Here is a 72,089-nt window from a genome sequence, read left to right as displayed (position 1 = left end):
TTTGTTATGACCTTCCTAAACTCAGATTCTGGATTAGATGGTATAATTTAATGCCAGGAAGGGATCCAATACGAACTGCTTGTTTTTAAGCAAGAAGAATGCATTGGAGGTGAGGAGGATGCCAGAAACCATGTGTGATATATTCTCATGCCTATTAAGATTCAAACCTTCAAAAAGTTCATTTTGATTCTTCCAGGAGAATCATAGTTTACCCGAGCAAAGTAAAATGATAAACTAGTACATTCAAGTTGCATTGCAGTACCTTAAAATCAGGAAATGCATTTGTTTTAGTGTGAACTCACCGTTATGAGTTTATTAGCACAAAAAATACAATTAGTTTAAATATTATTCTCTCATTTATGGTGCACATCTTCATCAACTAAGAACCTAACGGAAGATTCCAAGGGCAAGACATAATTAGTAACTAACAGTCCTTGAAAGCTAGATGTGATATTATCAGTATAGTACAGAAGAGAATCTACCATCACAGGGAAATGCACTTCCAGAATCATCCAGGGGATTTGAGTTTCTCATCCCATAATGTGGTTCACAGCTTCTCAATTCACACTTATGCTAATCTGAACTTGAAGCCATAGACAACTAAGTACAGTTACCTGCAGCTTGTAAAATGTTTAGACTTGTTTAGGTGAACTAATACTAATACTATATATAAAGTATTTTCTAGACATGGTTACAATATCAGGTGCTTCACCGATATCACAGAAAAGATCCTCATGTCATCTTCAGTCATTAAATTATCTTGCTTTACAGGTTGGTGAATAGGTGTTACATCTCCTGGGAAGAGGAAGGATGCTAGAATGATAGTCAGGAAACCCAGATCATATTCTTTTCACATTTTTTTTATAAGCCCTTATCAAGTCATCTTGTGCCTTAGTTTCTTCTCCCATTTCTCAGTGATGCAGTTTATAATCTTCAACAGGAATCGCCATTCACTACATGATGGTACAGGGCCTTACACAACAGCCCTGACCATGGGAGTATGAGGTGAACTAGTCACATCAGGAAAAGAGGCAATTTGAACTTGGCCATGGCCACTGCTGCTGCTGCTCATACTCTGCAGGATAATTTTCTTTACATTTACCCGTGGGTAAAGACAGGTGAGTAATTACTACAGAATACTCAGCTGAAAGCTCATCCTGAATGTAACTGCAAAAGGTTGTTCCACTACACATACTTGGAATATTGTTGTTTTATGTATACATGTGTGTGTGTGTTTGTGTATAGATACAGTTATAGATATATTCAAATGTAAGTAACATACATATATTGTTCAAGAGAGAAAGTTATGTGGTAATATTTATAGGATGTTACTCTTATAAACAGATATATATTTTTTCTTCCTTGGTATGGAGATCTTATGTATGCAGATTTATACACCTGTAGCTTGTTATTCTGTGTTAAAGAAAAGATGAGTAAAAAGGATTAAATATAGACAGAATATTCAGCAGAGATGCGTCCCTCTCTGGTTTAGAGACAAGGACTTGCAGTGCTCAGATTTCTTGACATCTATGCTTTTGTTAAAAAATTGCAGAGGTCTAGTGCTCTGCTCTCTTTTCTCTGTGCCTCATTGTACCAAAATGGGGTATCAGGTCCAATTGCAGTGTTACTTCACAGCAGTCCACATCACGGTAGCAGATGTCAATGTTTAATACTGTCTATAGCTAGAATTGATGACAATGCTCAATGTAGAAGCACATTTTAGGGCACTGAAGATGGACCAAGGATTCATACTCTTCAGGGAACTGATTAATTTTAAACTTATTTCTTTCCTTGTTTCTATATTTAGTGTAAGAACAAATCATTTTCATATAATTTTCTGTTCTGGTTACAATCTTAAGAGTGTCAAGGGAATGGATAAATGGATAAATGTTCTGCTATTTTCTCTTTATTATTATAATTTTTCTCACAAGATTGAGAAAAAAGGGAGAATATAATGAGAATAAAAATGCACAGTGTTGAAGCATTAAAATTTGGTGATAATTCATTCCTGTGACAGACTACAGCAAGTACAGAATGCAGTGTAAGATATATTCATTCTCCTGACAAAACCTGTAGAAGGAGGAGGAAATGGTAAAAAAGTAATTTACTCCTATGACAATTGTTCTAAGGCAGCAGTCCCATGTCCTCTTAGAAATGTCCTTTGTGCCAACAAAGCTAGTGATATTTTACTTTCAAATGCTCATTAGTTTCGATTTATTTCTAACGTATGGAAACAGTACTGTTTTTTGTACATAGGCCATTAGTTCTACTTTAAGAATATGAATATCAGTTTGCCTGTCAGACTATTTAAATGGAAAGATATCTTCCTTCTGCATTTCTAGATGTTGACATTGATATAACATTTTTTATGATGCAATCTAGCAAAACTGAAAGCATTTGGGTTTTTACTTTTTCTTGTGTGGGTTTAGTTCTGAAGTACTGTGTTATTTACATCAATGAAAATAGTAATAGTTCAATTTAGATTTTTTTTTCCCCTCAGTTTAAACCTACTGCAGCTACTGAGATGTAGAATAATAGGGGACTATTTTTTGTGCTAGCAATGTTGGTATGAGATTTGTGGGTTGAAATATGTCACTTGAAATTACATGTCCACACAAAATTTAGCAATAGTAAACACTCAAGTAAAAAACTATTAGAGCTCAGAGCAGTATCTGTTTCACTAAATTGTTTCAGTTAAGTTTAATATAATCTTACTGAGAAATTGTCCCAAGAACTTTACAGTTTGGTGATTAACCAATAAATAGCATGCAATAGATTTTAGTTTTAGGCAGTGTTTTTTCCCTGTGTTGGAAATCTTGAAGTGCTTTACCAAACTGGTTTAGACACTAGAAATGCTGTAATTGTCTGGGTGGATAATGCTGTTGCTATATGCTGAGCAATTGCTTGCACACTGTTGGTAATTAGAAGATTTTCTTTTGTTGACAGAAGGTTGCACAGACCCTGGACCAAGAATCAAGGGGTAACTGGGCTTTCCTTTGGGCAGGATATCAAAGATCTGGAACAAAGATGTCTTTTGTGTGTGTCAAACAGCTAAATCCTGCCTCAGAGCTGCAGAAAAATAGAGGTTGTATTATCTCACAAATCGTTGTCATGAGACTAACTTGAAAGAAATCTAAATCTAGTCATCTGTCACCCTGAAGGATTCATGTAGTAAGGTATTTAAGGTAGCTAAGATTAGAGTAGCTTCATTTGCAATTCAAATTTGCTACAGACTATTTTTTGAAAATGTATACAGGAGTCCTAGGATGTGGAGTGTAGTTCAGTGGGGGGTTGTATTTGAGCTGTGTTAAGGTAGTGCTTCTCAATCTATCTTTTGCCCACATCTGGCTTCCCCTACATCTAATTTCTCAGGGAAGGCTAAAGCGTGTGTATGCAAACACAGCCCTGCCCTCCACCCTGTCCATGGCTCCTGCCCAGTCCACTGGACCCTGCCCAGTCCTGTCCATGATTCTCATGGGTCTTCTGGCACACTGCAGAGGAGTTCATAGGATTTATTCAGGAGTTTGGATTCCAAGCAGTTAAAACATGGTGCATTCTCTGTGTGTTGCAGAACTTAAAGCTTTTTTATTTTGGGATCTGACTCTGAACTGCTGTTGGGCCCCATGAACGTGCCAGGCGGTTTTTTTCAAGCTAAGAAACTGAAATTTAGAACTGCAAATCATTAATTACCCTTTCTCTTCACTGCTTTATCAGGGTGACTTGATGGTTTATGATAGTGCAGGTCCCAAACAGAGACCAATAAAAGTTTTATTTCCTGTTTAGGTCTCTGTTCCTCTGTACTGGAAATTCAATAAACCAAAGTACTCTCATCTCTGTCCTACCACATATATATTTTATTTTATTATATATATATATATTTATTTTTTTTGCTTCAATTCTGAGACATTTGGTAATCCCAGGTAATTTGACTTCTTCAAAGCATACCAAGACCTAGATGCTGCAGCTGGCAGTATAATGTAGAAGTAATGTTTTTCCTCAGTTTGGGTGATTCTGAAAATGAATATTATCTTTATACATAATCTTGCAAAAGTACCACAGCTTCATTTCTAGCCTACTGCAATTACAAGCCTGTATGATAGGAGCTGTAAGTAGAAAACATTAGTGGTGGGAAAGATTCATCCACCATTATTTAAACAAGCAAGGATTTTTACTGCAAGAAAAAAGGTATCTGATTGCTACCAGTGTAACAGGATTATTTCAGTGAGTACCATCTCACCCCATCTCATGGTGGGATCTTTGAGGGGGTCTGATATTCAGCTGTCTCTGCAAATATACACCTCATTTTTGCCTTTCAGGATGCCTGTAGGGCAACTCTGTACCTGGCACCACCATCAAGCTGTTGGATGTGCTAGGGCAGATCCCTACATCCCCAATGCAGTTCTAGAGCCTCCACAATAAAGTGATGGTAATTCTGCCTGGCTACTATCCAAAATAGTGATCTTGAAGCTCTTCCAGTTACTTCAGATGAATAATAAGTAATCTGCTCACCATTTTTAATGTGGTCCATGTATTATTATTCTTTTAACCAATATGTTCTTTCAGCTACAGCTCCCAGGAATCAGACTTGTCCAGTGATCAAAAGCAGAACATGGGCAACACACTAAACCATGGAGCAAATCCTGTTGGATATCACACCAAGGATAACCCAGGACAGTTAGCTCAGGAGCTGGAGAAAAGCATCATGAAAAACAACCAAGTGAGAACAGGGCACATAGAAGGGAAGAATATTTATCCCCAATTATAGCAACATATTATTTAGACTGGTTACTAATAATGAACAAAGATCCCTTCATTTCCAAGAAAGAATATATTTGTAGTAACAATGAATGGTCATCGCCTTTTAAAAGTTCCAGAATGAAGACAAACGAGGTTGAATTTGCTTAACTTCTCTCAGGTAAACCAAGGGATTATATAGAGCAACACCTTAGACTTCAGATTTCAAATAGCAGAAAACTCTTTAACTCTGTTTCCTGCAGAGTTAGAAACATCAAAGCTTATTCCAGTGAGCAACTGGAAAGGAACTAATGATTGTGAGAAAGTGTTCATCTTTAGATCTTGAAATCAATGTCCCTAATTTCTTGCTGGAGATTAGACAACAGTAAAACAATATGTTTAGTCTCAAAGCTTCTCTAAGAACCAACTAACAAGGAAATGTTTTAATGAAAATCCATATCGTGCTGATTATACTGTCAATAATAATGAAAATGTTTCTGTTGGTCTTCAGGGAAGTGGGTTAGATATTGCAGCATCTCGACATAGAAGTTGCCAGCTAAGTGCATTTTTTTCTGGAGACCTGTCAAAATCTAACACGACAGTATGTTCCTTCTGCGTGAGATGAAATAGCTACACTGCCAGTTAGAATATGTCAACATGGTAAATTTTCGCCTCTCTGGAAGTGGGCAGCTTGATGATTGCAGCCTGACTGTGACACCAAGGAACATTACTGTCGGCTCTGCTACCTGAGACCAGAGAGGAAATACAAAGGTATGCCAGCTTAGATAATCTTTTAAACAGTTTTAAAATGCAGACAGTATTTTCCCCATCTTGAAAGACAAATTGCATGTCAAAGGTATCACTATGTGCTAAATAACTGTGTGATAGTGGGATGCGTTTTACCTCTGTTCTAATTTGCTTCCAGTAAAACAAATGCACACACTGAATAATTTGGATTTGTGCTTCCTCTGTATTTCTCTGTCAGAAGGTTAGAAGGTAGGTCTCTTGAATTAGCACCTGCAGAGACATCTCCTGAACCTGATCTGTCATGGCTATCTCCCTGCAATGGCAGCATCACTTCTTTTGCATGTCCATTAGCAGGTCTGTCACAGGGGGAATGCTGTGAGCATGTTTTCATTGCTGCTAGTCTTACTTTTAAACTAACTTAAATAAGATTATTTTTTTTCTGACATGAAAGACCTCCTAGAGTATAATAGAAATAACATTTTTCATGTTACTTTTCAAATAATGCTGTAATAATGATATAATAATATTTTGTACTTCTGTAAAAGTTTTCATTCATTATTATCAAGGTGCAATAAAACTGTTTTCTAAAGTACGTCTACACAAAAAGGTATGCACAAATCTAGACCTGATTCTCTTTCCTCTTGTGTTGGCTTTGACCTTGCAAATTAGTTATTTTCAGTAAGGGATGATTCATTTTTCTGCCTGGAGGATGGACAGACTTCTGTATACCCATTCTTGTGTCCATCCTGTACTATGCAAGGGAGGGGTGGAGGGGCAGGGGAAGATAGGGGCTGAGGACATCAGTGACAGAAAGTGCCAGTGTGAGGGAAGGGGAGGTGTAAAGTTCTCTCTGGCTTTTCTAGGAAGTACTAGTGCCTTCATGTCAGTGCCTTGCTGAGTGTGAATGAAGACATACTGCAGGGAGCAAAGCTGTGCAGGCACTTTTTACTTCAGTCACAATAAATATTGTGTGGTGCTGGTATGGACAAGTATGAGCAAACTGAAAACATTATTCATGGCCCATGAAGACTGTTGTGTCTACACAGCCCCCATGAAACTTGGTGCTTTTGTTTTCCAGATAACACCTCTAGGATCATTTACTGTGTGAACAGTTAGGTACTCTAACTGTGAGGTCAAGGGAGGATGGGAGAAGCTGGGGATGAATTACAATAGTGTCTTGTTTTAAAAAATAATCCAAATACAAGACTGTCTCCCCCCTGATCTGACATGGTGTAAGATATCATGCTGTCCTATACGTTCCTGATTGATAGTGCAAGGGCATATAACACTTAAAATAAGATGGATAGATATTTTATTTCTTTCTAAATTTCCTTTATGAGAGAGAAAATTTTTCCCCTCAATTTGCAGGGGATGGTGAATCTTTGAGAAATTCTAGCACAGTTGTTTGCACACATACGCAGCACTGGCTTTGCTAGGGAGTTTTATACAAAATGATGTAGGTTCATATAGGTGACATAAGGACCACTAATGTCCGAGAGGATGTGGCTTGACTTGGATTGGGTACTAGAAGAATCAGTTATGGCAGCAATTCACATCAAGAGCATCACACTGTTAGGTGTGAACATGTCCATAGGCATCCACATGTTGAATGTCCCATCAAGTCACAACATGCAGGTGTTTTAGGGAAAAAGTATGTCTGCAACGTGCCACTCAGGACCTTGCACACTCTTTAACTGCAGATTACAGGAACAACAATGCGTTCCTAGAAGTATGTTTTGGCAGATGAAGTTTGGTGACCTTTATGGCCAGAAGCTACCTCATCCTGTAATTGGAGCCATTGTAACCACTATGTGGATCACAGATCTTCAGTACTGATTTTCTCAAAAGAACAGCCGATTTTCTCCCAATATCCTTGTAATAGGTTAAAACTGGGTATAAGAAATAGACTTTATTTCAGCAATCACAACATTACAGAGATTTTCCAGACTTGTCCATTATGGAAGTTAAGGCTAGTGTTTTTTGGAGTAATTTACAGCTGCTGAAGGTGTGGACCCAGATGTGCAATACTGACCTAGATACCAGTATTTCTATGCTTCATTGGAAGCTGAAAATATTTGAAAGTTTGTTTTCTCCTACTGCCCTCCTATCCAAGGGAACTGTGTCCGTTTCAAACAGGCTTGGGATAACTTTTGAACTTGATGGGACTTTCTGCATTTCCTTTCCAGTTCTCCTTCATTCTCTGAAATTTTTATACACATGGTTTTGAATGTTCATAATTATCCTGATTTCTAGGATTTGTTTGAGAACTTCTCCATTGTACTCCTTGTGTCGCATGTAGTCAAGTAAACTGAAACCTTGTTCTTCCTTAGTTTAAGTTTTGCTTATTAAACTCAGCCAGTTCTGAAATCTAGCAAGCTGTCACTTCTTTGCATAGCTTAGAAGTCACGACTATATTAAAATAAGCTCCTATAGAAGCTAAGTGAGCTTTCCTGAATTTCCTGCTGGTGGTTCCATAGGTGGAAATGGCAATTTTTCCTAGCATTAGACTTCTTGACATGCTAAAATTTGAATGGTGAGTTTTATATATTTATATATTTATCATAAAGATGATACATAATTCCTAGTATTTGTAACACAATCTCAAATTCTTATTCTCTGTCAAAATTCTCAAGAGACAACATGAACTGGCATTTTCTATCAAGGCCATAAATGTCTATGTCTAGACTCGTTAGTCCTGAATCTCTATTTGAAACTATGCTTGTGGACTTTCAGCTCAGTGCTTCTTTTTTGTCTGGTAATTGATTTGGAAGCAGGTGACCTCCTTTTTTGTGCCTTCTTTCTCAACATTTTCTCTCTAAGCCAGATCTTTTACCTCTGGTAAGTCCAAATCCCTGGAGACCTAAAAAGGTCATTGTTCAGATGGCAACATCTCTTCTGTTGCCTGGAAAACATTTGCTGATTTTCACTGTTGTTTTTCCCTTCTTCCTGTGAGGGAATTAATTTCAAAGGCTTAATTGCCTGCTTATTATCTATTACATTTTAAAATATATGAATATATATATACACATACATATATATTTGCTAAATGCAGAACTTGAAGCAATATTTTTACCCTTGTCATTTTCACTGAGGTCATAAAAGGAAAAGAATCATGTAGTTATCTATGAGAAGTGTCTGCACCATTTTCCTCACAAGTAATTCTATACTTTGTGGTATATTTTGAATGTTTCTGTGGAACTTAAACTACTGTTGAGTAAGTGTTGATTGATTACTACGAGAACAGGGTTTTTGGCAAGAATTAAGTTTAACATTGGCAAGTTGCTTGATAATTATTAGTGTGAAAACCAACACAAATACATACATTATGCAGGGTGCTCAGTCTCAAATCACATTTAAAGTGATGCGTCCCTCTTAGAAGTGACTCTAGAAGACAAAGTTATGATATTTAATATGAAAAATAAAATAAGTTTTTGGTACTATTTATTGCTTAAATATACAAAAGTAGTTTAAATTTATTTCAAAATAAGGTAACTAATATGTGTAGGAGATCTTCCTCAGCTACATTTCTTGCTAAAATCTTGCCTATTCCTTTCCTTTCTCTTTGGTGATTCTGCTAAGATAGTTGTTGGAAGAGCTTCCTTTTATTTTTGCCTTTAGTAATTTAATTGCAATTCTGTCTAGAAATTTCAGTGAAACCAACCAATTACAATTTGCTAAGGACTTTTCTTAAGAAAGATTAAATACATTTACAAAGGAGTAGTGGAGGCATTTTCATCTTGAAATGGAAGGAACTTTTTCTTGGTAAAATCCCAAGGAAAATGCCACAAAAATAAAATTAAACAATTTAAATACAAATCGGTATTTAGTGTTGTGCTGGTATCTCCAAAAAACGGGATGTAACACTGGGATCCAGGAGAAATTCTAATCCTGGAATTGCTCTGTAGAAAATGGTATTTGGACATGGAAATTCACTGCTTATTTATTTATGTTAACAGCAGGAGTCTCCAGATCTATTATAGCTGCCTCTCACTTGACAACAGTTCAGTTTTATCCAGCTGGACGTACCTTCTTACATAAGGGCTGCTCCACCTTCCTCTGTCCTCTTCATATGATGCCCTCACCATCATACATCATCCTGACTGTGATGAGGAAATGGGAATCTCTAGAAGTTATTTAATCTCTTTTAGACGTTTTTTTCTTTGGATAAGCAAAAACAATTTTTCAGATGTCTTCTCCACTGGTCAGTGGGTGAGTAACTCAAATTTTGATTTCTAAATGACGTCACATTATAATGTCTAATATCTAATTAATGCCATATTGATGTTATGAATCTTACAAATCATCTCTTAAATCAGAAATGGGGAGAAACTTTCATGCTGCATAGTACAGGTGGAGAATAATATGCTCCTATAAAACAGGATTCTTGGGATTAAGACTCATAGGATATGACAGGTACTTGGTGATTAATACATGTTAACTGGAGTCACAATGCTATAGAACCACCAGGTTACCTTTAAAATGCATAAAGGGCTCTTAATTATCAGCTTTACCTGGACTTTGCAGATATTCAAACTTTCACCATGAATTAAATTTTAAGGACTTTTCCTTTTTTCCCAATTCCCTTGTGTACTATTTGAAACATATTAGTGCAATAGTTTCTTGGGATATGAAGAAAATGTAGTCTACCTGGACTTCAGTAAGGTTTTTGACACTGTTTCCCACAGCATTCTCCTGAAGAAACGGTCTGCCCAAGGCCTGAATGGGTACATGCTTTGTTGGGTTAAAAGATGGCTGGGCATCAGGCCCCAAAGAATAGTGGTGAATGAAGTTAAATCCAGCTCAAGGTGATGACAAGTGGTGTCCCCCAGAGCTCAGTACTGGTGCCAGTTCTCTTCAATATCTTTATCATATGGACGAAGTGACCGAGTGCACCCTCAGTAAGTTTGCAGATGACACCAAGTTAGGAGCAAGTGTTGATCTGCCCGACGGCAGGAAGGCTCTGCAGGATGATCTGGATAGGCTGAGGTCAACTGTATGAAGTTCAACATACATGCCGGGTCCAGCACCTGGGGCACAACAATCTCATGCAATGCTAAAGGCTAGAAAGCTGCCCAGTGGAAAGGGACCTTGGGGCACTGGTCCATAGCTGGCTGAATATGAACCAGTATTCATATGAATATGACTATGGCCAAGAAGGCCAACAGCATCCTGGCTGGTATTAGAAGTAGTTTGGCCAGCAGGACTAGGGAAGTGGTTTTCCCTCTGGACTTGGCTCTGGTGAGGTTCCACATCAAATACTGTATTTAGCTGTGGGCCCCTCACTACAGGAAGGATGTTGAGGTCCTGGAGCATGTCTAAAGAAGGACAATAAAGCTGACGAGTGATATAGAAAACAAGTCTTATGAGATGTGGCTGAGGGAACTGAGTTTGTTTAGCCTAGATAAAAGGAGGCTCTGGGGAGACCTGATTGTCCAATTACATTACAGGAGGCTATAATCTCTTCTCCCAAGCACTAAGTGATAGTATGAGGGGAATTGGCCTCGAGTTGCACCAGGAAAGGTTTAGGTTGGATATTAGGAGAACTTTCTTTATGGAAAGAGTTGTGTGGCATTGGAAAAGGCTACCCGGGAAGTTTTTGAATCACTCTCTGTGGAGGTCTTCAAGAAACGTGTAGATTTAGAACTTAGTGGCATGGTATAGTGGTGGAATTTAGTACCAGGTTAAAGGTTGGACTATATGATTTTAGAGGTCTTTTCCAACCTGAATGATTCTATGATTCTATGAAAAGAAATATAGATATAGGGGTTTGTTTGTTTGTTTTGCTGTTTTGTGTTTTGTAGTTTAATTTTTTTTTTTTTTGGTGGTCTTTTGTTTCTTTTTTTTTTGTTTGTTTGTTTGTTTGTTTGTTTTGTGTGTGTGTGTGTGTGACATTTATCTCCATTATGCCTTGCTCAAGCAGTCCTGGATTTGTCAAGGAAAAATCTTGTCTTAACATCTAGAGATTTTCCAAGGCAATCTAGTACAGCATATGGATTATACAGCACTTGGAAAAACCTGATGATAAAAAATAAGATCATCTTGACATTGAATGTGATGATTGTATGACCCAAGGAAAGATTCTGAATTCATTCATGGAGTGTATATATAGATTTTTTATTTTGAAAATTCATTAGGTACTCACCTGCACATCCCCACCTGTACATGAGGATTTTGATTTTTATTTTCACCTTCATTTAGATTAGACATGAGGTAATGTTCTCTTCGGAAATTCCTGTGTTCTCTTTAGAAACTGATGGTACTGATTTAACCATCTTTAAAAAAAGATGGACAAACTGCAGAAAAGTGCATCAGCTAGCAATGTTGCTGTTAAAAATAAATAAATAGCATTATTCAATTTTCCAAATAAATTGAGTAGCTGAAGTATTCCCATTAGGACCTGGGGTTCAAAAATAATTAAAGTTATGGAACCCTGTTTTTCATGGAGAGGAATTCTAAGCAGTTTTGTTGGTTATGGATTGCCATCTAACTGACCTGGGAAAGTTGAACAGGCAAATAGTGAAGGATATGTACAAAAATATAGCTATTTATATAAGCATATCACACATTTAGATATTGCTGTACAGATAAAACTTATGCACATGTATAGTTCAAAATCTTAAATTATTTGTAGTAGAAAGAATGTTTCTGTGGATGTATTGAAACACAAGACAATGAGGCCAAGATATTTTATTATTTTATTTTATTTTGTTTTGTTTTGTTTTGTTTTGTTTTATTTTATTAAGTATACCTATTTACGTAGATTCTTATGGTTTTCCTTTGGATTTCCAAAGTCTACCATGAGGTACTGCCTTCAAAATGTAGCTTAGTAGGGTATTCACGTGCTATGATATTATGTATTGCATACATTTTCTAGCTGTTCACCAAGTACACAGTTCTGACATACCATAAATATATACGAAAGGATGGTAGAATTGTTATAGTAAGAACATATATTAATACTTGCACAAGTCCTAGACTTCAGCATGTTTTAATTTTCAGAGCTTCCTTAAGTTGCCTTACATTGTTTAAACATGTACTTCAAAAGAGTGGATAATTTGACCTGCATTCAATATAAGGACATTGCTGATATGAGAAAAAAAAAAAAAATGTAGACATGACATGTGAAAGCAATGTTCAGATCCAGACTGGTAACATCAACCAGCTTCCAGGCTTGTATTTATAATTAAATCTGAGAGCCACTTCATAGTCAGATGACAAAGTGCTGAAATGTGGAGAGCTGCAAAAAAAATAATAATTCTTATGTAAGTGGAAATTGCAATACCCTGTATATTTGTCCAAACTAATTACAGAAAATAGTGTTAGCTTAGAGATGTGTTCAGCTTTTGTGATCAATGTCCCCGAATCTGAAATCCTTTTGACTGAGAATATTTTGTCATCAGTTTTAAGAATTCTTACAGATACATATGTTGACCACTATATAACAAAAGCAGTGGATCAGCTTAGTGTGGTTAGAAATTCTGTAAGCAGAACGGACAAAGGCCCAATTCTCTTTTGGCTCTATAGAGACACTCTTTTGACTTGATAGATTTGTTTCCATATAATTGGGGGCAGGACTGAGGCAGAAGGGCATACTGGGAAATTCATTCTCCTACCTTCTTAAATAAGGAACTGATTCTGACATAATGTGATTCTCACATAATAGATGATTGTCACATATGTTGCAAAACCCACTGTTGTGCCCTCCTCTACATAAGGCTAGAACTGAGCCCAGTCTTTCTATTTTAAGCACTGAAATACAGAGCCTAATTAGTGATGTACTTATGTATTATTCCTACACCAGAGAAATAACTCTTCCAGAAGGCTTCCACTTGTGTAACATATGTTTATTTAGCCTTTCATATTGATATTATCTAACTATTGCTTTTATGGTTCAGGCCATGGATTATTAATTGAAACAGTAAAATAAGCAATCATCTCTGGTTGCCATAGCAAAGCTACCCAAAATATAGTTGCTGAGGAAACCATACAGAGAATATACACAATATATAACCTAATAATATTGACATACAGCTTTAAGTCTATGGTAGTACAAAATATAATTGCACTCTTTCTGGGAGATTAAGTATTGAATCTGATACATGCTTATTCTTATTCTTTTTTTTTTTTTTTTTTTTTTTTTTTCTGAAATCTTCCTCTTGCATGTAAAGATATAACTTTATCAGATATGTTATCTCTCATAATCTCTAGATTAATCTAATCATTTTAAAAATAATTAAAAAAAATTCCGTTTCATCAGAGTTTGGAAAAAGGTTCAGATCATAAGTGGATGAAAAGGGAACAAACATTATCATGATGAATGCTGCTTTTTTATCCAAACAGAGAGCTACAACAGTGCAAAATATACTGAATACATTATATATATACATATACATATATAACATATTTCTTATAGCATTGTGGTTACTTTATTTATAAGCATAGGAAAAATGCTAAAATGACCACTCACTTCCAAAATGGGATCTATAACATATACTGTACCTTTCCTGACAGATTTCAGAACCTCCCTATGCAACTTTTTCAAGGGCTTTGTTCCTCCACTGTTAGTATGGTTTTTGCAGTGTCTACTATGAATATTTACTGGTGCAGCCTAAGCCATTTACTTCTTGTCCTATTCTTCATAGGCAGAGAACAGGGTATTTAATCCCTTTCTGCGTTCCATCCCTCAACTTATGTGAGGACTTACCATGTTTCCAAATCAGTTATGTCTCCTTTGATAAAATAACCACAATTTTCCATTTTTTCTGAATAGATTGCTACTACTTTCTTGACATTCTGTGCCCAGAACCGGATCCCATTTCCATCTGAAACCAAATCCATGCTACACAGAGCAAGGGATCTATCTCACATCTCCACATATTCCTAATTATATATCCTAGCATGTCTAGCTGTCTTTTTCTTGGGAATAGGACTTTGTTCACTCATCACTCATGTTCAGCTTGTGATCCACAGTAATCCGAAAGATCCATTTCTGAAGAACTGCTACTGAAATCAGATGTATTTCCTTCACTTGTGCAATTATTGCTAAGAATAGAAATCTGTTTTTTTTTTTGTTTTGTTTGTTTTTTTTCACAGTGAATTGTTTCCTGTTCTGTATCTGTAGACAATTTCTTGTTTGTTAATATGTCAGCTCTAATGATGCCAGCCAAGATACTTGTAGCCCTGTTTTTATTTGCCTTATGCAAATGTAATAATAATTATAATGAGAAGAAAACAACAACAACAACAACAACAAAACATAAGAAGCCTTCCTATTTGATTTTCAGACACTTAATGAAAATACTTTTTGCCACTAAAGCCAGGACCCACTAGAGTGGAACTTCAAGACCTCCTTCTGTTTTTGACAGCTATCTACTAGCAGCTGCTGTCTAGACTCCAGTTGTCCAACCAGTTTTGCATCATGCAATAGGACATGCAGCAATGTTTCCCTAACTTGCCTATGAGAAGTCTGTCCTGCTGGGTTGCTTTCCCTAGACATTCAGCCAGCTGAGACTTCCCTAAAGGTCCCTTACTTAATTCTACCTCGTGCAGACAAAAAACTCCCTTGGCCATTTCTTCCTTTTCTGTAATGAAATGTTCTTCATTGACTGTACTCCTTGTCTTCAGGTGTTTTGTTTGTTTTTTTTTGTTTGTTTGTTTGTTTTTGTATGTTTGTTTTTGTTTGTTTGTTTGTTTGTTTTTCTTTTAACCTTAACTAAACCATACTTCAGTTGGTTTTGCTTTCTCTATACTCTTGGTCTCTAAGGTACTGTCTAGGTGCTGAGTGTACAGGCCAACATATCTTTGCCTACTCTGTGAAAAAGTTATATACTTTACTATTGACAAGTGAATCATGTGATTTTCTCCACAAAATATATGCTATGAGTGTGTAGTCACTTCCTTGATCATGTAGCAAGATTTCCAGCTCTTCTTATTTGTCTTCATGCTTCTTGTGATGATATGTAGACATTTAGAATATTTACTTGATCAACTCATCTTCCTTTCTCTCCTATGCCCCAATATTTTTTCCTTCTGTTTCTAGACCTTTCCCAAGACTGATGTTGTTGTTCTTGTCTTTTGTGACAACCTCTTCACAACAGATTTCCATGTGACATGAGGAAAATTTTGCTTTTGCCCAGCATCTGAGGGAAAATGACCATGGAAGGAGTCACATTTCTCCTGACAACACCGTCTGAATGAGTGTGTACCTATCCCCACCCACCCACCTAACCCCTCACCCTTTCCCCAGGACGTTTCAAATATTCTTGACTTGGGTTAAGCCAAGGCTGGTCAGGAGGGGGCTGCTGTGTGAGACGGGTTGGGCTGGGCTTGTGGTCAAGGTAGCCCAGTACCCTGTGAGGCCATAGCCATGAGGCAGGTCTGAGACCTTGCTGGGAAGCCCAGGAGGCAAGTCAGGGTCAAGATCAGTGCACATCATCACTGCACAAGGCCAGGCACAGGCAGAGTGACAAGGTACCTGCAGCAGGTGTTGAGGGCAGAGCCTGAGCTCAGTGCAGGTCCCATCACCAGGGAAGCCCCACAGGAGGCTTCTCATGTCCTTTTCTTGCAACTTTGCTGTTTTCTGTGAAGTTGGATTCCAGGTTACACGCCTGCACCAGATCAGGGCAGACGTTGAGCACGAACCCTAAACCCCCAGAGGAAGAATACAGAGGAGGTCAGGTCCATGATAGCCTGTTGGTTCTCCCAGGTCCTGATGGGTTATTTATGATGGTATCCTTAGTTTTTCTTGTGGATGAGTAATAAGGGAACACAAAAGCCTTGGACATCTTTTAGATACATCCTGAAATCAACCTCCTGAAGGTGACACGGTTCTCAGTCTCCAGGTGATGTCAGAATGGTGTACTGGTCAATGTCATGGAAGGCACATGTTTTAACACAATGAATTCAGGCAGAAAACCAGTCAACCACGGACTCATCAATAATTTTAGCCAGAAACTTCAATAAGGGTTTTTAGGAGGCTGAGCTTAGGAGGTTGTATAGATTTATTGCCTTAATGCTCCCTAAGCATAGTCTGAGTAGTCTGGAATGGTTTTGAACTGTGTCAGTGAGTGATGGATTAAAGATTCCCCAGGTACCACATACAAAGCGACACCGCTGACCTGAATGGTTCCTTGAAAGCTATTCTGGTTTATTGTGTCAGTGATCCACAGATAATAGGTCTCTGGGGGATTTTTGAACCAGGTTTTTCAATTCATGAGGCAGTAAGGATGCTCTGAATTGCCAAGTCTAGGCAAACTTTGGCACATCTCGAAGCATATTCGAAGGGCTTAAAGCAATGTCTCACAGACTTTTATTGAGCTTGTAACAGATTTAAAAGAGGAACAGTCAGGAAATGCAATGATTCTGGACTGGGGGAAGGCATGAGTGGGAGTGAAATCATGCAATGCTCAGCCAGATTCTTAACCGTAGAAACAATTTTCAGACACAGAGGTAAAGAAAATGGTTTCACATATTTTCAAGCTTTGCAATAGCTGCACAATATTGTGTCAAAGTTTCTGAATCGCTGTAGACTCATGGAAGAATCTATTTACATTCTCCTGCTAGAGCGAGAAGTAATCACACAGTAATTTCATAAGCAAACTTAAAAATATTAACAGTTCTAATTTTTGAATGATAGCATATTGATAGTTTTGTTTCATGTAATTAAAAAAAAGCAGAAGGAAAATTTAAAAGTTAATTGCCACAGTTTCATGTAATGATGTGTTATGGAAGTAGGAAACTTATTCTTGGAACCTAAATAAAATCTGTCAGTGATGGAACTTGTTACCAGAAAATGCATCTCAGATAAGACATTTCTGCTTATTCAATCTGGTTAGCATGCTCTCACAAAACATCACATTATCACTTGGTCATTTCTTGTTTCATGTTTGCATGGTCTGACATTTAATTATTACATTTTAAAAAGTTACTAAATAAACAATAAGAAATGCATATATTACCTATCCTGTTCTCATTATTTTTTACGATAACTCTTTTATGAGTAAACCATGGAATTAGAAAGATTTTGCCTTTTAGAAAATGTCTAATCAAGATGTGAACTTCAATGGATCATTAAATGTTTTTGCCAAACTCTGTATTTTCAGAAACATAAATTGCAATTGAGAGGTCTAGTTCCATTTTTCCAACTTGTGGATGAGTGATTAATTAATACTGTCCATGAATGGTTATTGTTCATAAACTTTTGTTATTCATGTCCGGACTCTTGTGTATTCAGCTGAAGCAAGACTAGTTAAGAATGTGGTTTGAGCTCATTAGTCTTAGATGCATGGAGTGTCTTTGCAAACAAATTTCCTATTTTTGAGTCATGCTTGTTGTATCCTTATGAATCCCAATGTGCTGCTTAGGCTTTACTGACATAGCTTTAGGATACCCCTTCAATGTTTTAAGAAAAAAACATAGCAACTGTTGTGCCTCTAAACAACAAATGACAATTCAGAAGTGTACTCTTGTATCTTGTGATACATACCAACTATGAGAAAACAGGATTGTTATCTTCTGTCGAGCCAATGATGTGAATGACAAGTGTCACTCTTCCTTAGTATCTAAAGAGGCACAGCCATAACTGGTGCATGGTACTTGTGTCTGGTCACATGAGACATTTAGTTAACAGGTGGCCTGCATATACTAAAATAGATGTGTGGGAAAGGTTGCATTGAAATGCATGCTGCATAGCTCTTTTCCTAATCTTTTCCCATTGCATGAACACTTTCTGTTCTATTAAATTCTGTATTAAATGAGCATTGTGTCCTATAAGAATTACAGCAAGAGGAAATTATTCTCACTTATCACATTACAGAAATGCAAAGCTTCAAACAATAATGTCAAATTATTTTTCATGATAAGTTTCTTCATGTGAGGCTGCACTTACTGTTTTGCATTCATAGTTTTAAAGTTGTGCCTCCATTACATTACAAGATGCAGGTGGCCTAATTAAAACCAAGGCTTATTAACAGTTGAGTGGGAAGATCAAATCATAATGAAAGAAATATTATGAATAATATATAGTCATTTATATGCAGCAGAAGCTAAAATAGGTAGGCAAATGTTGAATTAGTAATCCCAAATTTATGGAGAGCACATTCCTGCTCTCCCATTTTGAACCTTCAAAAAGGACCCAGCCTGTCATGGCTATTCATGTCTGTTATATTCTCTTTGCCTTTTTATTTCACCTGTAGCTGTTATACTTCAGTTTCTTTAGTGTATCCATACATAGATAAATTTATAGGATTTAAAATAACTTGTGCTAACATACATCCAAAACACTTAAATGTTTCTGGAGGCTGTGCACCTGTCCCAGGATGGATTGCTAAGAAATAACATGATTTGGCAAAAGTAGAGCACTTACAAAGAGTGACCTTAGGCAAAACACAAAGCTAGCATATGCCACATGCACCTGTCAGTTGTGATGGTGACTGACATAGACCAAGAAAAAAATACATATCAAAATGGAAACTGAAATATACGCTTCAATGATGAAAACCCAAACTGTGCATAAGTTGTTTGGTGGTGTGCCACACAGCGTGCATGTGTGTTGGAAACATATCTGTCTCATCATATCCTGAAAAGGGTTGAAAGCAGATGAGAGGCATCCTCATTATGTGGCATGTTACATCCTGTATCAGTGTTTCAGTGTGATGCCATTTATATTAGAGTCTGTAGCAGTGACAGGACATGTAAATACAAAATGCCTTTAATAAGCTTCTCTTTTCTTCTTAAAAAAAGTAAAAATAATAATAATAAAAAACACCACACACCAAAACCATAAGAGATGGGGAAAATTACTTAAAATGTGCAGAATGGACAGACTGAATTGTATCAAGAAAATTGTGATCAGTTGCTAATCAGTGCAGTGTTTTAATGCTGCGATATATTTTGTTCTGAGCTATTTTCCATAGTTTTGCCCCTCTTCAAGATTTGTTGGATACAGTCCTGCAAGGATATGTTTTGGAAACAACTCATGTAACTGGTCCACATGTAACTATAGTCATTGCTGACAACATCTGTAAGCACAGGCATATATGATTTCAGGATAAAATAAGCTGATATGTATGTCAGAAAACACTATGTACCACAAAGTAATCTACAGCTTTTCACTTTCTTTTTATATTATTGGCCAAAATATGCAGGTGTTAGCTTTTTAAATCGAATCAGAATTCATGCCACAAGCCATTATGCATTCCATTTGTGTTAGACTTAATCTGAAGGGATTTGGGGTGGGGGACAGGCAGAGCAAAACAGCTTTAAGCCTATTGGGAACTGCTTGTTCCCAGACATTATTTACAGTCATACTGTTCTTTGAAGAGCTTTTCCTAAGGACCACAATGATTGGAAACAATGCAAACAGGGTCCATATATGAAGGTTTAAAAGGACATCATAAAGATGAAAATCATATTTAAAATACTTTCTCTGTGCAACGACCAACACCGTGTGGTGATTAGCAATATCTTTTGACATTGTCACAATGAATTTTTGCAAACCAAATTCACTTTTATGCATACTTCATATTTCCTTCAGCACAGACAGTGAAACCAGCATTTTTTTTATTATTATTTTTTTTTTCAGTTAGTTTAATGTTCTTATGCCTGATTACAATGCTGACATGTTTGTTGCTAGCACCCCGGAGCTAGATTGTGTCTTTAGGCACAGCCCTGAGCAAGATGAGCAGCACAGTCTGAAGTACCACAAAGGCAGCCCTTGGAGGCATTGTGCCTCAAGGACTCTCCTCCTCTGTTCATGTTTGGTGAGGGGGGAAGACAAAGCAGGAGGCAGGAAGAAAATTTACAGCATACCTTCAAAAATAATAGCTTACTGCCTTTCTCACAGTAGCCAGCTGTTCTGACTACAGAATAACTGGGTGAAGATGGAGCACTTTTGGACAGTATTCTTTTCTACATGCATTTCGTTTCACCTTTCCAAGGTTGTTTATTAGCCCAGACCTGCTTTTAGGATCCCAGGGGACTTACTCTCCTTTTTGCCAATGAAATGGAAGGAACAGTCTACATCACAACACAGTGAGTGTTTGATGTGGGATATAGGCATTTTGGCTTCAACTCCCAATTCTAAACCCTATGTAGTCATCATATAAATGACTTAATGAGCGTTAAGGAAATCCTAAAACTTTCTCTATGATCTCTTTTAATTTCTCTAAGGTCTTACCAGCCCCCCAAAAAGTGGAGATCTGTAAATCTGATTGGAGGAGAAAGTTGGAGCAATCAGTAAAAGTGCAAACTAGAAAATACCTCTAGCTGTCTTTGGGACAGATAGAGATATTTTGCCATTGCATTAGCATCTGGAAGTAGGTTGGATCCTCCTGAGTCTAAACTCCACTTTACAAATACTGTGACGGTTTGCAGGACCATAAAAGCGAATTCACATTTCACTTGTCTGACATTTGCCATGTCACTGTAGAAAAGACTTTGATCTGCATTTTGACAAGAATTGTGGAAGGGTCTCACACTGGTACACATACATGGTACACATTCCTGGAGAAACGAAGGTTGGGTTTCTAACTTCTAACCAGCTTCCAAAGAGGAGAATTTTCCTCTTTTCTGCTGTCAGGGATTTTTAGGATACAGTTGCGCAGCCCAAAGCATGCCTCATGGAGCCATCTGCGCTAGTCAGGATAGCAGCAGTGTGTAGCTATGCCACCCTGGTTCTATTCCAGAGCAGATATATCCTGTTATTAATGAGCATTAAGTAGCCCATGCACAATACTGTAAAAATTAATGTTTAATCATGTCTCCTGCATGTGAGCTAACTTGGCTGTCTCTTCATAGCACCAAGTCCTGCCATATAGATATTTCCAAAGGAAATTAAGGACCAGCCTGAGGGAGCCCTGGCAGAGTGAGGCTCTCAGATGCCCAACTCCCTACTGGTCTCACAAATGGAAGAACTTTCCTTCTACTAATATTTGCAGACAACATTTAATAGAAAAGAAGTGTCAGTAAAAATACAAAGTGTTCTTATTTGTAATTTTGCTTTCCCATTTCAGATGCAAGAAAGATTCTTTTTTAGATGAGGCATGTTGAGTTGTCTAAGGGGCACAGATAGCTCCTTGGCTCAAATGTGGAGGAGGAAGCAATATGATGACAGTTACATATTTTAATAGATTCCCAAGGAAGCTTTACTGGTAAGGTTATTATTTACTCACCCTAGCATAAAAGACTGTTACATTCAGTTTAAAGTAACTTTCAAATTTGCTCTTTCAACGTGGTTTGAATGTATGGTTCAGGTCTTTTTTAAGAAAACGATTCTGCTAAGCTGACATAATGCATATATAACAGCCGAAGAAAATATATTAAAAAAAATAAAATTAATTCCTTGCTCAGAGAGAGGATCTTATGCCAGGAATCAAATGGAGAAGACGGCTGCCTCTTTCGTCTTTTAATAACTGAAGTGTGGCCCCTGGAGACTGAAGGTCACTGTAATGCTTCATAATGTGATATGCAGTGCCAGCATATAATGCTCCAGCCTGATCTCAGGGGCAGATGGCAGAAGTCACAGGTACAAATATACAAACTTACAATTTCATGCTGTTTAGATCAAGACAAAATGCTGTGTGATGGCACCTGTAGTCTCTGAAGTCTTTGCAGACTTTCCCTCTGCATTACAGATGAAAAGACTCATAGCTCACCAGACTGTTAATCTGCTTTCTTTTTTTTTTGTGATCTTACTGTCAATCATTTTCCCCACCAAAAATGTATTTTGAAGTCATTGGCCAATTTCTCCAAAATTCGACTTGGGTAAATTCTCAAAGACATTAAGCTCTTAAAAATGTCATAACAAGCAGTGGCTGAGTAGAGGAAATATGTCAGAATAAAATACCCATGTAAATGCCTGCACTGGCTGATACATGACCTGAACGGTTATTTGGTGGGTTTGAGCTGTTAAATGGCCTGGGACCCTGTGCAGAGGGCTGCTTGGATGCAGCACAGGATATCTGGCCAAGAGGTTAACACCTGTTTCTGGAGTCGGAAAGGGGACTGGGGACTGGAGGAGACATCTGTTGGCATCCCTGCCTATGGAGGGGGATGTTGAAGGTAAATCATGTTTAAGGTCCCTTCCAACCATTGTATAATTCTATGAGCAGATGTGGGGCAAGGGAACAGAAGAGGTTATGAGTACAGTGCCTGGGCACTAGGGAAAACCCAAAGGTGTTACAGGGCCAGCATGATGTGGGGAAAACAGAATTTTGTGGTAGGTGGGACTGTGGATGTACAGCAAACCATGATTAAAGCAGGGGAACTTGTGCAGCATGTGTGAAACTACTTCTACTACATACAGAATCATTTTTAACAGCTAAATATAGGAATTACAATTTGGAGATTGCAGCTAACTTTTTGAATTGTTTTGACTAAATCCATTTTGAGACCACATTCCTAAAGGTAGACAGTGTAACTATCATTCATTTTAAATATCTGGTGTGTTGACCTTCTCTGGTTGACAGATAGCCACCCAGATGCTCTCTCACTTCCCCTCCTCAACAGGACAGCAGGAGAAAATAAGATGGAAAAGCTTGTGGGTCAGTTTAAAAACAGGGAGATCACTTACCCGTTACCATCACAGGCAGAACTGACTTGAATTGGGGAAGATTAACTTAATTTATTGTTGATTAAATATAGAACAGGATGTTGAGGAAAAAAGAAAAAAAAAAAAAAGACAAAAACTAAAACACCTTTCCGCTATCCTCCGTCTTCCCAGGCTCAATGACACTTCTTCATTCCTGATCCTTTTACCTCCTTCCCCTGCTGAGTGGTGCAGCAGGAATGGAGAGTGGGTATTGTGCTTAGTTCACAACACTTCATCTCTGCAGTTCCTTCCTCCTCACACTTTTTCCCTGCTGCAGTGTAGGGGTCTCTGTAGGGGTCTCACAGACTGCAGTTCTTCAAGAACTGCTCCAGTAGGTGTCTGTACCATGAGGTTCATCTGTCAGGAGTGGACTGCTCCAGCATGGGCCCCACATAGGCTGCAGTTCCTGCCAGACAACCTGCTCCACCATGGGCTCCTTTCCAAGGGCTTCAGTTCTGGTCAGGGTTCTGCTCCTCTATGGAGGACAGCAGCCTCCTCCAGGCCACAGCCACCTGCTCCACCAGGGGCTCGTCCATGGGCTGCAGCGTGGAGATCTGCTCCATGTGGGACCCATGGGCTGCAGGGGGACAGCCTGCTCCACCAGGGGCCTCTCCACAGGCCACAGGGGAACTGCTGCTGTATGCCTGGAGCACCTCCTGTCCTCCTGCTGCACTGACCTCAGGGGCTGCAAGGCTGGTTCCCTCACATGTTCTCACTCTTCGCTCCCAGCGTTGTTTTAAATTTATTTTCCCTCCTTTCTTAAATCTGATCTCCCAGAGGCCCAACCAGCGTCACTCACTGGCTCAGCTCTGGCCAGCAGCAGGTCCCTTTTGGAGCCATCTGGAGCTGGCTCTGATCTGACCTGGGGCAGCTGCTGGGCTCTGCTCACAGAGGCCACCCCTGCTGCTTCCCGCTGCCAACACCTCATCACTGGCACCTGGTACAATATATTAAGCAGTTTGAGTATTAAATACACTTGAGGATTAGAGCTTAACATCAAGCTCCGTTAAAACATGGATTCTTAATCGGTCCAAAGAAGAGCAATATCACATAGAATTAAAGTAAGTGCTTTTGCTAGCAACTGTCAGGCAAAAATTCAGGATGTTCACAGTTGCTAGACCACCAAATGCACAGACTTAGTGGGTTATGTTTAGATTCTTAAAATTTTGGAACATTATGTCACTGTAGGGACAACTGGGCCTTCCATAGGTCTTGTCACTGCCATATATGCTATGTGCATACTGCTGCAGAAAGAAAGCAGAATCCTGTTCTTAATCCCGTTTGACAATAGCTACACTGTTCACAAAATGGAGGTGATGTTACCTCCTTACCTCATTAATGTTGTAAGGTTCTCACACTTACATGGGAAAGGGAAAGGTTTCACCAGTATAATACACATGGTGTTACTTTTAGCTGATGTCCTATCTATGCTATCTCCACTTCCAAACTGTGTTATAGATGAAACATGTCTCTTCACTCCAAACACTTTCTGTCAGAGTCCTTAATACATACACTCTTATAGACCATGTCAACATATATGTGAACTTTTTTTATGTGAATTTTTTTTAATGAATAATAATAATAATAATAATAATAATAATAATAATAATAATAATAATAATAATAATAATAATAATAATAATAATAATAATAATAAAAGATTCCTTGCAATTCCAGCAGCATTCATTTCAGATCTGCCTCAGCTTTTTTACAGGTCTGCAGATTTAAAACAAAAATCTGTCCTCCCATGTGTATCCTTCAGCCAGACTGCTGTTATCTAGGCCTGATTTTTTGAGTATTTCAAAGTGGGGCCTGAGCAAAGATCTCACTAGTGATGCCAGCATTCAGTCAAAGTCTGTCACACCAGGATAAGACAATCTGATCAAGTCATCATGAGGACATAGCAAAGAGCAAGACAAAGGCACACAGCAAGTGAACTGAATGCTTTCCATGCCACAGAAACAGAGGATATTTTAGAGAAATCACTCTTCTGCTCTGTTAAATACGAAAATAGAAAATATATATCAATCTAGTTACTGGCTTATGCTGTAATATCACTACAGGATCTGAGCATTGTCATATGTCAGAGGAAATGTATTGTCACTGTAGAAGTGACAGCATAGTAATTTCCTGAAAATAAAGAGGTTTTTTCTTTTTTTAGCGTAGGCTCAAGGAAAGATTCATTTAACTATTCAAACTGTATATATAGAGAGAGAGAACATGTGCATTTGAGAGAGAGAGACAGAGAGATAGAGAGAGAGAGAATTACAAACCAGGGCATTTATTTTTTTCCTTTAAACAAAACAGTGAAATTATTTAATCTCAGGCAGTTACACCATTCAAGTAAAAGAAGACTGGAGAAAATACAGAGCCCCCCCCCCAATAAATAAATAAATAAATAAATAAATAAAAAGTAAAATAAAATAAAATAAAATAATAAAATAAAATAAAATAAAATAAAATAAAATAAAATAAAATAAAATAGGTTTACAAATTGTGACATGCACACACCAAAGGACATTTTTACCATAGACATTTGTGGTGGTTTTACCGTGCTGGGCAGCTAAACCCCACAACCGCTCTCTCACTCCCCCTCCTTTAGATGAGGAGGGGGAGAAGTAAAGCAAAGAACAACTCACGGGTTGAGATAAGGATAATTTAATTAAAGGGAAATAATTATAATAATTAAATAAAGACTACCATGAACTAAACAATTTAACTAAGGGGAAATAAAAGGGAAAGGGGAAAAAGGGAGGAAAACAAACAAACAAAATAAATGAAAGCTATATGGAAGTGCAGAGGAAAGAAATTACTCTCTACTTCCCACAAATGAGCGATGATTGACCACGTCCTTGAAGCAAGGCCTCAACGCACGCAGCCGGTGTTCGAGAGGAGGACCGACGTCTTCTCAACGAGAGCCCACCCCTCCCCTCTTCTTCCTGTTTCCACCTTTTCTTGCTGAGTGTGACACCACATGGTATGGAATATCCCTTTGATTGGTTTAGGTCAGCTGCCCTAGTGATGTTTCTCTCCTCACTTTTTTGCCCACCCCCTAGGAGGGTTAGAGAAAGGCCCAATGCTGTGCCACTGCTGCTCAGCAGTAGACACAACACTGGTGTGATAACACTGCTGTTCCAGCTACAAGTACAGAGTACGGCACTGTATGGGCTGCTGCCGGGAAAGTTAACATTCCAGCCAGACCCAGTACAACATTTAATTGAAATGTGGTCTGACTAGGTATGGCTTCTGGCACCTCATCCCTCCCAAGATGAGTATGCACCTCTGTTAAATCCTGTGGCATATTGGCAGTCCCACGCTAATATCTTGGACTGTCTAAGGTATCTCTTACAACACTAGATACCTGTCTTTAAGCAGTTAAGCAGTCCCCAGAGACAGGTTATATAGGCTGCACTGACTCTAGGTAACTCTCTGCAGGCCATAATTCAACTTCAGGCAGGCACATATATATGTGGATATCTAAATTCAGAAGTCAATCTCAGAATGACTCCTCTTAAATGAAAGGCTGCATTCAGCTGCTTAACAATAGGTATGTATGTCCATTCAAGATACGTCTTCATTTTCAAGTCATCTGTAGAAGCCTTGCACCTCAGACAGCCATTGATCTCTTCTGGAATGACAATAAGTGAGGTGCCACTTTTCTTTTAAGAAAAAGGAAAAAGGTGACTACCTAACTCTACAACCAACCTGCTGCTGAGGGTGCTTCATGTGCTGTGCAAAACTGTAAACAGTTTGAAGCTGAAGGCTTTAAAGATGAAGGCTTTAATGAAATAGTGATGTTTAAGTCTTAAAAGACAGATAGATTGGAACCATATTCTGACAGTTGTACAGCACTGTCTCCACAAGATGCTTTGCACATCCCACATGATGTAAATCAAGGAAATGCAATGAGCTCTGTCATTTGAGTGCATGGAATGGTTTAAGGGATGAGAAAGATTACACTGAAAAAAGGACAAGTGTTGCTGTGCATAATGAAAATGTCCATGTGTTCGGTGATGGAAGAACCAGAGAAGCTGTGGAACAGAGGGAGGAGCCAGGGCTGCTGTGGAGACACAGATGCTGTCCTGCTGTTGGTCCTGCCACTGCTTAGGCATTCAGTTTGCTTTGTTTAATAATCTGACTAATAAACTTGGCTTACTTTTTTGTTCTTGTTGTACAGAAAGTTATCAACAAGTATGGCTCTCCCATCCCTGAATCTGCCTATGCTTTGTCTGCAAAGCCTAGGTAAGCCTTCAATTATTTTTTGCCTTTGGATAGAAGTCTTTGAAAACAAAATTTCAATATGAGTGTCAAAAAGCTCTGCAGTGTGTGAGGTGTGTTGTTTATGCACCACTGTGGTAGAAGAGATCAGCATATATTTCACACTCTTTCTTTTCAAATATAAGTATGTTACAGGACTCATATAATTGAAGAAGTTTTTTAGTCCTTAAACTGAATATTGTAGCTAAAAGCTACCAGTGTTTAAAACTAAGCATGCAAATAATTTCTAAGAAGGAGAAAAGAAAAGGCAGACTCCACAGAACTTTCTTTAAGGCAACTGTTTGCAGCTTATAAAAACAGTTACTACTTATATCAGACATAGCACTGCAGAAAGCTAAATCCTTTACCAGCTAAATGGAGTTGGCAGTGGCAGACATAAAGTAGTAAGTCAAGGGTTTGCAAACATTGTTCACATCATGTAAAAAATGTGTCCAAATGCAAAGACTAAGAAAATTTATGAAGTTTCAAAATATGAAAAGCAAACGCATCTTGATATTGTGAACCTGTGCAAAAAACTATACATTTCACTAGAAATTCTGTAGAAAACGCAGAGTAGAAAGGCCAGACATTTTGTGAAGGCGTATTGTAGCTCTTGGTCTAACCAACAAACAAGTGAAATTGCTTTGTCACATGCTAATATTCTGAATATGGATAGAAGCTGTCTGAAAGACCTTGCAGATGCATTCTGTATTGTTAGTGTTTTTTTCTACATTGATAAACCATCCTCAGGCTACTGAATTAATGCTAGATACTGAATCTGCATTTTCTATACTATCCCAATTTACTTAAAGTGCTTTAGATGTTTCCTGCTTTCTGAGCCAAGGACATATCTGTGTGAGGAACTGAAACCCTTGGTTTGGCTGTCTGGAGGTTTGGATCTTAGTTTGGATTTCAGGACTGGGCATAGCCATATTTCCATCCTGGGCAGAGGCTCCCAGTTTGCACCAGATTCAGAAGTTGGTCACTGAATGTCTTCAGCTTTTCCAGTGAGGGTTCCAGTATCTGCTGGTGGAAAAAACAAACAAACAAACAACAACAACAACAACAAAAAACACAGCACAAATTAATATTCTTTACTTTGCAAAAGGGGTTGTCCATTAAAATAAAGGCCAATCACATATGATATCTGAATGACAAACTCTACCACTTACTGTTGTTCGGTAGAAGTGTTTTACTGTGAGCAGGCCAGGATAGATCAGTGAAGAAATATAAGATCTACTAGTACTTTATGACAACTTTCCTCCAAAGCAGATGAGAAAAAGAGATAAGAATATTTATCTAGTTTTGTGGCTATAGGCCTAGGGTGACTGAGAATCACTTACATGTATAAAATAATTTTTTCTAGAGCTTTTTGGAACGAATTTGTTCATTTTCACTTTTAAGGCTAGAGTGTGAACCATCACATTATCAGTACAACAGACAATTGATGGCTTTTGTTACACCAAGCTGCTTGATTTTATTTGTGCTGCAGAGATTTGTTTTAATACTCCATGCACTTAAAAAAAAAAAAAAAAAAAGTCAGAAGTTTGGTTTGGTTCCAATTTTATCTTGGTGTATGATTTTAAAAAGTGTACTGTAACACACAAAACACTGACTGATAAGCTATTCTACAATAGTCAATAATCCTTTGTAATTTTGTTCAGTGTCTTCCAGGTGATTCTTGTCTTTTCTTTTTTCTTTTTTTCCCGACTTGTAATGCTTACATACTAGATTGAAATCTTACCCAGTTAATATAATGCTGTTACAAATATGTAACTTTTTTTCTAACAAAATATTTTATCACAGGATACAGAGTTGATTCAGAATTATGGTTCAATTTTTATCTCTGTAGATCACTGATATGTAAAATTTCAGGCTTGTTCTAGACTGTTGTGGAATCTCTACTAAAGGAGTAAAACTTAGTCGATAAACAGGTTTACATTATTTATTTTGGTGGCAGTCATGGTTGACACTAATTAATCCAGTGTTGTAAGAATCATTTTAATTAATTGAAAAATTAAGTGAAGAGGACACAGGACAAAAAATTGCTCAGAATAAATAGACAGAAAAATAGACAATTTACCTGGAGTCTTATACAGACTATATATAGATCATAATATTTTGATAACACTGCTAACAAAACGTAGTAGAGAAATAGTGATGAGAAGTGCCAAATGATGTTTTAGTTTGCAGTCCCTTACTGACAACATGAAATCACAGACAGTCATAATAGCTGAGGTTGGAGGGGAGCTCTGGAGATTGCCAAAGTGGGGTCAGCTACAGTAGTTATTCAGAACCTGGAACACAGACCAGGAAATGAAAATGGGATGTCCCTAGACTCAGAGATCAATGGCATGGAGGGAACTTTTACATTCATGCACGTGTGCATACTGCAGTGCAATTTAGATTTGTTTGTTATGCCAGTTTACGGGAAGCTACAGAAATACCGGAGGATGCTGTGGCTAATGTTCCCTAATGCCTTAGCTAGTCTTTAGTACCCCTCTCAATACTAAGCAACGAGATTCCATCACAAGATGGTTGTGTGATATCAGATGTTCTTTGACTCACTGTCTTAGGAATGCTATAGGCAAAATGTGCAGTTTACCACTGGTCTGGACTGGATATTGAAGCTAAGGCCAATCTTAAATTTTGCTACGTGAAGGTCACATTATGGGACAGTAGACATGTGTTGCACTGTCATTCTAATTTATCCTTTTCCCTGATTTATTGTAAGAAGAGCTTGTGAGTGATACGTTAGGGCCATTTGACCTTGCAATATTTGATCGTCTTTCTGATAAATTACTTCAGTAAGGAGTCAGATGTAGTGCTTATGTCACTGCTCACTTTCAGCAGCCATAAGTGAATTCTGCTTTAGGTGTCCTGTGGAGCAGGAAGAAATTCTACTTCCAAAAGAATTAGTGTCTGACACCAAATTGCAATATACTTTCTTAGGGTTTGAAGCTTTGCTCAGAGAGAAATACTGTGTTGTAGAAGATTGACAGTATGCTATTTTAAGGTGTTTGAGGAATTGAATGCTTCAGTGTATGTTTGGAACAGGTTTTACTGAAGTTAATCTAGGAGAACCTTGAGAACCTTGAATTAGGTCATTCAGAAGGAAGGATGACATCTTTGAGGCTCTGCACTCTGGATCATATCAGTTTTTCACACATGAGCTGCACAACCTCTTCTGGGAGTAGGGTTCAGGACCATTTACTCCCACCTTGTCCTAAATGCTCATAACCTGTTTTGTCTAACTTCTTGGGAAGTTTGAAATGTCTCAGCATAAAGAGAGCCTAAAATACATTTTCCACTTTCTGGTTGAGTGACCAGACCACAGTGCTATTCTGGAAAAGGCAGAGAACTGCACCAATGCCATTATCTCTCCTCCAGTCCTTGGTTCCAAAAGTAGATGTGGCTGATTAAGCAGCCGTTCCTAGAAGAGACTCTAACTCCATAGAGGGGTGGGAGTATCGGGTAAGCTGATTCCTGATGCTTTATTTTGGCACTCATCTCTTGGCGGTACCTTGGCTGGATCTTAATTTGTAAGTGGTGTTTGAGGTGTTAGTCTCCTGTAGCTTCTCTTCCAATTTACTCAGTACAGCAGTTCTAAGGTTCAAAGGTACATAAAAGTCATAGAATATATTAGAAATGAAAGTTTTTAATTATGCTGGGCATTCCCTAGCCTATTGCCATCAGCAGTACAGAAGTGACAGCAATATGCATGGGAATGCCAAATGTAATTATAAATGTTGTTTTCAAGTAGATTCTGTGATTTTTCTGACACCTGCAATGTCACAGTCTTTAAATGGATCTCATCCTGCTTGAAAGCTGACAACCTACCTGAGCCTTGGGAGGAGAGAGTCAGCTGGGATAAAATGAGAACTGTGCCAAATCTTTGCTCTTTGAAATTTGAACCATACTTTCTTTGAAGTCTGAAAATACTCCATTCACATGTTCTGTAACTGGCAGAATGCTGGGACAGGTTAAAAGGACCCAGGATCCTGGTGGACACCAAGTTGAACATGAGTCAACAATGTGCCTTAGCAAAGAAGGCTAAGGTATTCTTGGCTACATTAGGCAAATTATCAGCAGCAGGTCAAGAGAGGTGATCCTTCTGCTCTACTCAGCGTTAGTGAGGTCACGCCTGGAGTAACGTGTCCAGTTCTGGACTCCCCAGTACAAGAGAGACATGGACATACAGGAAAGAGTCCAATGAGGGCCACCCAGATATTCAAGAGACAGGAGCATTCTCCTACAAAGAGCAGATGAGAGAGCCAGGACTGTTCAGCCTAGAGAAGAGGAGGCTCAGGGGGATCTCATCAATATTTATAAGTTCCTGAAGGGAGAGTACAAAGAAGACAGACCCAGGCTCTTTTCAGTGGTGCCCAGTGCCAGGACAAGAGGCAACAGGCACAAACTGGAACACGGGAGGTTCCCTCTGAACATCAGAAAGCACTTCAGTGCATGGGTGACTTATACAAGTTGCCCAGGGAGGTTGTAGAGTCTCCCTCCTTGGAGATCTTTAAGAATTATCTGTCCATGGTCATAGGCATCCTGTTCTGGGTGGCCCTGCTTGAGCACAGGAACTGGACCAGATGATCTCCAGAGGTACCTTCCAACCTCAAATATTATGTGATTCTTTGACTGTATTTTGCTGTGCTGGTTGGTCATGCCAGAGGCAAGAAAGAAATGGAAGTCTTTGCTCTCCAAGTGGGTAAAAGCAAATCCACCTCTAACTCTCCATTTATTACAGAGGTTTCAAATTTTTGAATGGATGCAGTGGATGTCCCAGAAGTGTTCCATGGGCACAACAAGTTCATCACATCTGATTTTAGAGATCAGTGATGTTGACAACTGTATCTGAACTAGTCAACCTTAACTCCCATGATAATAGAGAGAAATAGATACAATTGCAAGGCCTTGTTGCCTTGCTTTTAGGAGCAAGTTGTCCTAAGTTGCCTTGCTTTTAGTAGCATATTTCAGGATGTGAAGAGTGACACTGAAGAAGAGCCTATTTCTCCACTATAAGCTGTACAATTTATGAGTCCAACACAAGTGCAGATATTTACTTTGTAAGTGGGAATAGTTATGAATCAGACGGATCTAACACCTAAGGAAGTCTAAGTGTGGTATCTTAAACCAAACTGATGATAACTCACCTGAAATCTCTGTGCTAAAACTGTATTAATCTGCAGTAAAGCCACTGGATATGCTGTAATTCTTCTTAATCTAAATGTATTCTAACTGTAGATTTGAATTCTTTCCTTTAAATTCTTCTATATGTCATATAATCATTTGCACTGTGTCAAAACAACCTCTCAGAAAAGCTTGGGATGATTTCCTGGAATAATAGAATGTTTTGGGTTGGAAGGAGTCTTAACAATCACCTAGTTCCACACCACTGCTGTGTACAGGGACCCCTTTCACTAAATCAGGTTCCTCAAAGCCCCATCCAACCTGGTCTTGAACACCTCCAGAGATGGGGCATCCACACCTTCACTGGACAACACGTTCCAGCACCTCACCACCCTCATGGTAAAGAATTTCTTCCTTATATGAAATCTAAATGTATCCTCTTTTTGCTTAAAGCTGTTGCCCCTTGCCCTATCACGATACTCCCTGATAAAGAGTCTATCCCTAGCTTTCTCACAGGAGGACCCCTTTTAGTTGCTGGAAGGCTCCTGTAAGGTCTCCCCACAGCCTTGTCTTCTCTGTCTTCATAGGAGAGGTGCTCCAGCCCTTTGATCATAATCAAGGTCCTCCTCTGGACTCATCCTTCTTATGTTGGGGACCATAGAGCTGAACAAAGTAACAGCTTGGTGTCATCTGCAAACAGATTGATATTGTCTGGTTTTCTTCTTCCTTTGTTTTGAGAATTTTAAGAATTGGTTAAGGTATTGCCAAGCTAGTATTGTATGGACCTAGCAGGAGTGAAAGTGAGAATTGAGAACCCATGACGGCATAATATAATGGACTTAGGAGCAGACAAGTTAGGGTGGAATCAATGCATCTGTCTTTGTAGCTTGAACCGGAGCAGAAATGTGGCAGAGAAGAGACTTCATTGTTCTTGGTGGCTTGTATGCTGGTGCAGGAAGGTTAACTGCATCTTTTCAAAGTTTCAGCCCTGCAAAGTGTTTCTCCAAGGCTGCTCTAGGACAATGAAACCTTACAGAAACATTTTATCTCCCCCCATAGTAAAACTTTCATTTATGCTAGTGCTCTAGGCACTTCACTGGCAACAACTGGGCTCTTGTTTAATATTTTTTTAATCATACTAAACTATAAGTACTTTTCAGTATTTCTGAGTTTATAGACACATTTTAACTATTTAAATATACTGCAAGAACTTGACTTCATTTTAATTATCTGACATCTATTTATACAGTAACCAGGATTCAATTGTTTATTTTCATGGGTTAAAATTAGCTCGTTGGCTGTTGCCTGAATTGCATAACTTCTGCACCATCTGACTTGCTAACAAGCTTGTCACCTACATACATTAATGCCAAAGATCTGATGTCAAGGACACATACCATGTTGGTACAGGCTGTGCAGTCCAGAAGCTGATATGCTCACTCTCTAGGGTAGGCATCTGTCTAGCCAGTGTAAGCAGCATGCCCTGCTGTCATTCCAGAGGGGAAAAATGCTAAGTGACAGCTTAGCAAGAATTGAAATGGTGAGTGTGGAATAAGAGAGAAGAGTGGAAGAGAGAAAAACATAAAATACGGTCCCTCTCAAAAGCTTATATCACGAGATCCTAAATCTAAATGAGTATATTTCTTCCTGTCTGCCTGCCAAAAAATAAAACAAACTCTTGTCTTAGAAAACAGGTTTGTTTTATAGAGAAAACAGTACTATCATTAATTCATTTCCTTCTTAGTAGAAAGTGCCAGGCACAAATTACACCAAAACTATACATTTACCATTCCCAGAATTCTTTATCATTCTATCCAACTAGCTAAAGAGGTCAGAAGGTTGTAACCTACAAGCTGTTGGAAAGTACTAAATGAAAACATTGAAATTTGAAAGCCATGCAAGAAAGGCACTGACTAGTCAGAGAGAACAAGGAAAAAACATTAGATCCCAGCTTTAGATGGGAAGCATTGGGAGAAAGCTCTTTAAATTAAACCAGACCCAAATCTAAGGTAGGAGTGAAAGAATTGTGGCTAAACACTGTACAGAATGGAGCAATTAGCTTAATAGTGAAGGGGAAATGAGGCAGTTATTAAAAATTAAGGAGCTTTTTATTTGTACTGTTTAAAGGAAGTCATCCTGCCTGTGCAGGTTTTAACTAACCTGGCTTCAGTAGTGATCCTAGCTCTTCTCTGACTTCCAATTTTTTCTCCGTCTTACTTACATCAATTCTTTTAGTACTTTTTTTTAAATTATTATTTTTATTAATTATTTTTATTAATTATATTTTAGTTATATTTTATTAATTATTATTACTTTTTAATTTTTTTTTTTTTCTTGACACCAAGATACTATGAAGCATTTTGCCTAAGGCTACAATCTGATATTGACCCTGGCTTTATACTGCCTCTTCTAGAAAGGCTTCTGAAAGTGTGTAGGAGCCTGACTCTGTCTGCCACAGGTTTGGGCCAGAACGTGGTGTCTGTGTGTCTCCCACTGTGGCACTCCTTCCTCATTTTTCTGCAGTACTCCATCAGTCTGTCTCAAAAGCCTTTCCTGTAGACATTTCCTGCAGCTGTTGATCAGCAGCATTCTCAGCTGCATTTGGTAGTTTATTTCAGGTGACTCTTTTTAGTGATCTTTGCCCTCCTCCTCCAAAATGCTTTATTTGCACCTTAGATATACCAATGCAGGCTTCATTCAAGCACTTGCAAAAATGTACCTGCAACATTATGGCACTCAGCGTACATAAGCAAGCAGAATTAATCTGCTTTTGCTGGCAAAAAAAAGGCTCTTTTTCTGCTGTGGTTAGACTGCCACCAATACTCAGGCTAGTTAGTTAGAAAAATATAAGCTACAATGATGTCAGACTGCAACTGCAGTGCAGACATAGCTAATGTCAGATTAACAATTCATGCATATGGAAAGCTGAATTACAATGCTGATTTTATTTGATGTTATTGGTGCTCATCAGAAATCCACCTCCTGATAAGGTTTACTCAGTTTTAAATAAATATAATGTATTGCAGAGAACTTGCACCACAGGGAGTCACAACAATCTCTCTCTTGGTAGCTTTTGCTAAATAGACTGTGGGCACACATCCGTCTCTTATTCAGGGTCATATTTTATTTACTTTGTTTTCATTTGTGCCTATCTCTTATCTTAAGTTTTCTCTTATTGATCATTTTCTTTGTGTCAGTTGTAATTTTCCAGGTCACTCTGTTCAGACACCTTTTGCCATAAGCAAAAAGACTCTGCAAATAGGATATACACAATTTACGAGAATAACAGAGTTATTTAGTGGCTAACACAAATACAAGACAGCAATGATTACCGTGCTATTCAGCCAAACATTAGTGAGCTCACCACAGAGCCCTCTTTGAATGCATCCTCAATAGCATTGAGTTGCTGTTTTCCAGCTTTCTGACTTAAGATTTTGTTGTTGATGTTTTCCCTTTTGAACTTTCCTCCTCAAGCTGCTAACAACCACTGTCTCAGCGTCCCTGTGTCTACAATTTTACCTTCCTTAGCTTGCCTGGCTCTGCTGTAGATACCTTCTGAGTGCTCTTTCTCACAGCTTCAGTTTCCTCAGCAACCTGAGCCAAGGTTATAGCACTAGGTTGTATCAGAGCTGGGAATGCAGAGTGCCAAATCCCTTGAGGGGGTGGGATTCACACATCACCATATCACTCTTCATGTTAGAGTATCTTGCCATTTCTAGGACCAGCCCATGAGGAGCTGTGGTGTTTTTTTTTTTTCTGAGCAGGTGTTTTCTTGCTAGAAAACGAGAATTCCAGCACATATGTGCTGATTCCACATATCTTTTCTGAACTTTCAGTCCTCTGTGGCTTATTATCTACTGCTAACTCTCTTCCTTGGGCCCTTCTGCTTATTCTTTAAAATGATTCCAAATCCAAAACAATCACTTGCAAATATTCCTCCCCCAAATAATACGCTTGCTTGGCTTATGTTTATCACTGATGAAAGAGAGCAGACAGCTAAACATATCTTCTCTCAGTCTTTGCAATTTGCAAGTCTACCACTTTACCTGTTGTTAGGAGAAATCTTTGGACTTCACAGAGTGCTTGGGCTGCTTCTATGTCTTGTTTCTCTCCATGAGGTAAATTATGGCTACACTGGGATTGGAAAATGCAGCCTGTCTTTCAATCAAGTTATGATATTTATCCCTCTTTAGCTGCCAAATCCAAGTTCCCAAGTACTCTATGGAGGCTTTTCTAAAGCTTTTGTGGTAGCACTGAACTTACAGGGTAGGGGGAACCTGCTAAGTGTGGGTTAGGGAAGACCCGCTAAGTGTGGGTCAGAGGAGGAGAGGAGGAGACGCTCATGCAGAGGAGGAGAGACATCTTGCAGCCTTCCTCACTGCTCACTCATGGTGGAAACAAGGCATAAATCTGATCTTAGAGCTTGATCAACATCAATCATCCTTGATCAGAAGGAGTTTTGCTCTTTCTCAGTAGAATTTGTTACAACATTCAGACTGTAAATTTTAGGTAAGACAACATTTTTTTAATTTATTTATTATTTTTTTTTTATCTGTATATGAGATTTGGGAAAGAAACTACCTTGTAGCAGTGTCCTAAATAAGGACATGCATGTAGTGTCTGTAAAATGCTATTCAGCACATTGGACCAATTAGCTTCAGAGGTTTCCTTCCAGAAGCAAGCATCTTACACATTTGTTTTTAGACATTCAGCTCCCAAGAATCTCTAGCTCTGATTCCACTAGAGACAGGCCTTTCAAAGGATAATAGAGATAAAAGAACATGTTTTGTCTTGATTTCTTGAAAGACACAATCTAAAATCAAATTGTATTTACACTATATTTAACTGATATGGTGCTTTCCTGGAATATATGGCAATCTATAGCTGTTTTAGATTTAAGAAGTGTTCCATATATTTCTTCTCACATTTTCTTATTTTCACAGTAATGAATTTACTCCAAGGGACATATCAATTTTGAAAGCCAAAGAAAGGAAGTACTAGCTCCTTTATCAGCACATGCTGTAAAAATGGAAGGAATCAGATTTTGATAATAACATTTGCCATCATAAATGGGCCACAGTGTCAGTATGAGTAAATGCTCGACAATCACATTAATCACCATGAGAGAGTGGGCTTATGCAACCAAACATTGCACTCTGGAAGCGCTTGGGCATGCACTGCTTTCCCAGGCACATTTGAAGTTCTAGAGAATGGCTGGTTGCTACTAGTCATCGATGTACACTGTCCATTTTAAGCAGTGAATTCAGAGCTATTCAGCCTCAATGAACCCTGACAAGCAGAAATGGAGCCATATTTTATTTTCTGAAATGTCTTCTCTCATTACCCATTGGTGCTCCTTTGACAGCTTCCCTTCCTACTGTCATAACTGCTTCTGTCATCCAGTTTCCAATGGTCTCAAAATAAAACTCTGATTTTTTTCTTAACTAATGATTGCTGATGTTTGGTGCTTCTGTACTCATGTTATCAACACAGAGTTTTCTTAATTCCTTTTTTATACCATATGACAACACAGATACAGATTTTGCAACAGAGAGTTTCTTTGGCTCTCCACAGGGCTTTTTGTATATTGCATTGTGGGCCAGAGTTCATATTTATCAGGTGAGCGTCACTGTCAGTAAAGCTGAAGCATTGCAGCAAAAGGTGTTGGAGGAACCAAGCCTGAGAATGACTGTCATGAATTATATTTCTTTCTTCAATTAAAAAATATTTGAAAGTTTGGTTCATTAAAAGAGTAAACAGAAGTTGGAGTGTGTGTTTCATACCAGCCTCTTTAGACATTTTAGCATTTTGCTCTAAATTTTAAGAAAAGATTGTAAGGTATACTACTGACAAAGGCTTTTGGTGGTGGTTTTGGTCTTCTTTCCCCCCCCTTTTTTTTTTCTTTTTTTTTTTTTTCCCTTTCTTTTCTTTCTCTCTCTCTTTTTTTTTTTTTTTTTCCTGTTTTCTTATTTTATTTTTTCCTTTTTCCTTTTTTGTTTTTTTTTTTTTTTTTGTATTTTTTCTCTCTCTCCTTTTATTTTATTTTTTTTTCTTTTTTCCACATTCTATCCTGAGAACAGTGTGGTATGTCAACATAAGAAATCAGGATAACAAATTTCCAATAAGATATACAAGCAACTGTCAAGTCAATCTATTTTACTGTTTCCCAGATGGGATTATGAGACAATCCCAGAAGCACTGGAATTGTCATAACATTTTCCACCTCTGCATTATAGATACTTATAGAGTATGCAGCCAACGGGTTAAACTTTTTTGTTGAGATGCTGGTACCTGATAATTGTTTATATTTTTAGTATATCTTCCTTCTTTTAAACCATTAAACCACTAAAGTTAAACTTTCTTTTTTTTTTTTTTTTTTTTTTTAAATAGGTGCCATACACTGCCAGATATTTCTATTACTTGCCACCCTTGTACTGCCACTTCAGATCTAGTCAGTGGTTGGCATTTGACCCGAGGAAATACTGTGATCAGGGAACTAATCACTAGAAAATCTGCAGCATATGCTTAAAGATGTTGCTGTACCCTGTATGAATTAAAGAAGCAAGCAAATACAGAAACTAAAAAGAAAACCTAGTGCTTAGATGAGGCCTGATTTTTCAAGGAGTTGAACATTTGAAGCTGCATTTGGCTTCAGCAGGAACCAAGGTTATTCAAAATCACTGAAAGTTATTCCAGCAGAAACTAGACTGTAACAGTCGGTATCCATATGTGGCTGATTACTTCCCAAATCATGTTACAGAATCAAACAATATTTAAGAATGAGTCATCTGTCATATTCAAGGAAATATTTCAATGTTTTTTGTTTTTTTTTGTTGTTGTTGTTGTTGTTGTTGTTGTTTTGTGAAAAAATTAGAGTTTTCAGTCTTCTTAAAATACAAACCTATACAAAACCTCCTTTTGAAATATGATTAATAGACATAAAATTTAGGTATATATAAATAATAATTACTTCCAACTATAGGATTACATAAAACAACAGAGTATCTCATATTATTCAGAAGATGACAACTTGAAACCAAAGCTAAGGTTCAGAACTGGTATTAAGTTGTTATGGAGAAAAAGAATTGAACGAGTAGCCTAAGACTTTTGGAGGGTTGGGCTTCACAGAGCATCCTGCACCTGCAGTGGTGGGTAGAAGGTGAAATGACAGAGGTGGTGTAATGTTCTTTCTGTACTACAGTGAGAAAGGTCTGATAACAAGTTGCATAATAAGATAACTGCTTTAATAAAACAGAATAGGAGGAGGAATATATAGAGTGAGTACATCTTCTGTCCCTGCAGATGCTAGGCACCCCATGTTTGGGCTCTGATAGAGCACAGATGGATTTTCCTACAGAGCACTGTACAGAACAGACCCCGTCTGTGGGGTCTTTAATTCAAGCTATTATACAATTTTCTTACAAGAAATCCCTTGTAATATTCCCTTGTATAAATCATTATTCATAAAGGATGTTCTCACGAGAACTTCTCACTGCACTTTTAGGTAAAGACAAGGCCACAAAGTTGGGAAATCATCAGCACCAGTGGGAGCTGCCTACAGGCCCTTCTGAGCTGGCTGAGCTCATCCTGCAGCCAAGAACTTGTGCAGCCAAAGTCAGGATTAGACCTAGGATTAGGGATACAGTATTTTTGCTAAAGGAATGGCATATAACATTTACTCTTTACTCTTTACTCCTTCTCATAGTTTTCTGAGACTCAGTAAGGCTGGAAATTGATCAAAAGAATATGCAAGTTTTAATAAATGTATCTGTTTATCTGAACAGAAGGCCAAGGGTTTGCACGTCTGAGAATACAAACACAGAACAAACAGCTGTTTTGCAGAAGGGCCAGAGAAGGTGGTGAAGAAACTGGGAAATGGGAGCATGGCTGGACTGCAGACATACTGGACTCACAGAAATGGCTAAGGATAACAGCAGCTTTGAGGGAGGTAAGTTTCTTGACAGAATAGGTGGGCTAGAGCCAGGCTACTGTGAGCTGTAGAGGAGGGCAATGTGGACTGAGAAAGTCAGGAGGCCTTCACTCTGCAAAGGCTTTACAAAGGTCTTTTGCTGCTACCTGATAACGCTGTGAAATCCACAAGGGACACACGAGTGGAATGGATGAGGAACCTAACCCACTACACACTCTTCATTATGATGATGTCAGGATGACTTTCAAGATATTTCCCATTTCTTGCTCTCCCATGAGTTTTGTTAGTATTCTGGGGCCTGAAGTATCAAGATGGAAAAGCACAATGCTGTTGTAAATGCTTGCAATGGCACTGAAGTAAATGAGCTATTCAGTTATTGATAGGATAGAAATATGTAAGTACTATAAGATGCAGTTTAAAAGGGTGCCATACTCACCTAACTGGCTGTTTCTGTTTTATGCAGAAGTCCAGTTTAAAATGATTAACAGGAACAAAGAATGGGATGTTGTTGATGTGACATTTTGAGTTTCTCTTCTCTACGTCTGTTCCATGTAACTATTGTTGAGTTAATCTTGTTGTGTATGGTAAAAAAAAAAAAAAAAAAAAAGTAGTTATTTTACTCTAGCTCTAAGCTATGCTGCAGGCAGATGGGAATATTTTCTTTACATAGAAAATGCCTTTAATAAACAAGGAAATATAGATGAGACTAATCATGATGGCTTCCATTATGTCTGCTGTTCCTGCATTTATTGATATATCAGAACAGCATGGATGTTTCATTTCCCCTAAGACATCTGGCTTGCAAACTAGTTGGTGGGTAATAATTGATCTTTAGAGTTTTTGTTAATTTTAAAATAGTGCAATTTAATCCAATAACATTTTTGAAAAGTACATTGTTTTCCTGAATAGCACTGAGGTGGTTTATTCGTACCATAAAAGTGTCTAATCATTGATTGTTCTTCCATATGGATTATAGTACTGTAATTTTTCCCATTTAGGTGTATTTTACCCTGATTTGTTATTGATTGTAACATTTTTAGAGATCTGTTGCTCCTCACTCATCTATGAATCCTTGAGTATTTAAATTAACAAAAGACGAGCCTAAACCACAGATATGAGATTCATATCAAAGTTTTTTCTTTCTCCCATTCACTGTGAGAGCTTTTTCCATAAGGTGTTAGTTCAACTACATTCCACTAGCCACACATAATCACCACTTTAACCAGTGTAGAAACAAGCAGGCGATGTGATACAGGAGTTGTATGTTACAAGTAGTTGCAGAAGAGATGGCTTTTCTTTTTTTCTTGCTCCAAAGATATGGATGGAGTATCAGCAAGACGTTACATATTCACTTTCTAGGGCTACCCCATACCCTGTCAGGCATGGATAAAGTACAAATAAGAAGACCTATCAGCAGAGGACAATGCAAAGAGGCTATCAGGAATTGTTGCTTGACTCCAGTAAAAGTCCTTATGAAATTTGTTTTAAAAAATTCAAATTTAAAAATTTAAAAAATTCAGTTCGTGACAGATATTAATTGCCTTTGTTTAGGGGCTTCTTTAATTTAAACTTCATCATGCAATTTATCCCTCCATTTAATTTTATGTTTATCCCTCAAGTAACGTCTTTTTCCAACTTCATACTGCATTATATAATCACATTGTTCATTAATTTCTAATATATACATTTCATTAATGACAAATCCCTACATTTGTTATTTCGTTATTGTTATTCAATTTTCAAGATCAAAGCATCTCTTATTTCATACATCATAATGATATTCTGACAAAAGCGTTCTTAATATACCTTGTTGTAAATGCTATTTTTGGTACAGAAACCAAGATGTGTTTCTTTTTTGAGGGAAGAGTGAAAATGGCAGGAAGGATGCAGCGTGATCCAACCTAGATTTTATACTGTGCTTATCAACACTGTGTCTGTAGCATTGGATGTAGATAAAAGCTGTTCCAGTTTGATTTACATCAAAGTTTAAAATAACTGAAATGGCTATTAATTGATTTAAATGAAGGCTCAGATAGATGAGCAATTCACCACAGCAGTAAAAATTTCATTGCTAGAGGAACATAATTGTAAGCTTTCAGATTTTTTTTTTTTTTTTCAAAAACAGGCTTTTCTGTTTTTGTCAATGTAACGCGTCATGAGTTGCTGTGAATTAGGATGGAGCAAATATACTTAAATCTCAGTGAGGAGAGGTAATGCAAACTCCATATACCTCTCACCTGCAATGTGAAGGATTCTCTTGATATACTCTTCTACCACTCCATCCAGAAGCTTTTTCTGTGAAAAGAGATGACCTTAGATGATGCTGCCCTGAAGGTGACTACATATACTCTGAAGCTGTCAGAATGTCTTTCTTGCCCTGGCTGTGGTGATTTAGAAAATGAAAAGACTGGCACAGGAGGACTTGGATTAATTGTTATGAAAACATCAGTTTACAACACCAGTACTTTGGTATGTTTCTCCATTCTTCCTTTTTTACATATATACTTTTTGATGCTGAGCAAGATGTTGTGTTAAGTACCATATACCAGCAAAGAAGCTCTGGCCATTTCAATACAGACCATGAAACTTGGAAGTCTTCTTAGAAAATTTATTCATATGTAATTTTCAGTGTTGCTTTGACCGTATATTTCTATAAGAGTTTACATAAACGAAATCTAAAATGTGCCCATCTCTGTACAATATTTTAACAAATACTTTGAAATTACATGAATACAGATGCATTCTGTATTCCTGTTCCTGATTTTCTTCACAAGTGCTGGATGCCAAAAAGGGTTAAATTATATTTTTACAGTACTTTGTTCTTGCAATTACCTGAATATCAGTTATCCTGTAATTTATTTTTATTGAGTGTAGGAGGAACACTCCATTTTTTCCTGTCAATGGCTTTTAGAGAAGGACACTTAACAGTGGCTTTAATGGTTTTCTGCTTAGAGAAATTTTCTGGTCCCAAGGGCATTGGATATTACAACAACGGAACAGAGGTGCTAGCATCAGCAACACTGTGCTTCTCACTTTCACTGCTAGTGGCATTGATGGCCAGCTTAGAGGGGGCTAGAGAATATCAAGTGGGGAGCCCGGGGACTGAAGTGGCAGCTCTTCTTCTTTTCTTATTTTAGATTTATGCATTTTAAGTCACTCCTCATTGATGTCTGGAAAAGGCTTCTAGCAGAAAAATACACAAGAGAAAAAGCAGTATTGTGCAATACACCAAACCAGATTTCCTGGTGGTGGCAAGGTCAACACAAGAAAATAATGAAATAAATACTGCAAGAGCCATTTTTGTTTCAGATTCCGAGTTGGTGTTTTAACAGTTGTTTTACTATGCTCATGAAGTGTCTCTGCAGAATAAAGGAATTAAAGTTTCTCATTTATTTTTCCTTATTCTTTACAGAAAGCACGGAAGAGTTGGTAACATTTTATTGATTTTCCAGACTCTGTAAGAAAAGACTAACCAGAATTTGCTTATGTCTGTTTTTCTCACTCTTCCAATATATACTACAACTTTTAAAAAATCGTCACAAATGACAGATGGCAGTGATAGATTCACCTATAAGCCAGATGGACTAGAGGCCTAGGGTGACATAAACTAGGACAACATGGAGTAGTCAAAAGGAAAAAAGTAATTGCCTCAAGATTAAAGCCAGCTTTGCAAAATTTGACTCCCCCCTGTCATCTGGGGTAAGTGGTTTCTTTATTCCTTAATGAGTGATTGATTATCTTCAAAGCTTCTACTTTTTGCCAACTGTAACTAAAAGTAGGGATAGTGTGACACACTTCTCATGGCTGAAGCATGTGATGCAGGATATCTGCCAGGAAAAGTGGATTCTACTCTCTAAATACATATTTTGTTCATCATCTATTTATCAGCTAATCATATGCATGATTTCATGTCCTTTGTGGCAAGAGTATAATAAATATCAATTAATATTACTTATTCTAATGGTCAGAAAATAAAAAGATGAGCACCTACAAATAATGGCTATATTTCTACTTATATTTCCACTTACCCTTCCCTGACAATTGTGTGTGTTTGCTATAAGCCAGAGCACAATTACAGTCCAGCTCCTGAGTTTGGCAGTGGGGCTGCTGTGTTGGCTGTCATGGTAGGCAGAATGAACATCCCTGTCTGCAACCTTACCACAGTGTCGGTAGGGCAGGAGTCCTGTAGCACTGGACTTGCAGCAGGACAGAAGGCATGTGATGAGATGGTGGACTGGACTTTTAAAGACAAAAGAAGGGCCTGTCATGGCTTGAGAATAAGTATGAAGAATTAACAATGTTGAATGCAGATATTCACTGCTGGGCTACAAAAATACCTAGAGAACTAAGAGCTAAGTAGAGATTAAGTTTTTTGTTTCTCCTCTGGGTGACAAAAACGTGTTATGTGATCAGTAAGCCATTTTCTTCATAGTCATTTCACTTAAAATAATATGGAACAAAATAGTTTAAATTAACTCTGGTTATTAATTAATATCCGGTACTTGATATCGCTAAGAATGTTTTTTGCTATCCTGCACTTTACTGAACCAGGACATAAAATTGATATGTAGTAGTTTGGGATTTTTTTTTCCTTTTATTTTTTTTTTCTGTTTACAATAACAGTTCATACGTGAACCAAACTTCTGATGCTGCCACTTTGGAAGGGAAACGTGTAGTGCATTTTGACTGGTGGATCAGCAACCATCAGTGCCACTAGCAATAAACTGCCATGAGAGAAAGCTCGCTTAAACTGTCAGCATGTCGGTGATGGACAGCCTTTATTTTGTACAAAATTTTTCAAACTTGCTGTTTAGCCAGTGATTCTTCAAAATGTTGTGAAAGCCTTTTTAGTATTCAAGGGCTTTTATGCTTGTGCTATTCAGATCAAATAATGCAGTAGATGTCATTTCCTTTCTTCAGGTAATTTGCCTTGGAAATTATGTGGAGTTGTGGTTTCTTTACCCTGTGTTTCTGAGGTTAGCTACATAACGACACAGCACTGCTTACCCAGGAGCATGGCAAATCTATAAAACAGGACTCTGGAACATCTTAGCTAGTGACCAGCTCCCCTGCATATCCAAGGTAGCCAGAAAGGAGCTTTGGGAACCAGGCAAGCAGCATGGAGGGGGGCACTGCATGGGCCAAAGGAAGGAGTGTTCATGGGTAGCCACTGAAGGCTTTCAGGGACAGTGAGAAATACAGCCTACTCACTGAATCTTTCCATGGAGAGAGTGTTTCAGCTATATTACTTGATATAAGACAAATTCTATGGCTTTATGAAGGTTCACGATGCAGCATGAGGATCTATTTCAACCACTTTCTGAATCAATGTCAAGCAGAGCAATTAAAGAACAGGCAGCATCATTATTATGGTGACCCTACCCTGCTTTTATGTTCTCATAATATTCCTTAATACTGTAATCAGAGTCCTAATTTACATAGCTGCATTGAGAATCATATTTATGTCACTTTTTATATTTTTAATTATTATATTGTACTGTATTTTATGGGAGTACGCTATGACAAAACATACAGCAAACAGGGAAACGAACGTCTTGACCACAGAGCTATTTTTATTGTGGTAGATGTGGTCTGAAGACTCCAATTCACATCTGCTGGACTGAATTGCAGTGGCTTGTGACATGATGGGCCTGCAGAGGGGAAGAACATTCTGCTGGTGTTAGGGAGCAGCCAGCTTGCCTTAGCTAGTCCAGTTTGCAAACCAGTGTTTCAAGAAGCCTTTCAAAGCAGTTCAGGCCATTAGCCTTGTGCATTGGAGTGGCTGAGATGTGGGAAACAGACTGGTTTCTAATGCCTTTGCTATGGGAGTGGTAGTCCTCAATAAAGGCAAGGAAACAAGCTGCTGAGGCTGATAATGCTTTAAATCACCACAGTCAGAGTTACCAGCAGTAATCTGTTACAGCTCAAGTCTCCCACAGACCACTGTAGATGGCATTACAGAAAGAAAAAGCCATGCTGTGAGCAGCAGCATTAAAAGGGCCTGATTTTCAACAGATTTATTGTGTTGAGTCCATTAAATGCTCCTTCACTAGCACTTTCTTAGCTACTTCCCCTTTTCCAATGCTTATTTCTCAGCCCTCAGTATCCCCCTACAGTGGTCCTTTTGATCACATATTATCACTATACTTGGAAATTCTTTCAGGTAAAACTGAAAGAAAATTTCATGAGAAGGAAAGGCGTTGTTTAGCTAGATAGCTAGAAGATATTATTAGATTAAAAAAAATACATTAAAATTTTTTTGTTTGTTTGTTTTTTGTTTTTTTGTTTTTTAACTAAATGAAATTTAAAGTTTCAATTGTCTGTTGAGCTCTGAGCAATCTGGAGGAAAGAAGCGTCTTATGATGATCATAAACTCTTGGTGAAACAGCAATCTTCTAGTTTATTGTTTAAAATACTGTACAGAAAAAAAAAATCATTTACAATCTTTGACTTGAAAATGTACTTTTTATTTTCCCCACGGAGAAAAATAAACATTTCTAACTAGCTCTAACCAGTTTAACATTGCTGAAATAAACACATTTCTCTTGAAACAAAACTAGAAAAATAAAGTGGGAAGGAGGGGGTTTCATGAAGCTACATCCATCTAAACACACTAACACTCATAAAAATACAGTTTTGCACCTTTTGTAATACCACACTAATTCACTTCACATCTGCAAAAAGGAATAGACTTGAAGAAATTGGTCCTCCCTCTCACAATTTTTTTTTATAGCTTACTTTCTAGAATGTGTTTCCACTTTTCCATACTTTATACTTTGGAGACCAAAGGCCACAAAATGAGACAGTCTGCACTTTGATCAGGTGAGGCTGACACAGGCAATAGATCCCAGTACATATGCTGCAGACCAGTAGTGAGACAAACATTGCAAAAATAGCTTATTTATTTCTGAATGTCTGTGTTTGTGTTAAAGTCAATAATGACTTCAGTTTATTTCCATTTATTTTATTTACAGTAGCTATACTGTAGCTATTGAATCTTAAAAAAAAAAAAAGAAAAAAAAAAGAAAAAAAAAAGATGATTAGAGTGAGAGATAGGGAGGAAAAAAGGGACAGAGGGAGGGACAGAGGGAGAGAAAGAAGTTTTATAATTATAATTAAGGATGCTTTAAGACTGATGAGGAAACAAGCACAAAGAAAGAATGTTGGAAGAGACAGAAGAAAAGACAAACTTCCTAAATGAAAGGAGACATAAATGTGAAAAAGAAAATCTATGGAGAGAAGTTAGAGAAAGGATAGAGATGAAAAAAGAACATAAAAAGAAAGCTGTATGTTATAAGTAATGTTTCAGATTTAGTATGTGTTGCATGCAGCAGCTGACATGATTCAATATTCAATACTTTTTACTTCTGTTACTTAGCTCTCAGTCATGCACAGGATGATAATGTGTCTGCCCTAAACCATTTGCAGTTTAAAGTCAAAACAAAAGACAATATATGATACAGACAAAAGGAGTTCTTGCTAAGCAAGGAAATATTTAGACATGAGTGACTGAAGGTGTTAAACATGCCTGAGTCATGTAAGGTGCTTCTAAACATCACCAAACAGAAGGGTTTAAGTGGAAATTTGAAGGACAAAAATGAAGTCAATTTGGAGACGTTTACTGAAAGGTCTTGTTAAGCAGGAGGAACAATAAAGAAGAAAGACACGGGGTGCAAAGTTAAGAGGCAGTTGTGACTGAGTGGCTAGTGGGTGCTGACTCACCAGTAAGCAAGCAAATGCAATTCAATAGTGTCAAGAGAGTGAGATGAAGAATGGCCTTGAAAGTTGAGATGACTAAGCTGTGTTTGAGTGTGAAGACAAGAGCATGCTAGTGGAGAAACAGAGGGTAGGAACAGAGGAAAGGGTGGAAAGAATAAAAATTGATTTTTGCAGTGCTAATCTCAATAGACATGAGCAGCACAAAACTGCATTCATCGAGACAGATGAAACAGATGCTGCAATAACAGAAATATGGAGTTATTAGAGTCTGGACATGACTGTCAAGTAGGTGGTTAGATGAGACCTGCATTAAATGTTTTATGTGGAAAGAAGTATCTAGATGTAGCCTTGGAACCAAAGAAAGATCTGAGTCAAGGACAGTGCTCTGTTTATGGCCCTGAATAAGAAATGAAAAGGTGGGACTATCCGTAAAGATTTGTGAGGAACATAGTTGAGAGAGATCGCTGATGAATGTTTATCCTGTGTTTGTACAGTTTGTTTGGGTCAGCAGCCTTAGTTCAAAGGCTACTGACATAAAGAAGAGCCTTACTTTGTCTTCACTCAATGCTACACAGAAGACGTAGGTTATTCACTCAGCTGCAAATATGCAGCTGTCTAGTGCAGTTGTGCGTTTTTTTGGCTTCATACACTATATTGCTGTGACAGTTTATCATTTTTAAGAATTTCTGGTTTGAACAGTCTTTCCTGATTTTCACCATGCATTTCAATCTTAGCACAAGATGCCTTAGTTGGACAAGCCTTCAACGAAGTGACAAGAAGAAAATGTGCTCACAATTAGATTAACGTTTGGACACCTGAGATAGTAACAGAAGGTAGGAGCAGAAGTTGTATCATCTGAGGACCATATAGAGATTTGCGGGAGCTGACCTTGAAATTCACATCTTTTGTTCACAGAAACAACTGCAGAGAAAGATGCTTAGGCCCAGGAATCCCGTTACACTCTTTCATCCTCAGAAGAGGGATGTTACTAAAGCTTTATGAGAGCAGCCACACGTTTCTCAGTGAGTGAGACTCGAACCATAGACATGAAATGATTTTAAGAAGTATGCTGAAATATTATGCTCTGGTGAGTATTTCTGACAGCCCTAAAAGGCATTAAGCATCACTGTGTGGTGTTCAGGGAAGTCTCCTGGAGTTTCACCAGCAATTTTCTCTTGATTATCAGGGTGTATCAGAAGCTGTATGGCAGAGAAACTTTTCAGCCTACTTTGGCCAAATACTTTCAAGACAGGATTTGTGGGTTTTATGTGGGTATTCCTGCCAGTGGCAGGACCGAAATGAAAATTTATGTGTAGAAAAATGTGCTGTATATATGAAGATACCCTGGGGAAGTAAAGAGGAAAATATAATATCTGTTGAGGTAGAAGAATGAGAAGTGACTCTTTAAAAACTTGTGCTTGTGTTTAGAGACTTAAATTTATTTCACTCTTTCTTAGATGGCATTCTAAATAGCAAGGTAAGTTTTAAATTGTGAAGGTCTGTGTATTAAAAAAAAAAAAATGAAATAAATTAATATTAATAATTGAACAAAGCAGTAAATTATTCAGAGCTGAAGTTTTTAAATAAAGTTTGGTGAACAGTTTTATTGAAAATGTTCAAATATACTTGAGCAGCTTCTGTGAATAAAATTGAAGATGTTCTATGCTAAAACCTTGTGACTGGCCCTTTTACTCTTCAAAATGGTATTCCTATGTATTGTGAATGTGTGAACTGAATGTAATGATAAGACTAAGTGACTGCTATTTCAGATAAACATAATGTTCTCTTAAAGTGGGTAATTATCAACATTGTTTTCTAGATGCTGCTACTGTTTTTATTTTACACCGTCACAATAATTTTATTTGCTTATTTTTCATTGCTTGTTTTCTAAAAGCATTTATTCAGAAATGACATTTTTACACCTCATGTAACTATTGTATGTTGTCCTGTGATTTGAACACAGAGGTAGATAGGTATACATTGATCATCATGAGTAATTATGCTGTTCAATGCAGAATATAGGTACTACAGATGCACAAATTCTGCAGATTTAAAAAAAAATATTGACAGTATAGTTGTTTCACAGATATAAAAAAAATATACAAAAAATGTGGTTTGGGTCTGCCTGTCTTCTGTTTGTTTTTGTTTTCAGTAGAATTTAAAGTGCTTGAATTTCAATGTCTGTGATGGTCCAGGATTGGTACATCACATGCCTGGCTGTTCACAAGTGGAGAGGTACATATTTATAGTAAGACTGTCAAGATTGTGGGAGTACAGGATCCTCAGAACCAGTTCTTAACTGCAATCACTGAGACTACTAAAATAGGTAGATAATTTTTTTTTTAGGCATCTGACTGACACAAAAATATATATGTTTTTGAAGTCACCAAGTTAGTGTACAATCTTAACAGTCACGGACCTTTTTTTAATTTTCTTTTTTTTTTTTTTTCTGTACTTGCATATCCACATCATGTGCACACACACAGGAAGGTAACCTGTACTTACTCTCCTGACTTTTTGCAGGTACTCAGCCATGGGCTGAGCATAGCCTAGAGCAAAGGAATTCAGGGTTACCACTTATTGCAGCTCCCTAGAACAAATAATTCCCAAGTAAACAACCAGGCCCAGATTTCAAGCTACAGATGTTGATTAATGCTAGTCTTTGTTTCAAGTCTCAGGATTCAGAGGTCAATTCTTCTAGACTCCATTGATTTGTATAAGAACAGACAAATATTTTAGCCAAAACCCAGATTCCTGCTTTGTTGCATGCATAAGTAGACCACTGACAAATCAGGTAATGTTTGTTATCCTTCTATGATAGTCATATCATTGTATTGTACAAAGAATAAAATAACTTCATTATCTGACATTATTACTTGTTACCTGATTTACTGCTTATAATTTACATGATTATGTCTAGATAAATTAAATTTGATAAAACTAGTGATTAAAACAGCTTGTTAAGTGAACCAGTTGAAGGGGAGCAATCACTGTTAATGAAAGAAAATAAAAAAATACACTGGAATAATTACTTTTTTATTTTCTAATGAAATGTCATTCTATTGTTTTCTTTCCTTTTCCTTTTCCTTTTTCTTTCTGCTGTTGACAATTATGTTACTGCAATATTCTTGGAGACTTTAAAAAAAAATAGGGAGTCAGCAGTTGTAGGTATTTTTGTGATTAATCATTTGTACCTTTTGTGAAATCTTGGTGTGCAAAATGGCAGCAGGAAGTCTCAAGTAAATAAAATAATGGCTACAGTAAAACCAACACAGAAACCTCATAGAGAGGATGACAGCACTTAGAAACTGAAATATTTGCAGTTTCACACTTATGTCTGTATCTCCCCAGTAGTGATGGATATATGAACTGCCCTATATGATCTTATGATCATGTTTTTGGAAGCTCACGCTCAGACCACCCCACGGGAGTTTGTAGGGAACCCTCTCATTTGTTCTTTGTCTTAGTATTCCATTCTGCTCTGTATAAAGTGAGCAATTCATTTAATCTCTGTCAGTTCCCATTCTTAAGTCCACAATTCCACCCTTGACTGTTATTATCCTGTTATATTTGCCATGGAAAAGATTATGGAAAGTCTTTAATTATCGGTATTTTCAGCAAATCTCAAGATTTCATGTCATTTGCTTTCCTGGCATTAGAGACCCATATATACTTCACTTTCTAAAAAGGGCTTCCTCTTCCTAATTTTAAACAACACTTTTTCTGATATTTTAAGTATATCTGCAAATTTCTAATGTTACTGGAATTTAAAACTCCTTTGAAGACTGCTGCTCATTCTTCCTTTTGCCAAGAGATATTTATGTATATATATTCTTAGATGTGGAAATTTATTACAGAATTTATAAGCAGATACACTGATGTATGAAAATACAGCAGAAAAATACTAGGTGTAAGGTAAGAAAGTGTGGTTTTAAGCACTAAAAGTACCAGCTCAGACTGTAAGCTAGTTCACACTTTAATCTAAAATAATATCCTTAAAGTACACGCACTATCTGTAGGGCTAATGGAAAAAAGTGAGTAACCCATGTTGCACAGATGCTTATGGACAGAGTGTTTTTAACAAGCTTATTTTGTTAAGGCCTTTTGCATAAGGATGCATTTATGCTTGTAATCAGGTTTTCTGGATGATATGGTCAGTTGCTGTCCAGAAGGTGACAGCAGTCTCTGTTACAAATGTCCCTTGCAGTGACAACTTCAGATTTAACAAATGAGATTCCATGAACTGTTCCAGTACAGCTGGGCCATGGTCCTACATAACCACTGCAGCATATGTATGATCCATTGCTCCTAATTATCTTGAATTCGACATAAAAATGTCCCATCTAAACACACAATCCTCTCCCACATGACCATTTCTTCATCTGCAGGAACAGTTGCTACTGACTATTTAAAATAATCTATATAGAGTTTGGTCAATGCTACAGAAGCAATTGCCTGGGGGAGACCCTAGGACTGCGAGTTTCTCCAGCCAGGGAGTTAATCAGCACATACAGAGCACAAAAATAGTGTCTAGTAATTGGACTAAGCACAGCAGGAGCTGTCTGGGGGAAGTGACTGTCCAAAATTCCCACCTGGAGCGTGTCTGTAAGGGTCAGTCAAATGCTTTGTTGTGGAGTTCAGTCAATCACAGTCTTTCAAGTCAGTATTTGTATCAAATAAAACCATTGAAACATTTGCCTCAGCTATGCAGAGACTAGCTGACAAGATTCTGGGCCACCCAGTCTCCTGCACTTTCCTGACTGGTGAAAATTTATACCAAAGCCTACCCAAATGTAGCTTCATACTTCTCACTTACATGGGAATTTTCTTTCATCATGAAGGTGCTACCAGAATGAATGTATTCTGTTTTTTATAACTCTAATTCAGATTAGTTGGAAGGTTAGAAATGTTTTTTGACACACCTACTTTCATTTCAAACCTCAGAGGAAATTCTTTGTACCTTAACATTAAGAGGATTAAAGGATGTCTGTTTACTTAAGATTATGACAGCATTTCTGTAAAGACATTTCATGAAAACAAGAGGAAATAGTTTCTGTGTATATATAAATGCTGATAAATATTTGTAAGATGCATGCATATGCATGCATATTTGATGTTTCAGAGTTTTAGGGGTTGCAGTTGTTCATTTGTTGATGTTTAATTGCTCCAATGGGCTTATTTTGATTGTTACTGCAGCAGCAGTCAGTGAGTATCAAATCCAAAACCAGTAATAGCAATTTAGTTGTCCTCTGAAGAATTAATTTCTTAAACTTGGACATGAAATCCAGTCCTTACAGTATGAAATTGTGTGATTTTTAATCCCCTAAATCTCAAAACATTTAACTATGAATCAGCTACTGATGTCTTCCTGGTATACAGTCTCTTGCATTACGCTGTCTGCTCCAAAGACAAAGATCCAAACAAGGTTACCTGGTAGCAAGTGCAATAAAGTTCATGATGGGTCTGAAGGTACAAAAAGAAGAACTTACACCTGTTAGGATGAAATACAATGTTATTTGGATGTTGAATTTATGCCACATTGAAGGAAAGAGGAAATATTTGCCTTGGAGGCTGATTTAAATACTTTCATCTGTCTTTCAGATGGCCCGAAGATTTGCTGCGTTGCAGGTGTTCCAAAGAGACATACATTGGCACAGGCATAAGCAAGATAGTCAAAGGGCAAGAAGCTGTAATTTATTTCTTGTTTGTCGTCAGTTTACCTTCAGACAGATGAAATGTTGTTCTCACTGAAGTCAGTAACAAAATACTTGTAAAGGATGCATGTGTTTGTGTGTTTGTACAAATGTTCTCATATATTTGTGCATATATGCACACACCAGTAGGAAAAATTCTGATCACATTGTTTTACTTGTTTTAACAAATGCTGGTATGCCACCATGATTTCTGTACTTGCAGTGAATATTAAGTGATTGAATATCTTGTTGTATTTCATGTGTGTAGCATATGTGTAAGGTATGTGTATATGAATAGTGCAAATACAAACCAGTTTTGTTATATTTATGCATGTGTGAAGGGCTGAAAAGTTATAAATCTTTCAAAAACTTCTGCCATAGGAATCTGAAATGCTCAGAGTGCTGATGGTTTACTCCTGTTTTGAGCACCTCCTCTACAGAAGCAAAGTCACGTTCCCTTCTACACCGGATAGCAATCACAGTAGTTCTTTACAATACTGATTAGAAAAGTGAAGCAACAGAAAAGTATATCTGATCTTTAAAGAACATGATCTTATTTAGACACTTAATTTCAGGTAACTTTTAAAAATAATCGCTATACCCATGGGTATTAAAGCTGCTACGTGTGGAATTTGTATTTCAGGGAGTCTGTCAGAATCTTTTAACAATACATGGAGATAATAACATATGGAGTCTGATTCTCATTTTAGATATATACCAACATACTCACTGCACTGACTTCAGGGGGATTACTTAACAATGTATGTCAGTGTAAACACAAGAGAATCATCCTGGTTATAACCAAAGGTTACTGTCTGCTGGCTCTGGGGTGGTGTATGTTTCTGGAAAGCACAGCATAATCAATCCAAACAGCAAAGAAGGTCAGTGGTACTTTGAAACTTTTTTTTTTTTTTTTTTTTTTTTTTTTGCCTGTGGGAGAACTGGCAGGGTAAGAGAGGAAGGTTGTGAAGATTGAGCAACTAATGGCAAAGGAAGGATGTCTAAGCTGCCAAGCAAAAGCAATCATACTCAGGAAAATATGCTTAGAAATAATTCTCCACCTTAATAACTTTGAAGGTTAACTCTACAAAGCTTCTATGGCAGGAGTCAAAGAAAAATATTTGAGAAAGAGAGGTCAAAGGGAACAAAGGAAAGCACCCAGCAGAAAGGAAAATAAACAAAAAAAAAAAAAGATAACAAAAAGAAGAAGAAAGAAAAAAGGAGAAGACATGAAAAGGGAATAAAACATGGGGAGGGTAAGGAAGGAAAGAGAGAAAGATTTTGACTTTTCTGAAAAAAATCAGCATATCTCTTCTTAGTCAGTTCTGGAAGTGCTGTCCAGAAAGTAGCTCAGTCAAGCTGACAGGAGATCTGCTTTGTGGTTCAGGCAGCCTTTCTTGCATTTATATCTAATGCAAAACACTCTTGCTTTAATAAGAGTGGGCACTGTGGTCAACATCTACAGGTGTATTTATAGTCCAACACCTCACCAATTATTTAATTTACATTTCCATAGTAACTATTAGCAGAATCCAGGCAAAGAAAATATCCACGGTAATTGTTTAACAATTACAATGCCACATACACAGTATTGTTCAGTCTCATGCAGCAGCTTAAAAATACACACCTGTGAGGGTTTTTGTTCTTTGTTTGTTTGTTTTTTTGTTTTTTCATAATGTTATTTCAGCCTAGCATGGTGATGTACAGGTTTCTTCCTATAAAATATAAACATAAAAAAAAAATAATAAAAATAAAAAAAGCTATTCCCTAATCCAGAGAACCAGCAGTCCAGATTTATAATAAGGAGCACCAGTTATGAAGATGCATAAGGTGTGGAGGACCTAATGAAGTGCCTGAAGTGACATTAAGGATGGATTTCCTCACGTACATATGAATTGGTCACAGAAGTCACAGATGACATCCAATCCCCCAAGGCAAGTACCAGTGACCTGTCAGTGTCAGGTAAGAAAAGCTGTGAGAGGCATTTAAGACACAAAAAGTTGAGGTTATGAGGAACGATGACATAACATATTTTTATAAACTTTTATTCGTGTTGAAGTTGAGGAATACTAATGAGAATAAGGACCACTATCAGAGATGAAGCAAAATGAACTAGTCCTTTTACGATGTAGAGAAAAATTTGATTGGTCTTGTTTTCACAGGAAGTGTGGACCAAACGGATGGAGTTCTACAGAAGTGGTCAGGGTAATCAGACTGTACTGTTTCTATAAGCTATTGGCGAGATTATTAAAGGGCTCTTTGAAGCTTGATTTCTGCTAACCACTGAGATGAAGAGTGCATTCATGTTCTGTAAAAGCGAAGGGTGAAAATTATTGACTTTTTATGCCAGAAAGTGTCTCTACAAACTCAAGTTCCTCTTTTCACCATCAACTATCATTTTCCCCTCACTGACTATGAAAAGAAGTGGTTGCCTCAGGTAATTATGTGTACAGGAAGAAATTCTCACTGCTTACTGAATATCACCAATAACACGTTTAAGTGATTTACTGTACCTTGTAATTGGTTTCTGAAATATGAATATTTTACTGCCACTGTGGCAACTCTCCACAGCATCTATAATAGTGACATTCTTCAGGACGTGATTAATGAGTTTTATTTTTTGTTCTGTCTAGAAGTAAGAAGGTTAGAAGTTTTAAAATGATTTTCTTTATGAGAACATGTGAAAAGATCATAATGTTGCATCTGATCAATGTGTGAGAACTTTTCTGAAGGGCTGAGCAATCAAAATAACCCAACGAATATTAAAAACAAGCTAGAGGAAGTCCATCATGCATAAAGTAATACCATCTTAATATCATACACTCCTTTACAGCTAATCTTTGGAGGAGGAATTAACCTACCTCTGAGTACATGATGCAAGAACAGGAAAGCAGAGAAGAATGTCTGTAAATGTTAAAACCTACATTAGTGGATGCCTTTGAAATCCCTTAAAAGGTATGTGGAATAAAATACTATAAAGGTGAGGTGCGAAAAGCAATTGAATGCTTTTCATTCTTGTTATTCTGTGCAAAAGCAAAAGAAAACAGCTTTGTAAAGCTTATTGGAACTGTGAGGGTGCCAAACACTGAGTCTGACACTTCCCTGAAAGGTGCACACCCTTGAGAAGATATTTTGCTGTCCATTTCTCCTTCCTTACACATACAAAAAAGTAGATAATGATAAAATAAGTCTGTTCTGCTGAACGCTCTCTATACTGTCTTAAAGAATCTTCTGAAGAAGAATTCTTAAAAGGAAATAATAATAATGTGCATAATTTCAGGTTCCTTTGTACCTCAAGTAATTTACAATCCCAGGTTAGGCACCCATGCTCTGTTACATGGGTAAGGAGAAAGACTGTAAGACCAAAAATTTGGGTTTTCTATAGTAGAATTAGGATGGAGAAAAGAGTTTGCACTCTGCATATGAGAGTCAATGAGCCTGTCTGAGCCAGAGGTGGGCACTTCTTTCACAGCAAGAAACTGAGCTTATATATTTTCAGCATTCAAAGTGAAATTGTTTATTCTAAAACAGGACTGGAAGATCAAGTTTTGATGTCCTTTTAACCACTAGACTGGTAGCTATGGTACTTATGCAGACATAAGAGACTCATGTCCTGACCAGAGGGCTTTGACTTAATAAGAATAGGAGGTGGTTCCAAGTGGGCTTTACTATTATACCCAATTAAAAAAAAAAAAAAAAAAAATTAAAAAAAAAATCTGAATTTGTATTTGCTAATTATTTATAAGCTGGTCATAGTCATATGTGCCTCTACTACTATATACCAGTCTGATAAGAATAGTCTGTAGAGCTTTAGAACTACATTTGAAGGAAAATCAAAAGAGAAAGAGGCAGATAGAAGATAAGATAAAAAGGCAACAGGTGATTACATATGACGGATCAGACCAACCAACCTGATCTCTGTCTTTATTGACATAGCTAGCATTGTGCACAAGGGGAAGAGCAAAATCTTAAAGGATATATTCACCTGGTCTTAAATACAGTCTGCTAGGGATGATGCAGCACAACACAAGAACAGTAAAGCAAGAAAAATATGGCTAACATGGAGACTATTAAAAAGGGAACAGTGTTGTTGGAGGACTAGCTAGTGTAACTCCTCAACAATAGGTCTTGGGGCCAATAATATGTAATGTTCTTATTGGTGACCTTGGCCCAAAGAATAGCTGTGTGCTGATGAAATCTGCTGATGATAAAAAGCAGGGAGCACTAATCAATACAGAGGAGAATCAGAATATCATACAGGAAGAACTGGATGACCTTGAGGACTGGAGTAATAGGAACAGGAGGAGAAGATGTAGAAGTGCAAGGGTAAGATGTAGAAGTGCAAGGTCATTGACATGGGGACTAATGAGAAGAAAGAATGCCACAAACTGGAAATGCAACAGTTACATATGAGAAAGAAGGGGCAAATTTGCATATTTAATTCAATTACAGAATGCCTGTGAGGCATATGACTGTCAAAAAAGTATACCTAATGTATTTCCAGCAATTATACAAATGGACAAAAACAGTATTCAAAAAAAAAAACAAAAAACAGTGGTCAGAAAGAGCTTTTTTAGAGTATATTCAAGTAAGTTCATGAAAACCTCCTTAAAAAAATTTAACTGAATAGATGCTGCAATAGGCTACCTTGAAATAGGAGTCTCGGGATGTGGATGTGTGAGCGAGTTACTGTAAATTTGGGAAGAACCCTGGTTTACTACTTATAACGAAGTAGTTTCTGCTAAGTACTTGCCTGCCTGCTCTTGCCTTATGGTAAATTCAAGGTAGTTTTTCTTCATTCTCACTGAAGGATGAGCTGCTTTCAACTTATCAAGGAGAAAGATTATGGCAGCTAGCACAAGGTGGATAATGAGGTATATAAAGTCATGAGTTGTTGTTCAAGTAATCACATTCTAAAATAAGTTAGTTTTCCCAGACTAGCCATGTAAAAGATGAAAAGAGACAGGAATACATCTGTAAATATGTAAAGGAAATAGACACCAGAGGTAAAGAAATATTCTTTAATTTAAAGGATAGTAGCCTCAAGACTAAGTAGTATTTAGTTGGCTGTTAGTATGTTTTGTATGGAAATTATCAGCTGTTTTCTGATCACAAGAATGATGGGTTATCAGAACAGTTTTCTTGTGAGTATATTGAAGGTAAGAAACGTAACTGCTTTGGGAGATATAGCTTGAAAATATCTTAATGACTGCCAACTCCGTCTTTGTAATTCTTGTTAGTAAGGTGTTTCACGTATGGAAAGAGTATGAGATGGTTTGTGAGAGTGTCTCAGGACAGGACATTTCTCCAGAAACCATTCATTCCTTTTCTGCTTTTCTTGTACTCGATTATGTCAAATAAAGACTCAGCTCAATGCCTTTCTATGCCTTTTTTTCTTTTTTCTTTTTAAATCCCATTCCTGAAAATCTTTTGATGCTCCAGAGCATTGTAATGAAAATAATATATGACTTGAGACTACTTAACAAAAATAGAATCTCTATCTATTAATATCACAATGAATAAATGAGCTATGAGTATATGACTGAGCACAGATGAATTTCAGTGTTACTTTAAATGCTAGTATATATTTTTCATCTGATTTTTTTTTTTTTAAAGTAATTCTAAATCGTTTATTTTCTGTAATGTTGAAATGAAGAAAACTGATGAGATGGCAACTGTTTAGGCTGATGTATACCAATATCATTCTTTAATAATTCCATAAATTAATTAATAGAATGACCAAATGCATTTGGGTTGCCTGAAGATGATATTGAAATGGGAATTCATATAGCCACAGAAGAAAAGGAGATGTTCACATTCTGCATTGAGGGTTTCTGGCCTGAAAGTTATAGTGATTAGAGACCTTGGCAAAGAAGATCAAAGGAGATATGTTTCTAGCAAGCATGTGTGTTAATACATCTGGGGAAGTATTTATGTATTGGAACTGTCTCCACCCATCATGTTGACCTGGATACAGCAAGATTGTAAATGCTCTTAAAACACATATTTTTGACTTTGTATTTGAGGCCTCAGCTCAGAAAGGCATATAACTATCTACTTAACTTTAGGGTCACAAATATACATAAAAGGAGAAAATAGAAGTAGCGAATAGATTACTCAGAGGACTTCAAAGGTGCCTGGAGAGATGTGCACACAGAATGAACAGAGGTTACACGCAAAAAAACTTTTGGGCTGTTTGTTTCTGAAATGTAGAGGTTGCCTTTTGTCCGTACACAAATGGGACTGTTTAATTGCAAAGAAGGCCTCAACCTCCTCAGCATATTGTGTGGACCAAGAACCAAGAAGGAATGTCTATTACTTATTAACAGGAGAATAGCAAGATGCAGGAAGTCTACCATACTGTTCTCTCTGTCCTTCTGTCTGCTTTCCTCTGAAGAACAGAAACTTAAGTTAATTCATATTTCATTTTGCAACCTTCATTGGCTGGTTGAAGAAATTAGTAAATGATATTTTAGCCTTTTTTTTTTTTTTTTTTTTTTCTTCCCATATTGAGTGTGTTTATTTCAGAGAACTGCTGGTCATAACATTGAACTGATGACTAGTCCTGGTACTTTGAATTGTGTTTTCATGAATCATCAAAATTTTTTTCAACATTTCCCATGGTGTGGATTTTCATAACATTTACGTACAAACTTTAATTACTTACATTTAACGAAAATGTCTGGAAAGTAATCTGTATTTCTACTCATTTTTATTACATTTTCACAGAGTTATAAGATTAAGGAATATGTTGATTAGTATAGATTTAAACAACCCATATTTCCTTCAACTTCAAATGTTTTATCTCCTATTTATTTTCTAGTGAAATAGTCTTACAGCACAGTGTTGTTTTGTTGTGGTTGTGTTTTTTTCCTGTTTCTTTTTTTTGTTTGTTTTTAATATCAATTCCATTTTTATAAACATTTTTTTGACCAATTGCAGGTAGTAATAACAGTTTGGAGCAAAATGATGAGAGAGAACCTGGTGATAAGCAATTTAGCTTATCAGCTTTAGAAATGAATTTTCTGGAGCACAGCAGATAGGTTTTTTTTGTTTTTTTTCAAGTAAACAAATAACAGTCAACATAAGAAGCCAGGTAAAACAGTTTTCTAAATCTTTTTTTTTTTTTTTTTTTCTAAATTTTATGTCGTATTATTTGTGCAGAATCCTTGTTGTCTAAAATCTCATACTTACACTGATGGGAATATTTTCAAAATAAGGTCAAACCCACTGATTTTATGGCCAGGATATTTTTGAGTGCAAAAGATCAATGTGCAAAATCAGTGTTGCAAGCAACACATTATTAAAAATGCTGTGATTTAGCAGTTCTTGGAATTACTGAAATTAATGTGATATAATTTTATACTTGCTTTTCAAAATTCTGTAAAAATAAATTATGCATCGGACAGGCCATGTGAATTTTTATTTTTATTTTTTATTAATTCAAATGCAAGATTTACTCCTATATCTTTTTGCTATTTAAATACACAGAACTAATACACTATTTTATTATTATTATTATTATTATTTTATTTTTTTTTGTAGAAGGAAAAGATGTCAGGCTGTGCCTGACAAAAGAGTTTGACTGAATAAACTTTTCTAAAACTGAGCTTTATTAGATTATTTTAGTGCTTTTTAAAGCAAAATTCTTCTTTGTAAAGTGGTTTTTCCTATAAAGTTAGTTCACAATATGTGTTATAAATCCTTTGGATCTAGGGAAAAGATGACGCTCTTTAAATTGAACTGACTTGTAAACTAATTAATAAGAAAAAAATGAGTTTAAAAATTCCATTAGTTACTGAGTTATTTACTTTCCAACACTTGTGAACTTCTGAGGTTATCTTACTTCAATAACAGGGAAGGGTGTTTTTTAACCATGAGTACTTATTTCTGTCAATGAGTTCATTTATATATTTAAATCATATTAATCATCGTAACATAAGAATAAGAAGTAACTTTCTAGTTTTGTTGTTTTTTGTTTGTTTGTTTGTTTGTTTGTTTTTGAAACTTGCAGCACTGTCACTGGCCTATCAATAAGATTTCATATATTGAATACAACACTGGAATATTAAAGATCTTCTGATCAGAACATTCTGAGCTGCCTTCTAGTAGTGACACTAGCCTAGCTATTTCACTGTAAAACATTTAAAAATATTTTTGTCAACAGAGAGTCCACATCTTTAATGTCTTTGACCCCAGTGCTCCTGTTTCCTGGTCAGTGCTAGTTGTATGATAGAGCTGCAGGGTGGAGGAGGCAGGCATGCACCTCTGCCCACACCCTGCTCAAGCAGGTTGCTCAGGATCATGTCCAGTTGTGTTTTGAATGGCTCCTCTTACAGGAGGAGCTCATCTGGCTGCAAGCTGAATGGAACATGACCCAAACTGCTGTTGCTGGGCTTGATCCTGACCAAACTTGCTGACCCAAGGCTGCAGCTACTAGCCAGGGTCCTGCCCTGCCTGCCCTGCCCTGGCTATTGCAGGGAGCTTTGTCCTAGTGGCTCTCCACAGCTCCCGTTTGGCTTCCAAAGCCTGCAAAAAGCTGTGATGGATGTGTAGGTGCAGAACAAAGCCCTCCACATGTCCTTAACCACAACCATACTCCCTCAAATCCCAAACCCTAAAGCAATGGTGGGGCAATGGTAGGGATGGCCACTGGTCTGCTGCAACTCATCTCTGCTGCCTGCTCAGGGATCTTCCCAACAAAGGTTGGCTGCTCAGGGGTAGTAGCATCCCCATGCTCAGTGGTAGTAGCATCCCCATGCTCAGGGATGATCCTGGCATCCATCATTCTGACAAATTTTAGCTCTTATTAAGAAGTTGATTAAGAACATACTCATTCGAATGGCTTCAGAATATGAATTGCTTAGTGTAGAGAATTAAGGAGTTCTCATCTGCAGTTGGATCCAATAGACTGGAATAGATGAAAAGTAATGTTTCCTATCCCTCAGAAATTATGCAGAGTTTAAAGTTCTTGTGTTGATGAAATTATAATGTTTTAATAGAGGAAAAGATAAAATAAAATGAGGTAAAAAGGTTGTATTCAACTTTACTCTGTGTCTGCTTCCATCAAGATTTCAGTTTTGTAAGCTATGTCAGTTTTCTGATTCAAATTAAATACAGCAGGGTTTACATTTATGTTTATATGGAACATGGTCATTAAAACACTAAGCAACAGCTTCTACCACAGACCTGCAATGAGTAACTATATCTATTATTTTTAGACCCTGATCCTAAGCTAGCTTTGATTGAAATTCACGTGCTTGCAGGTGCTTGCAAACATATCTACAGATATGAAACTCCATCAACAAGATGTAGTATAAGCAGCTCACAGCCTTTATTCTGTATCACTGCTACAATAAGAATTCCACCTCACTAGTATAGAATTCCCATTGAAATCAATCTATGGATCCAGTAAAAATAACCTCTCTCTGCTGAATACAACACTGTTTAGTTATGCAGCTGGAAATGTGTCAGGCCTGATTTCCTTCTATTTTAAGTTCTAAATAGAACCTTTTGAAGATTTACCAGGAAAGTGAGCAAAACTCTACTTTTGTAGTCTAAAAGATGAGTCAAGACTAGTTTGGGTTCCTCCTCTCAGTGTCAGGTGAAGGCACAATATGATGGGCATAGCATAAAGGCACAGCATGAAGTTCTGAAGAAAGGACACCAGAAAATCAGAGATGCTGAGCAGCTTGCTTTAGGGAAAGGAGGTTCACAGGCCATAATTGCTGTCCCCCCCACACTAAGTAGTCCTTCAGAAGCAGCAACCAAGAACATACCAAAGCTCTTCCACAGACAAAGTGGGTAGCAGGAAATTCTGCAAAAGCTGTTGCCCTAAGTGTTTGTGAAAAATGACACCATTCCTTAACATTTAACAGTGCAGTGATTAAGGAAACTGAGTTTTATCACCTGTGCTTGGATATGTGCTAGTTCTAATTACTATGCCAAGTACCAGTAAACATGTAAAGGATGGCACTTCCAAAAGCTGCATTTCTTTCCTGGCAAATGAAGAACTGGCTGGTGTTATATCATATCTCTTTTCACCTTAGAAATATCCAGTTCAGTCTCAGCACTCTTCAAAGTATGATAAATCATGGCACCAGTGTGCTCCAGCTTATTGGTAGTCGAAAGAGCTTAGGGATATGGTTTAGTGGAGGGCTGTTAGCGTTAGGTTGGAGGTTGGACTCGATGACCTTGAGGTCTCTTCCAACCTAGAAAATTCTGTGATTCTGTGATTCTGTGAAACACCCAACTTAATCACAGCATTCTTTAAGCATTTGCCCCTAAATTTTCAAAACAAGGAATGTAATATAGCCCACAGCACATTTCACAGCTATCTAGTCCAGGAACAGAATTTATGGGGACTTTATGTGGTGATGGCATTAAACACAAGCTATTCAAGCTATTCTGTGAGCTGTGGAGCTAAGAGGAATTACTGAGATCCACCATGAAAAAGAGTGAGAAGGATGATTAACACCAAGTTCACAACAGTGGAGGCCTGTCATGTACTCTGAGAGATCACACAGGAACGTGGATTTAGCAGCTCTGTTCTTATTAAACTTAATAGGCATTGCATGCTGTAATGCCTATGTATTCCTTGAAAATGTAGACTTGGGTAGTTATGGCTTGGACTTTCAGCAAATTCCAGATGTAGTATTAGTAGTGGTGTATCTATATATCTGAGAATAAGGGCTATTTGAGCAACTAGCAAATGTCAAGATAGATAATTAGTCATTGAAAAAAATGCAAAAATCTGCAATGGATGTTATTTAGATGATATTGTTTAGCCATTTATAGAGCTGGCTTAATAAAGGACTGTGAATAAGTGATGCAAAAATTGCCAAAATTTACAATGACTTCTTTATAAAAGATATTTTCACTAGCTCTAAATAGAATTTGGATCTAAATCATTACCACGGAATGCAATGTGAATACTAAAAATGAAGGGTTCATTTATACCCACTGCCATGATTTTATCACTTGAGTACTCTAGGTAAAAGACTGATTATACTAAAAGAGCAAGTGACAGGTATCTAAGGAGTTTAAGCTGGACTTTATATATTTATGTTTCTAGCTGTAATCCTTGCTCCTCTGCAGTCACCTCTCTGTCTCTGGAGACACTGCAATTTTTATCTTATTGTGTCCCAGAAACTATAGTTAAGTTTCTTAACATGCCCAAAGATACCCTTATCTTTTTGAAATCAAACCTTTCATTGCCTGGCAAAGACACAGAAAATGAGGTCTTCCACCAGACCTCTCAAAAGGACTGTCATCTCTTCTTACTGTAACTCATAAATTAACAAATATGTAGGACCAAGATCACACAAAAGAAAAAAAAAATATGTTGCTGGATTTCTTTTATATAATCAACACATGGTCAGGGTGCTAAATGAGAAACTTTCAGACTTCAGTGTCCTTCCAGATCCTGGGACCTTTAACACATTTTCTTCAAAGACTGTTTAATGGGCACTACAGAGATAGGACTGATATTGAGGTTGTTTCTCAAATCCCTTATCTAGTCACGGTCAACAGAAACATGCTCAGGAGTTTCTTTCAAAAGGATGGGGGGTGAATGATGAGGTCACTTCCCCAACAGTTACCTGTAGCTCCTAGCTGTTTATGTCACAAAACCTTGTGAGTCTTATACTGGGTTTAGCTCAGTTTCTCAAAAGTCTTTGGGCATCTGTTTTCCCAACCAGTTGCTTAAATCCAACATTTAAGTGTTATTAATGTTTGCAGAACTACTGCTGTGCTGTCTTACTCTGTAATTTTGTTTGTGGGCAGGCACAGATATACTAATTGGAGACTCTACTCCACATTAACTAGTTCTGACCATGCCACAGTCCCTTGTTCTAACAGTGGCAGTGTCTAGTTGAAAGCTAAAAGTAGGGGATTTTTCAGAATTGCAGCATGGCAGTTCACATCCTTAATCAGTTTAACTTTTCTCCAAGATAGTTATCATTTCTGGTCCAATAGGATGCATCAATTTGCATTAGTCTGGCCATCAGTTATTAGTTATTCCAAGATGGAACTTTCTCTTCCTCTCTTGCTGTAGCTCTTCCGCTCTTCTCTTATTAGAGAGGAAGCTGAACTTGGTTATCCCACAGCCTGATGGGATATGGGGGGCTGGGGGTGGTGTGTGTGTGTGTGTGCTTGCATGTGCGTCCGTGTGTGTGTGTGTGTGTAGAAATTTGAACATGGAAAGATATAATTCAGAAGGAACAAAATGTTGATTTCATAGTAAGTCAGTAGCATCAAGGGTCTGCTCTTGGAACCTGTGGAACTTGTCTTGCCTATCTGACTGGTACCTACCTGGCCATCAAAGTGTATTGGGTTTACGCAGCAAATTTTTTGCAGTGGGGAGCTGCAGGGGTGACCTCTGAGCAGAGCCCAGCAGCTGCCCCAGGTCAGATCAGAGCCAGCTGCAGATGGCTCCAAAAGGGATCTGCTGCTGGCCAGAGCTGAGCCAGTGAGCGACGCTGGTTGGGCTTCTGACAAAGAAGATTTAAGAAAGGGAAAGAAAACAAACAAACAAAACTGATGTGCAACAGCAGCTGGAAGAAAGAAGTGAGAAAATGTGAGAGAACCAGCCCTGCAGCCCCCCAGGTCAGTGCAGCAGGAGGGCAGGAGGTGCTCCAAGCATGCAGCAGCAGTTCCCCTGCGGCCTGTGGAGAGGCCCCTGGTGGAGCAGGCTGTCCCCCTGCAGCCCATGGGTCCCACACGGAGCAGATCTCCACGCTGCAGCCCCCCCATGGGTGGAGGAGCCCCCGGTGGAGCAGGTGGCTGTGGCCTGGAGGAGGCTGCGGCCCATGGAGAGCCCCCACAGGAGCAGGCCCCAGGCCGGAGCTGCAGCCCGTGGAGAGGAGCAGGGGGTCTGGGGGGAGCTGCCACCCGTGGGGGACCCGTGCTGGAGCAGTTTGCTCCTGGGGGATGGACCCCGTGGTATGGAGCCATGTGGGAGCAGTTCTTGAAGAGCTGTTGCCTGTGGGCAACCCCCAAAGGCTCAATTCTGGAAGATTGGCATCCTGTGGGAGGGACCCCACGGGGAGCAGAGGCAGAGAGGGACTGTGAAGGAGTGGCAGAGACAAAGTGTCAGGGACTGACCACAGCCTCTATTCCCTGTTCCCCTGAGGCACTTGGATTGAGGAGGTAGAAGGGGGTAGATAGGATGGAAATAGTTTTTTAGTTTCTTTTCAGTTTCTCATTGCTCTAGGCTGTTATTAGCAATACATTGCATTAATCTCCCTATGCTGAGTCTGTTTTGCCTATGACTGTAATAGGTGAGTGATCTCCTTGTTATTATCAACCCATGAGCCTTCTTTACATCCTATTTTCTCCCCTGTTCTTTTGAAGATGGAGAGTGAAACAGTGGTGTGGTGGAGCTTAGCTGCCTATCAGTGTGAAACCACCACAGAAAGTCATTTTACAGGGGTGGTGTGCTTACTAATTAATTTATTTTTTGAATGTGTTGACCAACAAATAGTAGTTTTATCATTGATATGGTGCCTAACCTCCTGCAAAATATCTTTCTACATGACACAAAGCACTTGAACAAAGTGATATAAAGAGATTTGTTTATAAATGCCAATTGCTACACAGAAAAGTCAATGAGCATCTCTAACTTCCCTATATTTGCTATATTTAGCTCTGTCAATGAACATGTTGCCATTATGTGAAGTAAAGCAGTGATAAATAGAAAGACCTGAGTTTATATCTCTTCTTTGCGTGATTCAGGGAGAAGATTTGCAACCCACTCCCAGAGAACCATACAGGCAGACTGACCACTTAAAGCACTCTTTCTTCCTTCTTTTTGTGGACATATTTTTAAGAGGAGACTTGCTTAGGATCTTAGCTGGAGGAAGATAGTCAGACACTGTAGCCAAGTAGCTCTCTCCTTAAGCCTAACTAACTCCTTTGAGAATCTATTTCCCATGTCTAATATCCTTGGTATCTGCACTCCAAAGTGCCTTTGAGGTTGTTTCTCTGATCCAATAGACTGTTTATATGCTGCAAGCATGCAAGAAATATTTTTACCTAAATGATTAGGATTTTTACTGGATCATTACTAAATGAGAACTAATAGCTGCCATAAGATGTAGTTGTTATTAAATTAGGGCATAACATGACCCCGGTATCTTTTAAACCTATTCAGGTTTAAATGTTTGCTCTGTAGTTAACCTTTGCTCTAAAAATATTTAGCTTGCATCTCTTAATCTAAATGCTGCAGAACACAAGATTTCTTTTCTTGTATTAAGGCACATTCACTGGTCTGAGTCACTGTATTTCTTATTTCAACCATGAACTGGATTTGACAGCCAACTTGCATTAAATCTCTAAAAATAGGACTGCATAATGAAAATGCTGACAGACCCTTATCTGTAGTAACATTAGTGGGCACCACTTTAACCAGGAAAATGACTTTCAACTTATTTACTGAAAATGAGATCAGGTGACCATTTTTAATTCCAGTTAAAATATGCAGTCATGCATGGGTATGAGGCTCAGATGGCCTTTTAATAAGTTCATAATTTAGTTATCTCTCTGAGCAGACTTAAGAATTTATCTCAAACGCAAAATTTATATTAATTTTTTTAATGTTGAAGAAGCTACTTGGAAAGGACTTTTTTATTAGTTAGAGTTATAACTGTTGGGTTTATCTTGAACACTTCTCAAGTTTTCATTATTGGATTTTAACTTGTTATATAGCTAGACTTCATCTAAATTGTAACCTTTCATTACCACTGTTACATTGATTTCTACAAGCCTTCAAGGCATAATTGACCTTTGTACATGTAGGAGGCATTTCTTTTCTCTATATTAAAAAGGTGATCCACATGTGTTATTAAATCATTATAAGAGAGCATTCATTGCCCTTATATTCACCAAAAGGAGAAAACAGATCAACAGGAAAGAACTATAGAATTATCCTTATCTTTAAATCACAATTTGTTCTATATAGTTGTTGTATGTATGTTCTCATTGTATACTCTCATACAGAAAATGGATCAAATCCATATTTGGAACTTGGAGGAAAACAGCAGAGATGCTCTCTTCCATTCTCTTGTATCATGACAAGACCTTGACAGAGATTTAGAAAAGAAATTCTGATTTTTCATTCTTTGATTCAAAATAAAATAAAATAAAATAAATATATATTTTTTTCCATTTGTAAACTGCAGGTGGATTAATAGATCGGCATCATTATTGCATATTAAAATGGTATTAAATATTCTTGTAACATTTTCTTTTTTAATTATACAGCCATTAATTACCAAAGAACAGCACATTTTCTTAAGCCTGTAAACTTCTTTAGTATGTAGACTTTTTTCTTTTCTTTTTTTTTTTTTTTGTATAAACTTCAAGTCTGTAACAAAGTTTCCTTACCAAGGAACACTGTTACTGTTAAACTGCAAAACACCTGATAACTGGATAAGGACAATTTGTATATAGAAATTGTATTTGGCTCTATGTGAAGAGATATGATGACATAGTCTTTAATAATAGGATAAGAGATATCATAGGAATATCATACTCCACCATATTCAAATTATATATATATAATATATATTCCTTCCCTCATATTTTTTGTTCTGTCAACTTTTGAAAGACCTTAGGTGTGGACCCAAATCACGTGTGCCTGCTGTTCAGACATCAAGAGTAGGTCAGGATCATTTTCTAAGTATAATGTCAATGTCTTGGCCAGGACTTGGATGCATGCCAAGGAGGAAGTACCACATACTTGACCTTTTCCGATATTCCACCTCAAGACGCTGGTCCCTGTCAGAGATGGAAAATTGAGCAAAAAAAGTCCTTGGACTGAAAGTTTTCCAGAGATGTATCTTTTGGCTGAATCTGAGTAAATTTTCACAGGTTTGATAAAATTTCAGGTGCAGGGTGTGAAATAACTCTTCTGACTGATGTCAGCTGCCACCTCGAAAGCGTGAGATCAGGAGAGGTTTACAGTAAGACTGCCAGACTTCACGTAGGTAAAGCTGTATACTGCAGCTGCTCTAATGATTAAAATGACTGCATCATCCTCACTGAAATTTCCCAGAAAAACTAATTGGGCTCAGAGATCACCCAGCATGAAAAATTCCACTTTATCCTAAAATGAGATCCTTCTGTGCTCTTTCTTTCTCTGTGGTGTGGAGTAAACACAACAGAGCAAGGTGAGAAGAAAAGGTGAGCAAGGGATGCCGCAGTCTCAAGGTACTTGCTGAATACAATTGCTGCAAATTTAGGGTCAGATTACATGTTTTGAGAATTCCCTGCCCCTTGTGGGCTATTTTAATTCAGCTTCCACAGCTCCCGAGGTGGACAAATTTAGAGGAGATGCTATGTATCTGTGTCTTTTCCTAAATAGCAGAATACCTCAGGACTAAGTACTGGAACAGGTGGTTGCTAGATCCTAGTGCAACATCAGATCAGGTGTTGCTTGTCTTCTAGACAGAAAAGAGAGCATCAGGTGGAGGTGTTGCATTGTCTGAGGCTCATGTGACTCTAGTTTGGCCCATCTTGGATTTGGGGAAAATGTGATACATTATTTTCATACAAACATGCTTATAAAAAGAAAACCAATCAGTTGAACTACACAAGCCCTTTAATGAAAAATACATATGACTCATGGAGAATGCTCTCCATATATTCTTTTTTGTATTCAAAGCCAAAGAGATTCTATTCAATATATTTTAATAGAACAGCTAACTCTGATGTGAGCTACTCAATTAAGAAAGGATTTTTTTTTTCCTCTTTAGGTTAATTGTGTTTTCCCTTGCATTTAAAATGTCTTTTTTGTTGTTGTTGTTATTATTATGAGGTTATATTAATGTTCTGAAATTCAGATCAGTTAGTCTATATCAAAAGGATAATATAAATAAAACATACAAGCTTGCTTCTATTTTCAAGCCAGGTATTGATCAGTGTATCTCAGAAGCAGTAGCCTGTACTCTAGGAATCATTTCAGTTTGACAATTCAGAATTTTCTGGATGGATTAATAGACAATATATGGAATTTATATGACTCACACGTGTGAGCGAGAAAGCAAGAAAGAAAGCAAACTGATTTCCCAATCACGTATTAATTCTGGTTCTAATTAATTCTGGTTTTAATTTGCCAGATAAAAGCTGAGAACCTTTTAAATAATTTGCATTGGGTTAGTAACAAATGAACCATCAAAGATCATATTTTGGAGAATAAAGGTCAAATAAACAGTGCTAGAATTTTCTGCACTGTTTAATTTCATTTGGGGGTAAATTTTAATGGTTTGGTATGAATCGGTAACGTATTTCTGAAAGCATTTTAAATATTGCTAGTTTCTCATTAAATGGTAATAATGTTGAAACAAAGCTAGAATAACTAGATCATCAGTGGTATGCTATTTCATGCATGCTGCTAAATTTTATGTTTCATATATATGAAAAATATATAAATACAAACATAGAAAAATAAATATTCGCTTGTCATTGGTGTCAGCTCAATTTTCTGTCAAAATCAAGCTTGGCACACGTTATTGTGGGTCTCTATCACTAGAGAAAATAATGAGAAGATGCTAGCTTAAAGCATTAAAAAAATCAAAGAGAAAGTTGCCAAACAATGAGTTTTGTTTTGTAGTCATGACAGTTAAAACTGATAAGCTCTTCTCTCAACTCCTGAGAACCAAAAATTTTTATTTATTTATTTTCTTTTTCTAATGAAATCAGAGACTTTCAGGTAATAATATAGCTCTGGGATCCAGACTTTTGGGAAAGTGCCGAACATCTCAAGACATACAAAAAACCTTGTGGAGCCGAACACTGCCATCTATCTTTCTTTTTCTGGCTTTTCAGTGTCTATTTACTGGAGGTACTCTAAGCTGTCCATTGACTTTGTTCAAAGGCCTGTTTAAAATTGTTTTCTTTCTGAAAGTGTTACCCTTTCATCGATGCCCTCAGTGATCAGATGAGCAGAACAGAGCAGCTGCTGCTGAGGATCCTGCTTCTGCCTTGTGTGTTTTTAAGAAGACTTTGCTGCTGTGAGTGCTTTGCCCATCAGATCAGGAGAGTTCAGATTTACAGGATGGCAGGGGGGGCCTTTTTGGATGTGGGTTGGCTCAAGAGGGTATTTTACAAGCTCTTGGAGATTTGAGAGTATCCTACTAATGCAAGAATGCTCCATATGTGCTGGGGCTTAGTCCACTCATCGTTTCAGCCCCCTATGTCTCTCGTTGAGGCTGGTGATTGTAAGTGCACTTCTGGGTCTTCTAGCTAGGTGTTGCTCTGCAGTTCAACCAAGTGGGTGGTAAATGGT

This window comes from Aythya fuligula, chromosome 1 (genome assembly GCF_009819795.1).
Source record: "Aythya fuligula isolate bAytFul2 chromosome 1, bAytFul2.pri, whole genome shotgun sequence".
NCBI classification, from domain to species: Eukaryota; Metazoa; Chordata; class Aves; order Anseriformes; family Anatidae; genus Aythya; species Aythya fuligula.
Note: the sequence above shows the minus strand (reverse complement) of the source record.